Source organism: Pocillopora verrucosa, chromosome 5 (assembly GCF_036669915.1).
Source record: "Pocillopora verrucosa isolate sample1 chromosome 5, ASM3666991v2, whole genome shotgun sequence".
NCBI classification, from domain to species: Eukaryota; Metazoa; Cnidaria; class Anthozoa; order Scleractinia; family Pocilloporidae; genus Pocillopora; species Pocillopora verrucosa.
Window position 1 is genome coordinate 22,080,320 of NC_089316.1, and position 55,384 is coordinate 22,135,703.

General features: G+C 37.7%; 3 protein-coding genes across 6 annotated transcripts; 2 read left to right on the plus strand and 1 right to left on the minus strand.

The window, feature by feature from the left end:
• Positions 1-1,838: 1,838 nt before the first annotated feature.
• On the minus strand, positions 1,839-10,820 carry LOC131781138 (uncharacterized). The gene is made up of 7 exons (XM_066167670.1): positions 10,651-10,820; positions 8,118-8,380; positions 7,178-7,292; positions 6,171-6,296; positions 4,409-4,534; positions 3,711-3,844; positions 1,839-3,542 (listed from the first exon to the last, which is right to left on the minus strand). Exons 1-7 carry the CDS (start codon positions 10,721-10,723, stop codon positions 3,198-3,200), a joined length of 1,182 nt encoding a protein of 393 aa, XP_066023767.1. The 5' UTR covers positions 10,724-10,820; the 3' UTR covers positions 1,839-3,197.
• A 3,059-nt stretch (positions 10,821-13,879) lies between these two features.
• Positions 13,880-18,548, plus strand: LOC131797876 (uromodulin). 2 transcript variants are annotated; one of them, XM_066167679.1, is made up of 6 exons: positions 13,880-13,997; positions 14,656-14,980; positions 15,519-15,665; positions 15,969-16,091; positions 16,976-17,116; positions 17,636-18,548. In XM_066167679.1, exons 3-6 carry the CDS (start codon positions 15,653-15,655, stop codon positions 17,998-18,000), a joined length of 642 nt encoding a protein of 213 aa, XP_066023776.1. In that variant the 5' UTR covers positions 13,880-13,997; positions 14,656-14,980; positions 15,519-15,652; the 3' UTR covers positions 18,001-18,548. The 2 variants fall into 2 exon arrangements, with proteins under 2 accessions (XP_066023776.1, XP_066023775.1); XM_066167678.1 differs by having other exon boundaries at positions 14,656-14,891.
• Positions 18,549-26,473: 7,925 nt separating this feature from the next.
• Positions 26,474-46,588, plus strand: LOC131795041 (uncharacterized). Of its 3 annotated transcripts, none has more exons than XM_066167639.1 (12): positions 26,474-26,585; positions 35,023-35,827; positions 36,936-37,417; positions 37,779-38,475; positions 39,102-39,198; positions 39,715-39,964; positions 40,443-41,246; positions 41,515-42,748; positions 42,934-43,029; positions 43,866-44,122; positions 44,763-45,030; positions 45,173-46,586. In XM_066167639.1, the coding sequence occupies exons 2-12, from the start codon at positions 35,038-35,040 to the stop codon at positions 45,175-45,177; spliced, it is 4,980 nt and encodes a 1,659-aa protein (XP_066023736.1). In that variant the 5' UTR covers positions 26,474-26,585; positions 35,023-35,037; the 3' UTR covers positions 45,178-46,586. The 3 variants fall into 3 exon arrangements, with proteins under 3 accessions (XP_066023736.1, XP_066023735.1, XP_066023737.1); XM_066167638.1 differs by having other exon boundaries at positions 39,099-39,198; positions 45,173-46,585; XM_066167640.1 differs by lacking the exon at positions 42,934-43,029 and having other exon boundaries at positions 39,099-39,198; positions 45,173-46,588.
• Positions 46,589-55,384: the final 8,796 nt, after the last annotated feature.

Here is a 55,384-nt window from a genome sequence, read left to right on the forward strand (position 1 = left end):
AGTGTCGGCCAATTTACATTACCAACTAAGTTGATAAAACCAAAATTATCCTGTCGTGCTCCTCCAACGACTCAGCACCACAGTTTCTATAGAAACCCACCTTCTATATAGAATGAAGCAAAGTTATCTAAGGGCATCCGGATCTGAAAGCACATCCAAAGAGCGAGATTGGCTGAGCAGCTGATTGTGTCTACATTACCATCAGATACTCACTGAGTAACCATTCCAAGATATTCGGAAGCGAATCGCAAGTGACGTTCGAAGTAAATTTGCATTTGAATTGTAATCATTTGTTTGGTGATATTTTTCTGTCCCAAAAGCTGAGCATTTTTGAAGAGCTGCGTCATCATTCCTTAGTCTAGGATGTTTGTAAAAATTACCTTTAAAGCACGAGAAACCTAAAAAAAAAAATATTAGTTTTGTAAGATAGAATAATTGAACGGGAAAGAACTTACCCTTAATGCAATGAGGTCGGCAAAGGATGAGGAAGATTGACTAGAATTGCAAATGAAAGATTAAATCATAAAAAATTATTAACAAAATTAGTCTCAACAGGCTTACCTAATGTACATGGAGGCGAAAAATAAATACTCACAAATTCTTTATAACGCAGCTTCTTTACTGATTGTGATGTTAAGTGCTCATGAAATTAATTTTATCCCCTTAACGGCCAGTGGAGCAAAGATACATGCAAAACTGCCCCTGTTTCAATCGGGTTTAAGCTATCTTCCCAAGCTGTCTTTTAGGTGTAGCCTGCGCGTGCCTCGCTCTCCTCGTCGACAAGGATTCTCAGCCGTAAAGTTGTCCTGTCTAATGCAATCAGTGAACATTTTAACATTTTATGAGGCAAGTATAGGTTTTTCACCGGGCCAATATAAGGGGAGATCTCTCTACAAACGGAGATCTCTTTACAAACTCTTAAATGAGGGTGTCAATGGGGTGAAGGCTTTAACGGCCAACGGTTATAATGTTAGCCAATTAACGGCGAACGGTTAATATCTTTCCACTACAGTCATCAGAAAGTTTTAAACAGGTAACTTTTTTTACGGCTGACCAATTAAAATTCGTCAATTTTCACCAACTGCTAATTTAATTTGGGCCTTTTTCCGGCTAACGGTTAAACCAATCGAGCTGACTCTTACATAACAAGTCCGTAGCCTCTTTCTTACAGAAGAGGCAGACAAATATGCGATTATCTGTGCAAGCAGAGAAACCTCCATCGGACTTTCACTGATGACTCACTTAATAAACTTGTATGCAAATTTTATAGTGTCGGTTCACCAATGAAAGCCTATCACACCCAGTGCGACGTTTAATTTTTCCATTTACAGTTTAGAAAAATACCCCAATTACCCACAAACGGGTGGCGCAGAATCTATCATCTCCTCTACTCTTTTACCGTGATGCACACTGATTAAAGACAATTTCGTTAAGTTTTCTTTACTCTTGTGCTTTACTCACTGCAGATTGACATTATAAATACAGTCTTAAAATAGAGGTATACTATGGAAACCATACAATTTTTTAACTCCGGATATATATATTTAACAAATAGATTCCAAGTTGCCGTGCGTCTGTTCAGTAATAGATCACAGATGACGTCAAAATGTGGTAAGAACAAAAAAGTGGCACACGAGGCGCAGCCGCACACCAACTTGGAATCTATTTGTTTTATATAATAATGAAGAAATGTAAAGTGGTTTCCGTGTTTACATAGCCTGATGTAAACACGCCGGAGGTTGAGAGAACACGAGATAAGCGTATGAAACCACGACGCGAAGCGGAATGGTTCCAGTATATCGAGTGTTCTCCCAACCTCCCAAGTGTTTACATCAGGCTATGTAAACACGGAAACCATTTTACATTTCTTTTATAAAATAACTAATGAAAGAGGAACGAAAACCGTGTTTACATACGCTCATGTAGAATGGTTTTATGGCCAATCAGAGCGCGCGTACTATTTGAATTATTTTATAAAGAATCAAAATATACGGAAAAAAGTTTTAATGATGACGTCATCTATACGTCTGCCCTCTAATAGATCATAAGTGAGAACCAATCAGAATGCGTGCATAACTGAGCTTATTATATAAATATATAGAGAGAATATATGAGATCTTGACGCAAAACGCCCATTTAAACCCTTAAGACTGACCCAAGCCTTCAAACATATCTCTAAATGTTCTTAAAATTCAATCAAAGACGCTTCGATTTTGAGTTTTATTTTCCATAACTATCAAGTCTTCAAGAGCACTTCCCCTGGGTTTAAATTTTTTCGATATAGACCTGCAACTAATTTGTAAGGACGATTTACCGTGATAGAGTCACTCCAAAGCTTAACTAATCTATAGATTCAAGGAATATGCATCGTTCGGTTTAGATGAAGTTTGAGCCTCATTTTAAAGTCGTATTCAGTTTCATTTGCCTCCGTTGTTTTAACAAAGGCTGCTTGATCAGCCTCAGTTATTTCAATCCCGTCATCTGCACATGTGCAGCAGGTTCCCCCTTCACCAATCATCATCACGGTTCCATCACCGTGATCCCTGGTTCTTTTGCCTTTGTTCTCTATTGTTTTACATCAACTGTGTCTTCTATATCAAGTATAAGCCCAATGTTTCATCTCGTTTCTGGCATTCATAAACCATTTTTCAATTAAGTGTCCAAAGAAACTCGGGTTTGTTTTGGTTTAACTTAACTTTGCTCTATGATTGGCTCAGAAAATTCGCCCCATTTTCCTAACTAATCAAATGCGAAACTAAAAGCAACACCGACTTTATGTCATTTGCCTTTTCCCGTGCTTCAATCACTTTGAGTTCTCATTGGCTAATGATAATATAAACCTTTGTTCCAATTGGTCGTCGAGACTATTATGGTTAAGATTTTTAGACAATCAATTGAAAATTTGTCTAAGAGGCAAGGCAAATCATAAACCATTGGAGACATTAACGAATCCACAAATTCAATGAGTATCTTTTCGTTTTATCACCCCATGCATTGTCACCAAACTCATCTCTTCTGCCATGCTCTTTTATTTTAAAAGAGGCATGTTTCGCCTTCGTTATCGCAATTCCGTGATCGGCACCAGAACAACTATCTCCACCTCCTCCAATCATGATCACAGAACCACCCCACTTCCATGAAGTCTGTCCGAAACCCTCAGTTTTTTGGTACTGTCCACCATATTGAACATTGCATTTTCATAGGCACTCATTTTCGGACCAAACTGAACCGTTTCTGAAGTCACCATAGCCGGTAATTTTGGAGCGAAATGTCTTCCTGCTGAGGCAGTTCCCCGTTGTTTGCAATAGAGGAGTGTGACCAGAGTCATCATTGCGCGTGATCTTAAGCTCACTGCCACTGACCAGCCAGAACGCCGGCGAGATCATGTCTGCTTTGTATGACGGGTCAGCGGTTTCTCCTGCAGCTTGAGTACTGTCATACCACCAACTTCCTAAGTCATCCATCCAGTTTTTAGTGTCACTGTTTGAAAACCGAGCGAGGAGAGTCCAGGCCTGATCCGCTGATACCATGTCACAATAAACCTGGAAACGAATTAAGAATTCCATGCAAACTTACATTTTTTAATCCAATTTTTTTTTCCTGAATTACCTTCAAGAAAGAAATTATGAACTCCAAACATTCTTGCTTTTTGCGATACAAATCTATCTTTTCTTGAATTACCCATGATTGAAGAATAATAATTTAATTACCAAAAACTTCTTGGATTTCATGTTTGTCTCCTGGGGCTCCAGCCAATATCTACCGCTGACAGCCATCCTTCCTTCGTTAGCTTTGATCTCTCCACAAGACTCGGCAGGCATCTCGGGAACGAAGCCTAATAAGCCTGTGGAAAAGAAACAGGAAAATGCTTCTCGTTCGATGACAATAACCTTCTTGATCCACTAACGTTCTATTCACAATCAAGCACTATTTTCAACAAAAAATAGTAAATTGTGGTCATATCAAATCGCATAATATAGTTATGAATGTAACAATGCCTCGACTACTCTATGCTTACAACTGATATGTCAAATTTCATTTCAAAAAAATCCCAGAGGGTAGCTCTCAAGCTAACAGCTTTGAAAATACTGTAAGCCAACTTCGTTAAGTTCTTATCTCTGTTCTGCACAACCTGCCCCTCCGTTTGAACAGAGGACACGCCTGCCTGAACCTCTTTCCCCCCTCTCCCTCCCGCCCCCAACACTTTTACTATTATGAGGCTTTGATTTGGTAAACTTCACATGTGATGTGTGGATTATAAAGAAATTATGTAAAGGCTTTACCTCGGTCCATTGACAACACTGACAGAAACAGTAAAATTTTATTCAGAACTACAGAGAGCTTCAAACCAAAGCTTAAATGCTGCCGAAGCTCCCTAATTTTCGGTATTCGTTGTATAGGATTTTACCTCGGCAGCTGTGTCCATCCCCAATGAATCCCGGCTTACAAGAGCATTTGAACGATCCCTCGGTATTTTTACATGTGGCATTGTCCTTGTTACAGCTGTAGGGATCTTCAGCACACTCATCGATGTCTAATATGAATTTAATAGACTGTAACTATGACATTAATTGGGAATAACTATGGAGCTGTGGGGGTGGGACTTCAATCTGTGACTGACGGATTGGTCTCAAAGGAACCTAACAACCACTACTCACTGCGCGCTTTGTCCGCCACTACTATGTTATCGAGATTTGTGAAATTTCCATTGTGGTCTGTCATCCAAGGTCATCTGAGAGATTTGAATATGTTGAGATCTTAAATTGTCTTAACAGTCTTCTGAAATTATCGGGGCTTCTCGCGTTTCTTCACATGGAAGGCCTAAAGCCGCGAGGCAGACGAAAAAATTCAACATGTGGAATGACAGGAAGGTTGGTTCCGACATCGAAGGTCTAAGTAATAGCCAATTTGCAGAAATTGTGCTGAATTAAAGCGTGGATATGCTTCGCGCAAGGTGCAGGTCACAAGAGGCAAGTGACCAGTTAAAATTTGAAGTATCAAGAATCCTGCTCGACCCGTGACACTCCTGCCATCCGCAAGCGTTTTCAAACTTGTGTCTTCAAAGATTAGCTATGACCAAGATATAATTTAGTGACTTTCGTTTACGGATAGGTGCGTTGGTTTAAATAAGGGGCCATTTCCTCATCAGTATTTTTTGTGGTTAAGTAAAGCAATATTTTCTCCCCTGTGCTATTTCCTTTGTTTTAAAGTGACCCTTCTCTACTGGAGCAGATAACTCTAGCGATATTTCTCCAGAACATTTTAAGGCATCTTCTATTCCCTTTAGGCGTATTTTGAGGCTCTGTACGTTTTCATTAAATGTGGAGCGCGTCGGATTTGTTCTTAGGTTGCAAAACGCTTCTCCTTTCGCGAATCCTTTCCTTGTACCTGGAAAAAAGAGTTGACGGGCCAGCTATTGAATGTAATATCAACGATTTTCTCTTCAGTTGCCCGTATGTAAACAGAGACAGAGGCGTAGTTAATTAACCAGGATCTTTAAAGAAAGTTTGACGTTAGCAGAGGCTATCCAAAAGTTAACCTAAGCATTTTTTTTACCCAGAGACATACCTTGATTTGATGGAAAGTTTTCAAATCAACATCGAAATCAGTCAGTCGTCCAATAAACAAACGTTTAATATGCGCCCTTAAGGAGCACATGAGGTCTTTTTCCTACGGATTTTATCCCCGAGACTATATTCATCCTAAGTGATAATAATCGCGGCAGTTAATCTAGGCAAAGCGATGGATAAAAGGAATTTACAACTAGGATTGAAAAACCGATGTACCTATCGAAGAAACCCGAAAAATTTGACGCACACTCATCAATGTCTGCAATGGAATCAACTCAATGATGTGTGCCATCATGATTGTAGGGAGAGAATGAAAAAATATACATATATTAAAAAAAAAATAATGAAAAAAATATATAAATAAATAAATAATATAATGGAAAAAAAACTGGTCGAGACAACAACAACGCCTGCTGATCAAGTTTAACCGACATAATTGTATATCCGATGGAATGAAAAGAGTAAAGTGTTATCTGGATCATCAAACGCGACTTCTACCGAGATCTTTGGGTTCTTTTATTATCATAACAACAAGAACATCAGGTCATTAATTGTACTGCCTTCATTAATGACTGATATGGCCTGAAGAAAACTTATTACCAGTACAGTTGTGTCCATCCCCACTGAATCCAGGTTTACACATACACTTCGAAGATCCCCCGGAATTTTCGCAAATAGCGTTTTCATTGCTATTGTGGGAGGTATTCTCAGCATCTCCGCCGATGTCTGAAATGAACCCAATAGTGTGTACAAAAATTCGTGATACACGATGTTAACATACCTCACTTAAGCCCTCTACAGTCTATATCACAGTTGTTTCCAAAGTTCCTCAAAACAACCAATCTTCCACAATAACTTGGTAACTCTCGACAGCAGCAACTATTATTACGGCACGAATGAATCTTTATGAGCATTTACAAAGTATTCTAGAACATCCATGGAGCTCACAACACAACTATTTTGGTAGTATTACATCATGACTACGTGACATAATAGAATGTTCTAGAAAGTTCCATGGCATGCATGTAAGCATGACTAAGAATTCTAAAAACTTATTGATATTTATCTAACAGTTATTATCCTTAACGCCATCCCCGCCGAATTCAGGATTGCAAGAGCACTTGTAAGATCCCTCGGTATTGGTGGAACTGGCATACTCGCTACACTTGTGAAAATTTAGAACACACTCATCGATGATTGAAATTATATGATTTATTACGCTATTTGCCAGCTGTTTAGAGTGAGGAGCTGCTGCGGAGAGGAAAATTATTCGCCCCATTTTTCCCGGCGCAGAATGCCTATCATAGGCTGGGGTGAGACTGCAACTTGAAAGAAGCAGGATAGTCTTTGAAACAGAAAATGAATGCAACACTTAAGAGAGGTGGTTCAAGTTCTTTCCTGTTCATAATAAACAAGACACAATACCCAGAGTTGAGAAAAAGAGCATGAAATTTGAAATTGCGCCCCCATACTTCTTTCCCCCCATAATGGGTCTTATTAAATATGTGTCACAAGTACAACCGATTCTAAATCTTGAACCCTCTGAAGAAATAGACCAGTGCGTTAAAATTAAAAGCAAAATTCATTTCTATCATTTTAAGCGTCACCTTCCTCACAGTCGTGGTCAGTGAATCCAGACGCACATAAACATCGATATCGTTGTTTTGTAAATCCCGACTGGCAGGTGCCGTAATTTTTACATGGAGCTTGAGCGCAAAAATTCTTCAAAAATAATAAAAAACAAAAACAAAAAGGAAACTTGTCACTTGCGTTAAAAGAGAAATTCTGTATGAGACATATTGCAAAACTTCGAGAGCTAAATATAACACATTTTCAGCGTGAGGTGAGAAGAAGAATTATCGCCCCCCTGGACGGGATGTCACGAGTAACTGTCTAATATCTTGACAACCTTCTTCGAAATTTCGCCGAGAACCTGAGAACAATTTGGTGGAGAAAGGAATTTCAAATGTAGCCCGTGTAAATCACTCCCATCACTCAGAAAAATCGGGAAGGGGCGTCTGTAGACAGGCTATTATAGAGTAAATTGTCTTTCCCAAGAACAGCACACAGTAACCCCGCTCATAGCTCAACTGTATCGTTATATCCATAGTCGTACCCACTCTTCAGCCATGAGATGTATCTTATTATTTCGATTATTAAACCCAATTAGAGCCTGAAACCCAATTGAATTTAACTAACTTTTGCAGAAATGCATTCGAAAGGCCATTCCATTTATTCTTGTTGTGCTTTCTTCATTGCAAGAAAAACAGCGATCAATTATTTGCTCAAGGCTGGTGACCAACGTTCTGAAATGACTTTAAAAAATTACCTGCTTTTCTTAATAGAGTTAGGTGTCCTTAGGGCACTCAAAGGACTTTTGTTTTTTGTTGGTACTTTTCTACTAAAAGATCCGTAACGACATCAGCACTTGTCTAAAATTTATGTAAAATACCAAATGATCGTTAAAAGGCGTTTTCCGGACATGAATATTAGCTCTGATGAATTGAAAAAGAGAAAGTAGTGCAATTTATATTTAACGACTGGTACCTTGGTTCCGTGGTACACGTAGTTCGCTGCTTTCACCAGATCCTTATCATACTCTTTACTCGTTGAGTTATTTAGTTCACAGTTGTGTGGTTCTGCACCGTTTTCTCCAAAATAAAAGTTAACGCTGACGCAGTTGTGGTCCAAGTAGCAACGATATTCACACGTATCCCTGTCAGTCACACTGATGTTTGCTATGGTGTGGTTAATAAGACGTTCTCCCACGAAGAACAAAGTGGATGGAAATGCCAATATACGGCATTGATCTAAAAATTCAAATCAGTAAGAGTTAAAAAGCAAAATGGGTCATCAATCCTGTGGGTCTCAGGTGTTTTTAGTTTCCCTGTTCGATGCACGTGTAACGATAATTATGAAATATTCACTAAGTTACCGGAGTTCAAGTTGTATTAACAGTAACATCGGGTAAGGTTTTTTCGAGCCTGGAAGATCGCTAGAGGAGGATTTATGACCTCCAAAAGTTGCGAACAGCAACACTCATGAGCCCAAACTCCGATGAAAAATTCGTCCTCAGAAAACTGCAATTAATTTTTAATGTTATGATATAGGTAAGACGTTTCAATCATGAACTTCCAATTTTTGTACATTATTTCAAATCACGATTTATTATCAAGGCTATTATAACCAAGCGCGCGTTTGCAAGTCCTACCAAACTCCTAATGAGCCATCATGGTGTCTCGACGTAGGCATGGCCGAGCATATATATTATGAGTTTTGCAATTCACTTAAGCAGGTAAGTTCCCGTTTGCCCCCTCCGAGTGGTTTCAAAACTCTCAGACTTTTTTTCTGTTCCATTTCGATTGAGATACACCTTTTGAGGCTAAAAATTAATTATGGTAAAAATGCTAGATAATACGCGTGTAAAAAAGAGAAAAGAAAAAATAAAAAAATTCTTGAGCTCCGTCAATCCACGAAAATACCTTTGTAGATAACGGTTTTTCATTCCCAAACGCTGTACGAGTTATGGCCGTGAAGAAGCAAACTGAGCTTTCTGACCTTAAGTAAGGCTTTGCGACTTTGGAAACTCTCTTTCAGAACAGTAAGTATTCTTTGAGTTGACAAGTCCCAAAAGTGTTGTTGAATTGAAGATGTTGATTCAAAACTTACAGTTTTCAGAATTCTCAAATTTTCAACAAACAGCGACACATTCTGGCTGTTGATTCTAATGATAATAATAATAATAATAATAATAATAATAATAAAAACGAATCCAAAATGCTGAATTGGTTATGCGGGTCTCGCAAATGCAGGGAAGTCTTTCGTTTTCCGCTTCTAAGAAGCAAATTTAGCTTTTCTTTAAATTAAGCTTTGGTCTCTAAGTATTTATTGGCCGTTTTCGCCTTGCCTTTTATTACTAGTTTTCGCGTAGAAAGCGATTACGGGCTGAATCCGATTCAATCGTACTAGAAATTTCTAGTGCACAAGCTATATCATCTATGTTATAAAATAATTGGCTCGTGCTATTAGCGAGTGCATGTTGTGTTATGGATCTACACAGGAAATTTAGGGAGCACTCGAGAAGCTAACATTGCTCCTGGCCTCACCTCGACCAACTCACTTCTTTCATGCTCTGCAAACTTCCTTCGCGCATCCACTTCACGATATACACACGCTGAGCACAAACCATGCTTAATTTCACATTGTGATTTTATTTTGTTTTTGTTCTGTTTTGTTTTTCCATCATTCGTATCAATTAAACTTGTTTTCGATAAAACGTGTACGTGTTGAATAGATATTTAAAAAGACCCCTACCAAACCGCTATAAACAATTTTCTTTCTGTTTTTATTGGCTATGAAAACCTTATTCTTCAGGCTTCAAATATCGCACAATGCAAACACAGCAGGAGTGCTATAAAGAGAAAAATATGCATCGAATTCCGAGTTCTAAAAGTTACACGACAACGTTTTGATCTATGTTTAACACCTGTCTGCATTCTATTTTCAAGGTAAAAATTTTTCGTACAAAAGTTGTCTGAATAAAAAAATTATATCTACTAAATATGACAACAGTGAATGATAATGTACCCAAGAAGGATATTCTTATTTCACGAGAGAATGTAAAACTAAGGGAATGAAAAGCATTTCATTTCCAATGAGTTAATTCATCAATTTGCCTTTCCTTGAGTGCAGGGCTTTTCATATTTAGAGGATCTTTCTTGCAAAAATGTTGTCATTAATTTTAGATGACCTTGATGAAACTTTAGTTTATTTTTATATGAGTGAGTTTATTATTATATGGGTGTTTCAAAATAATTGAAGACTATAAGCAACGAAACATATCATTAGCTAAGAAGTTGCGAAGATTGCACGCTCATAACTTAAAAAAAACTATGCAACTATACGTTCGCATATAGTGAAAAAGAATCGAGAATATTTTTGAATGAATAAAAGATAACAATGCAATGAATTGGACTATGAGTTTCTTAGCCATTTTATCAATTAGGCCTTTACATGGCTGAAAGTTTTGAAGGAGAAAACTGAAAGTTTCGCATAAACAAATGCAAGATTTGAAACCTACCATCTGGGCAGGATAGAACTTGTCCGTGGGAGAGAGCCACAGAAATAAAGAACAAGTGGAGAAAAACTCCCATGTCCTCAAAAACCAGCTGAAAAAGAAATTCTTTCGATGTTTTGTAGCTGTTGAGCAAGTCGAGAAGCTTAACAGCAGTTTGTTGACTGCGATGGATGTACTAGCAATTTAATGTTAGACTTCCTAGAAACATGATAGCCAATCACATTTGGACATATCAAAGATGTCTAACACACCCTCACAGAGAGGCTGTTAGATTGATTGATGTGTATTGAACTACATAATTGTGTTAGTTTTCTCCTCAGGCAGCTATTTCCATCCTCCATTCGCTATTGTAAGGGACCCTTCTTGTAAACGTTTCAGTAATTCATATGCAAAATCAAAAGAAAAGAAACTGTTAGTTGAATTCTTTAAAAATGCAAGCGCACAAAAAACCTCCAGAAATTTGCATGTTAAAGATTTCAAATTGCTAACTCTGCAGTATTCTAACCAAATTTTCTCGGAGATTTTCGAGCATATTTTTAGAAAACATGGCTTCACTGGGGCAAACTTCGTTGTTAAGTACCGCTCTCGCTAAGAGCGGTCCTTTCGACTTCCCGTCGAATAAAGTTTTCCTTGATTTTTTTGCCCGTGAAAGAGGTTTTAAGACAAGTCTCAAAAATTTGGTTGGGTTTTTGTCCAATTCTCTTCTTTCTGTGTCGCCACAAGCTAAAATTGATTTTTCGGCTAAACCGGCCGTATGGACAGCAATCGAGCGTGCTGTAACTGCAATAATATAGCTCACGGAATTTTCTCTTCATACCATATGGAGGATTTATTCAGTCAGAGTTTAGGTAAAATATGGAAACTTCACATGAAACCTTATTCATACCAGCGTGATCAGAGGATACCCATCTCTTCGAACGTAATTTGTCTAAGATTGTGTAAGGAAGAATTCGTAAAACGTAGGCGTAAATAAGGCTAGAAAAGTATATTGGTGGAAAGTTTATACACCAGTTAGGTCACTGATAGCCTCAAGCCTGCGGGGACACACCTGTCAGAACTATGACGTCACTCGCATTGAAAAATTAGCATGAAGACTTTGATTCCGCAAAAATCGATTGTGTGGTCAGAATTGAAATATGTTTGAGTAACGACTCTAAAAGCGTTGCTCGTTTCTAACAACAGAGGGAAGCGTTGTTCGTTTCTATAACAACAAATGCATGGATGCAGCGTAACATACAAGTAAAATTCTGTTGTGTCTATTTGTGACTTTCTTAACTACGACAGATGAAAACACCAGGTAAATGAATGTCGATTGTCGCGTTCGACAAGTCGGTAAAAGGTAAAGCGAGTAACATACAAACAAAATTAACTTGTTCCCTTGCGTAAGGTAAGTGTGGTATTTTTAAGATAATAGTCTATTGTTTATGCTTATGACTTTTTTCACAGTAGTAGTCTGATGGCATCATTTCCCTTAGGATCAGAGTAGCCAAAAATTATGTAGTTGTGCTCTGTTTCCTCTGGCGGTCGCATGTATATTTTGATCCGATCAAAGTATATATTAAGAGGGTAAAGCTAGCTACAATACGAATACGAACTGATCAAAATGAGCATTCATCCTTGCATTGAGTGTGATGGTGAAGTTAGACCACGTCAACAAGCCCCCCAGTGCGACGATTAGGGTCGATCCTATGGCCTTTCTGACCATATGATCGATTTCTGTGTAGTCAAAGTCTTCATGGCTTTATTAGAAACCAAGAAAAAGTTTCTCAAGCTTACGAAATGCCCGTGAGTAAGAAACGAGTACGTACCAAACGAACAACGCTTAATTTTTTTGTCAGAAACGGAGAACGCTTCCCTTTGTTGTTAGAAACGAACAACGCCTTTAAAATCGTTACTCAAACATATTTCAATTCCGAACAGGCATATGATCGATTTCTGTGTAGTCAAAGTCTTCATGGTATTGTTAAAAATCAAGAAAAAGATTCTTAAACTTACGAAACGTCCGTGAGTAAGAAACGGTTACATACCAAACGAACATTGCTGCATTTTATTGTTGGAAACGAACAACGTTTCTCTTTGTTGTTAGGAACGAACAACGCTTTAAGAATCTTCATGGTGTTGTCGGAAACAAAGAGCGCTTCAGTGATAAAAACTTTCTCAACAATGTTGCCTATTAACAGTCTGAAATTCTAATCTTTTCAGTATTTGTTTCTTCGGGCTTGACTTTTTCGGGCGACATAACTAAAATTTCGGGCAACATGACTCAGGTTTCGGGCGACATGACTTCGGGTGAGATGACTCTCCGGCGACTAGACTGTAAAACCCTTGAGCAATTGTGAAAATAAGACCTGAGAAAAATTCAGGCTTGTAGTGATCTACAACCTTACATTGCTCAGGTTCTTCTTGTAAGCATTTTGCTAGTTTAATTGAAAAATTATAAATGATTTGCCTGTCTCAGTCCCTAATGGGAGTAACTGTGCCATTCGACTTGAGAGTGGTATACAAGTTCTCCAATAAGTTCTTTAAGGAAATCCTGTTTGTTTGTCGCTGCAGTTTTCTTAAAGAAAAAACGTGGCAATTTTTCCCTCTCGACCTTTCCCTCTCCGTGAGCACTTTGGGTAAATTCAGCATTTTAAAAGCCAATTTGATAAATGCGAGAAATATAAAGTATTCTTCGTTGTTTTCGGCATTCAGAACGTCCTCTTCATTTTCTCCAAAGAAAATTAAAATCTGGGAATTCATTCCATGTGGCGCCATTTCTCCGGACAGGAAGATGTTTCAGTCCTCCATGGGTTTAGCGGTAAAATGAACGATGGATTTTTGACCAGTCAGAGCGAAATTGTGTCTAAGTCATGTTACAGATAAATAATTGTGACAGCGGAAGTTGGAGAGCAGCGAAACAAAAGATTCTGTAGATGGTCAGAACTACAATAGCTCTGCATGGGCCTTTATTAACTTAGTCTAATCTGCATTGAACACTGTTAAATAATTTGCAATGTCTGAAAACTGGAATATCGACAGAAAGTGCAATCACTTTTCAACTGTAATCTCAGCGTTGCCTAAATAAGTTGTGTTACGCAAGAGATCTGAAGCTGTCGGTGCATGTAAACAAGGTGACTTGTGGTTAATGAAACGGTTTACTTTTGTAACCAATGTTTTCCTAAACGTCGCCTTCGTGACTACTTGTATTTGTTTAATATTTTTTTTGAGGAACCGACGTTGAATTTTGACTTAAGTGAAAGGAGTTAGTGCAAACAGTGCAGTCAAAGCTTTCAATGCATTTCTGCTTACGTACTGAGAAGTGATTTCTTCTGCAGACCGATAAACTCGATGTTATGTCGCTAGTTAAGGTAAATTTTATTTCAGTTTAACTTTACTAAACATAATTCTAACGGTACTATTCTCATTTTATCCACCTTCCTCAAATTCTCCTTTTCATATGGTACTCTTTGCACAGCTTCAATTGGCAAAACGCTAACGATACCGTTTTAAGGGAAATATTTACGTTCTTTCCTTTTCCCCAGTACTTTTGACTATTACTTCTAGGTACACTTTATCATTTCTTTCCCAAAACTTTCGGAAATTTCATGTGATAAACCCACAATTTTGTAGCTTAAATTTTATATTATTTTATGTTTCAATCGTGGATGACATCGTTAGTCTTTAGTTTCGATGAATACTGATGTTGTGTCGACTCAGGCACTAGTGGGAATCCTTTCCTGTATCTTCTATCTGATTAATAATGGTAATAGGACCGAGCGGAGTCCAATTCAGTCTGTAATCATACGAGTGATTAACAAAATCGGACGATTTAAGTAAAAGTATCACCAATCGGGCGAATTGAAGTGCACACCTGTCAGTAACTATGACGTCACTCGCAGTGAAAAACTAGCATAGGAAACAACATGATTTTGAGTGCTGTTTTAAAAATCCCCCATCTCTTAGCATAATTCTGTAAAATATCAGCCACTCGAAAGGACTATATATCTGGTCGAATGTTATTTTCAGTGAAATGATTTGCCGAATTGGTCTAAGGATGGTTCTTCTTGCATCTTTATTTATCGTCCACCTGCTGTCTGCAACAACCGCTGAACAGTGTGGAACGGAATATTCCATTTTCGGCATGATGTTAACGAGACACAGTTTTAAGACGATGAAAACGTCTAGCGCAATGGAGTGTTTACATGCTTGTAGGGATGACGTGAGGTGTCAGAGCCTGAACTACGTAATCGGGGAAGTTAGCTGTGAGTTGAATGACCGCACTAATAAGGCCAAACCTGAGCATTTTTGCCAGATTCATTCCGATATCATCTTACACGAGACAAGAATAGGGGTGAGTTATTGCTTTTTGCTTTTAACATACTCCAGAAACTACAGTCGACTAGACTACAAAAAGAGAAAGAATCGCTGGCGTATTCCATGGTATCACATGGACCCATATGCCAGCAAGGCACTCGAGTAGAAGACCGGGTCCCTGTGCATATCTTGGCGCGGAACAGCAGTTCATCATAAAAGCTTTTTGTATAATTTTACATACAATACATAATGTAGGCTTCTTCCTCTCCCTGTTATTTTTCTTGAACACTTTCTTTAGGAGGGCCTAATTGAGGTGATGGTTTTTTACGGTTGAAAGTTAAAATTTTAGCCATTTCTCTTTCCGCCATGTTTTAAAGCAAAACTTTAACGGCTGTCTATTTTACGACAACTGCTAAAATTTACTGGTTTTTATGTCTAACGGCTAAATTGTTTTTGCTGTGTTACGGCTAATGGTTAAACCCATTGAGACCCTCATTTAGAGACATTATTCTTCATCCTTAGGGAGCCAGCCAGTTTCTTTTTTTAATTCTGATCCCTCTGTTGTTTTCTTCCAGTCCCTCTCGGTTCCATACGTGAGCTGCCTGCGGAGACATGTAGAGAAATCAAGTTGAGTGAAGGTCACGCAATCAGTGGCAACTATTGGTTGAATTCGATTGTTAATGGAAAATCCCTTCTTGCTCAGTGTGATATGGAGACAGAAGGTAAGTTTAGCTGTATTGAAACCTCTCGTCTTAGGAAACTGTTTTCGGGGGGGGGAGTGGGGGGTAAGTTTATGAAACTATTGAGCTACGTCAGTGGGAGAGTATAACAAGGTAATTTCAGCTTTGAAGAAAAAGTAAAATTGAATGAAAAGGTGATGCTACCATAACCTTTGAATCTGTATCGAAGTCTCAGAGGTGTTTCATGAATAAACTTTCGAATGTGGAACTTTCATTCTGAGAGCGTACTTTTTTAAAATATAAAATGCTACGTCTATGATTTTTTCGCAATTTCGCAATCATCAGATGTTGACGAGTGTAGTGCTGACGTCCAGATTTGTGGCTCTAATGCAAACTGCACAAATACCAACGGCTCTTATTACTGTTCCTGTCATTCTGGTTTCACAAGAAGTGGCAAAGAATGTGTAGGTAAGGACATTATGTATAGATTACTTTTGAAATTACTTATTCTTTTTGTGTGGGACACACAGAAGGCCTCTTGTTATAGAACTTTGCTAATTTTTATAAACTGCTCGTCGTACAAGTTCACTTCATGTTCAGTACTTGCTCGTCATCTCTCTGTCAGATTTCTTCCACCATGTTCCTCTTGATCGACTTCCTTACAGACTATCAGTAGTATATCCGAGGATGACTCTCAACAGGGCTGTTGATGTTCTGTAGAGTACATCATCTGCCCATTGACATCTCTTTTGTCATATTTTCTTAGTCAGCTCTTCATTTTGGACATATGACTTTCATCATCTACAGTAGCGTCCCTGTTTTCGTATTTTTCGTTGAATAGGCATCAAGCAGTCTTCATATACAAGGCTGATAATCCAATAATGTAACAACCCACAGCCATATTTTCTTCTTAAGGCAAATACAAAGTCGATCTCTATTTATGGGAGATAAAATTTTTGTCTCCTAATAATGTTGGTATCCTGTGATCAAACATAATGTTTGAGGCAAGCTTACCACCACTCCAGACGTAACTGTCATGGCTAAGAACAGTTTTTGTATCCATGTGGATGTTTGATATTTTAAAAACCGCACAAATGTTAAAATTGTTTCATAGCTAAGATAAGCAAAGTCACATAGTTTTTTTTTCCAGATGACAAATATCTAAAATCAATTCCGAAGGAACTTCTTTTGTATCCCTTAGGGAAAATAGTCTTTCTGCGGATTGGACTTTTTAAAACCAGTTTTATCTTAGTTCCCTTGCTTTGCATTAGGAGATTATAAAAATTGTTTACCTAGAAAAGACTACTCCATGAACTGTTCAGTGTGAACCGATAACTTTTTATATTTCCCAGATATAGATGAATGCACAGCTGGTGTTCACTCTTGCCTTCTTGGAACAGCCACGTGCATTAACACTATTGGTTCATACAACTGTTCTTGTAACCTTGGTTACGTAGGGGATGGAAGGACAAGTTGCTATGTGCAGTCAGCCGGTCAGTGGTTTTTTCTTTTACAAGTAATGTGAAATCATTTTACTTATTGCTTATTGCAGAGGCTAACATTTTTTTTTCATCTCATACTATCTCAGATATTTTCGTCTGACTTCAAATGCTTCACTGAAGTTTGCTCTTCTTTATTTTTTAGAAATTAGGGCGGGTAATGATTCAGAATAGTGATTCGTGAGCCGTACATGTAAATATTTTATCTCAAAGAAAATAAGAATGATAATTTTACTCGAATTGAGGTTCAAAGCTCTTTCCCACGCACATGATCAGAGGAGAAAATATCTTAATAACAGATTAATGAACTGATAAAATGCATGAAACAAGAATGTTGTCGATCATTTCGAACTGTGTTGAAGCCATTGAATCTCCTAAAGAGTATTTAAAAATCCATATAAGAAACGTAAAACACCAAGGAGACAAATGGAAATGGAAGAAATGAACTGAAACAACAATGAGGTAGCGTCACTGTAACTCTTTAGCTGTGCATTTATCTGTTTTCTCTCTTAGAATGTCAAAATCCTGCAAGTCTTGCGGAAGCTAACAGGAAAGTAACGTTCACCGGAGTTGGTTTATGCGACAATACACTCGGTCCAAATTGGTTTCGTTTCCAGGGAGCAGCTGGAAATAGAATGGCTGCCACATGTGTTCCAACTAACCGCTGTGGAACGCATGCAACTGGTTGGTTAAAAGGGGTTCATCCTACAGTGAGCGAGGCTATAGTCACCAGGCAGGTCTGCTTTCATTGGTCAGGAGAATGCTGCAACTGGTCAATCAACATCCAAGTAAGGAATTGCAATGGATATTTTGTGTATAACATCAGTGGTACACCTCCAGTGCATCCCTGTCATCTGCGGTACTGTGGTGCTGACTAGATTGTCAATGAAAACAATACGAAGCGCGTTTTTCTTATGGACGCTGTAAATCTTCGACTGATTTCATCCTCAAGGATCTTTCTCTGGCTGTGAAATGAAAGTGGTCTAGGTAGTCATGGTTTTTGAACTCGCAGAAAATTTTTTTCTCCAACAAATAAGGATACCAAATTCCTTTGACATTATTCAAGCAGATTAAGGGGGGAAATGTTAATAAGCAACAGATCGGTGAATAAAATGATCAAATTTTTAAATGTAAATAACGAATGAGGCGAAGGCATACAAACACCTACCTAAGTTTAAAGTATATTAATGTCGGATATCAACCTTTGTTCCCTTAAACCCAGTCGTTCGAGGGTTTTTATTCTTCGCCTGTGGCCGTGTTAACAATGAACCCATGTTTAGTCTTCAATCACAAATCAGTGCTAAGCTCTAAATTCCCATAGCAGTTGTGATAGCCTCACTAAATGATTTGCAACTTATTGTGCTTTAGTGAAATAAAGACAAATAAAAATAATAAAAAAGTGTACAAATTTGTGAAATAGAGACAGTATAACGCAACATGGCCGCCGTTTGTAAGAACTATAATAATAATAATAATAATAGTAATATTTAACGAGGGAGCCCAACTCGCCACAGCGGTTTTCAGTGGGGCTCTCATTAACTAATTAATTCAATTACTTCAATTCATTACCTTAATTGATAAAATAATAATAATGATAATAATAATAATAATAAATAAATAAAATAAAATGTGTTTATAAATAAATTTAAAAAGAGTCAAAATCTTAAAATCGATAACTAATCGAAATATCAAAGTTCAAAATTAATCAAAATCTTTTAAGAAAGTTTTCAGCTAGGATTTAAAAGTAGATAAGAGATGTGTTTCTTTCAGATCAGTTGGAAGACTGTTCCAGTCTCTCGCAGCTTGATGGATAAATGTTTGTTTACCCCAGTTAGTTCAAGGAAAGGGTAAACGAAGATCATTGGAACGTCTTGTTTTATATGAATGGACAGCTTGATTTTTGATGAAATTAAAGTTAAAATCAGTTTCCCCAGTCAGACACTTGTAGATTGCAATGCAGCGATGAAAAAACCTTCTTGCGGAGAGTGACTTGAGATCTAAACTCCTCGGTGCTTCGGTTGACGAGCTTCGGGGTGGGTGCCCCAGCAAAACTTCAGCAGCTTTATTCTGTAGGATCTGTAATTCTGACATTATGGTATCATTGTTCTGTAACCTATAACTGGGTTTAGGCTCGAGTCGATTGTGCTCGTATAACTGGCATATTATGCTCCTAGCACGGCTTAAAATTTCTTAAATTTATGCCAGAGTTATGCTCGTTTCTCTAAATTATGCTCCTCACATCAAAATTATGCTACTTGATTTTTAAGCAAAATAAAGGCAGAGCACCTGGATAAACATAAAACAAACAGAAACTGATTACTTATCTGGTGACTGTAGCCCATCATTTCAATAAACCAATTATCAAACAATGTGTCGTTACAGGTTCCCCTGCATTTGTTCCTCAGAATTGATAAACATACAGTTTATCAATTTATATCATACGTGCTCATCGTTTCTCAGTCAATGGAGCTTCTTAAGTCAAAGTAAGGATGCAGAGTTATACGCTTATCAGCGTTTATTGTACCGAAGCATAACACAAGCCTGAACACAGGAACATGATCTACTACAGCATGGTCTTGTGAACCGCTGAAAGAGGAGTTAATTATTGAGAATACTCTTTCTGTAGCAGCAGATGAGGGTTGCACTAGGAGAACCTTCATGACTGCAGACGACCAGTTTCCGCTTTAATCCTTTGCTTGTATATCATTGGAATTACTCCTTTATGTTAGAATGATGACTAAGACGATAGCCTTGCTTTTCAAGGAGCAGTCGGAGTTTATCTATCTTTCGTAAAGGAATTCCAGCTTTGAGGAACTCCTCTACCATCTGTAAACAGTATGCTCTCTCCTCAACCGGCAACGTGTAGTCCTTGCTCTGTGTATTGTCTAGTCTAAGCGCCTCTGTGATAGTTCGGTCTCGCTTCTTGGTTTTTTTTTTATCTTTGCCTTGCCTTGGAGGCAACATGATTTTGAAGTATGCTCTTTTTAGAGCTTAGAAGCTCCTTGGAAGCGTCACAAAACAGTTTACTGTTTCGAAGACACAAACTTTCTCCGGGAAATTGCTTGATTCGATCGTTAAGACAAATGTTTTTTGGATCTGCTGTATCTTTTCGCTATATTTTCCTTTAGTCGGTTTCGATACACGCTCCCGAGAGACTGAGGCTCTTTGTACGGCATTTCCTGAAGAACTAGAAGTGTTGGACGAGGATCCGTTCGACGAGGAGGACGCCATCTTTTATCTTGGATCTCAGTCAACTCGCTAGCGAGTCGTACTAGGGGTGCGACTCGCTACCAAGTAGGGCCTGAAACTAAGAAACGTTACAACGACCGCAGTGAATCCACCCTAGGCGCAACTCGTTATTAGCAACAAACATTCTAGAAACATAATTCAGTCAAGCGAATTATATTCAATACAAAATTACGAAAATTGTTCACATCGTGGAAGTAAAAGAGCAGATTATGCCGGCAGTGCTTTTCTTTGAAAAAAGTTTAAAATTATGCTTGTGTCACCAAATTATGCTCAAAATTATGCTGGGACAATCGACTCAAGCCTAACCGGGTTCGCGGTCAATTGCCCTGTTGAGTTCACAGGCGGGTAATCTACTGAGGACTGGAACCCGGTTTTCCCTTCACCTCCTATATTGCATAAACATATATTTTGATTCAAACCATTCTATCAACCTTATCAAGGTTGATAGAATGGTTGTTATCTGATGTTTTGCCCAGCCCCAAAACGAAGATTTTCCTTCGATACTGATTTAGTGGAAATCAATTTTTTTATACCGAATCGAAATTTATCTTTGCAAGTGGTGTTGTATGATCCTCTTTGCTGGCGCACCACAGAGGAATTGTATCAGGCAGTGAGACAATTTAGTGGCTATTTCACAACTGGAATTTATTTCTACAAATATCGCGTGCAAAGAAGTGAAAGTGTTTCTCAGTAAATAAAAATAATAAATGATAGAAGCTTACTACTCAACATTTACGATATTTTAAAAAAGTCCCGATGAAAAAATATTTAAAAAAAAAATAAACAAATAAATAAACAAATAAACTGGTAGATATGGTTCCGTTGTATCGCTTGGTCCATCTGAGAGCCTATCCTGGTACTCAATTGTTATTTTAATTATTGTTTAAATCTTTGGCAAACAGCATTAGAGTATGATTTTAGAAGAGGTGAATCGTTCGATTCCATTCGAATCGAGGCGATTCGACGACATTTTCAACCCTGCCTCGTAACAGGTTGAAGAACATTTTCTACTTCTTGAAAATCGGCTTCCGGTATGACATTTCACATCAAGAGCGACGATTTAATCAGATTTTCGGTATCACAAGACTACTTAACCGCGAACTAACCTCCGGAAGATCGATGCTTCTTATTGATACATATAGCTAAAGATCAACCTTATTTGAGTCGATCCAAACACTATTGTCACTATCATTGTTACCAATATCATCACTATCATAACTGCGAAACTCTTGTCATACCATTTCCCGTGTGTATCGCGTTTAGGTTTTAATTACCCGTGAGTGTTTGTATGTTTTATTAGTTACGTTGTGTACTTGAAGTTGATGTTTATATCGTTGTATATTATCACTTAATTTATGTAAAGTAATTGTCATGTTTTTTTGTATAAATTTAGTCCTTTGGATCAATATTTACGTCCAGTCTTAAGAAGCAGCCTCGCCGTATTTTAAATGCCTGTAAGGCTCTGCACCGCTAAGGTGAATGTTTTTCTTTATTGTGAATTTATTCATAAGATGCAAAGAATACCCACCCCCAACCAAAATAATATAATCATTGACTCTTATTTCACTAAATGTTTTATTCCTTTATACTTTTATTTGGTATATAGTTCCCTTTTCCTGCAGCTTTTAAACGGAAATGCATTCTTATTACTTTTAAATTCATCTGTTTGTTGGACGTGGAAAATGGGCTCCGCGATATCGCTAATTTGGCCGCAAAATGGTCACTTATCACAATTGTTACACTCATTCTTCCGTTTTTCTTAGAAACTTTGTCGAAGTCTTTGCATAAAAAGAATTTTTCTCCTTTGACGAGTTTAAGAAAATAACCTATTAAGTTTCTAGAGGGTCTCAATGGGGTGATGGCTTTTACGGCTAAAGGCTAAAATCTTGGCCAATTTACGGCTAACGGTTATCACCTTTCCATTGCCTCCACCAGACATATTTTTTACGGTAAACTTTCTTTTACGGCTAACGGTTAAAATTTGTCGATTTTTACGCCTAACGGCTAATGGTTAAGTCCATTAAGACCCTCTTTCTACAACTGTTCCTTTAAAGCTTACCTCAGATTTTTTCCTTCGGTTTTTATAGAGATACTTCGTAAATATACGTCCATTCCACTTTAAATCTTGCATCGGCTCATCATACTTTAGGTTGCCTAAATTTCAGTCTCATTTTACTACACCTCTAAATAAAGTAGACAGGGTTGTCCCCCAAATTTCTCTCGATGCAAGAATTATAGCAAGCTAAGACAACATTCCAAAATTTGCCAGATATAATTTTTTACCCTGTTTCTTGTGGGAAATTAAGAATCTTAGCCGACTAAACAGATCATCACTGCAGTATAAAATAGCCTTTCGGTAAAAGCCACTGAGCTACTTCGTTCTATTTTTCCCAGAAAGAGGCCAGCGTATGTGTGTTTTGAACCAATGCCTACGGGAAGAAGACCCCTCGATTTTCATTGCACTTCAATAGTTTGAATGTAGTATGTTGTCCATACATAACCGATATCCCAGACATTCACTGCTGGCAAGATACTTACCCTAACTCGTAATAGATTTCTGGTAACGTTGTTAGGGTCACCGAAGTAATAGAAAAATTTCCCCCACACACGCACACTTGGTAAACAAACCTTCGACAAGTCAGACAGTTGATTAGAGCCGATCGAAAAGTACAAATTTTCACTTGAAACTGCTGACTGATCGCTGTCTCCAAGATGCTTTACAACAAATGAACACTTTTCTTAACCAACCACATTGACAATCTCAAGTGCGAGAATTAACTTTGGATAATAGCTTTATGACTTCTGCGAGGAATTATTTTTGGTACACGACAAATTAAATACTGGTGCCATGTTACTTGTCCCAGCCTCCTGTTTAATTCACTTTTAGTGTTCTGGCTGTCGCCAGAAAACGCTAGTGTTTTGGGTACGGGGATACCCAAAACTCAGGGATATCCGAAACACCTAGACACCGCGCACCGCTCTGTGATATTGCTGCCTGGTTCAAACTGGATCTATTCCATTGAGTGAAAAGCTGATCATTTCCATCGAGCCATTTCATCTGAACTCCATGTTATTAAAAACGAGCAACAGTCAGAAAAATAGATACGTCAAGCTTCACTGATTAGTTTGTACTATAAAAAAAAAACAAGACAGCGACAGCAACAAAAAAAAAGGAATACGTTAAGATAAATGAACGTTTAATCGTTTGTCTCACGATCAAAGAGTCAGGCTAATCAATAGTGTATCGGATCGCGACCTTTCGACTCCTATGCTGCACGTCCTCGTTAGCATTTATCTATGAACCACAAGGGCAAGAACGCAATTAAAAGTTTTGACATATCTAAATACTAGAATGTTATAACCAACCATGGGTGCTTAGTTTTCATGTGAGTAAGTTTTTAAAGAAACTCTGGTGCTGCGTCGGTGGGAGAGTATAGCAGGTAATTTAGTGTTAACAACTGAGTTGAAAACGAAAATTGGCCACAGTACAGAGTTAAAAGGCTGGCGTTTCGAGCGTTAGCTTTTCGTCAGAGCGATTGGAGGAATTGTGGGTTGTAGTGACGAGAAAACAATAATAAATTAGTTGAATGAAAAGCGCTCGTTGATACCGTGGGGATTAAGAGTGCCGATTTGGAGGATAAATTTTTGTTCAAGCGCTTTGCGGCTTTCCGAACTACCTAGATGTAAGTAAAGGCCGCAAACTGCCATATGTTGTTTAGATTGATCAGGGAGATTGAAGTGTCTAGCGAAGTGTTTGGATGCGTCCTCGTCATTTAATTCTACGTCGCGAAGGTGTTCTCGGAATCGGTCACCTGGTCGTCTTCCTGTTTCACCAATGTGTTGCAAAATTGTAATATAATGCGATGTGTGCATAGTTTTAGTTTTAAATTCAGTGCGCTTTACGAGAAATTCAGATAAAGGTTTTCCCTATTTTACCCCGCGGCAAAAATAATCGGAACTATACCGAGATAAATGGCCCCTCCCTTTTGCGATATTTAGGGATTTTTTTTTACCAATACCAAAATTTATCAATTTTTTTATTCAATATTTTCCCTAGTTTTTGTCTTTTTTGTTTTGTTTTTTTTCCTGTTTTCGTATTTTTTTGTTTGTTTTTTTAATTTCCTTTTTCTACCATTTACTCGTAGTTATTTCAAAGCCCTTAAACACTACCTTCACTTTAACTTCATGCAAATTTTGCCTATCATCAGATTATTATCTATGACTCATTAATTTCAATTGCCTTCGTCTTCCGTGAATTTATAACAGCGTCGTTGATTCTTTGTTTTTCTTTGTCAACCAACATTCATCTCCTTCCCCAGATTAAAATAAACTATGAGTTACACACCAACATAGGGGCACCCTCTTTCCTTACCAACAAAATAATGGCCAATACTGGACAACTTTCACTTTCTTTGCAGCTTGCTGTCCTTCACTTAGGCATTATTGTTATGGGTCAAGACTTTTGACAAACGTGTATATTTTTGTTATAGAGCTGAAAAACTTTTGCATTTGTCTCCTCTCTTGATTTCTCAAATTAGAGTGTGCGGACTACAAAGTTCTGGATAGTACTGACAGAAACATTAATTACGAAGCAGGGTGGGAATGTGACGACGGTATCGTCCGAGGATGGTTCCGTTTCACCGGAGCAGCAGGTTCAAGGATGGCTACCAGATCGTGCATCGCAGGGCAGGTGTAACTCGCAAATTTCGGTCTGTTTAAATGGTAAAGATCCATCTGTTGCCGACGGAATGGTGATAAATAGCTCTGCTAATACTTTATTTATTAATTCTTGGGCTTTTCTTTTTGGTAGCGAATTCACAAACAAAACGATGTTTCGATTTTTCCGTAAAAAAAGGCTGTTTCTGCAGATTAATCAACTTGCAAAAAAAAAAAAAAAGAAACGTTGTTCTTTGCTTAAACACAACAAAAGAGCGGTAAGAATACGTGTGCGCCACATCGAGAAATATCAAACCCTTGGTGAAACCGATAACTTTCCTTTCACAGATAGATTTTGGAGGTACTCGCCGAGAAGCGACAAACTTCTTACTCATGGTAAGGGGTAAAGCGCTACGTGAGGACAAGGCGTCAAACACCGTTTATTCCGAAAAAATGGAATGAGCTACTTCCAAACTTAAGACCTCCATCCGTGGCAGTTTAAAAAGCGAGGGGTAGATTCAAATATCATATCAAATGAAGAGACTCCTCGAACGAGTAAGACTTGTGAAGATATGGTCGCGGTGATACTCGCAATAAAGCAGAAAATTAATATCAGGAGATTATTGAGGAGCTTGCATGCATTCTTCTGGCATCCTGATCAGTTCCTTACTCGTTTTTGACAAAAAATATGCGAAGAGGATCACCCGCAAACAACTCACGGGATTCTCATTATATCTAAACAGCTCAAGTCAGTCCTATAAGGGGAACGAGTTGAATTACAGTTGAATTGTTGTTGGGTTGAAATGTCATCAGAATCCTGACATCGTGCGGAATTGAACAAAACGAAATCTTTGGTCGAGTTCTTTTAGGTTTGCAAATAGTTTCTTTATTGGTTATCACATTCTTCACCAATTCAAACATTTGTCAACTTTGGAGAATATTACTACGTTATGTTTTCCTAATATTTGTATTAACTCCCCCTTGAAAGCTTATTTCGATTACATTACAAAGCCATTTGTTGAAATGAATAACATTTTCAGTATAGGAGCTTGTTATTGTCCTTGTTCTGTTAGAAAAATTGTCGCTACCTAAGTTTAAATAACGCTTCTTGAGTAATACATAAACAGGGTAAGAATTAGGAGAGCCGAAGTACTCAATTTATGCAACACTTGGGGATGTAAGCGTCTTGTGGGCTGTTTCGACTTTTTGTGAAATGAGTAGCCTAAGGATTACACAAGAATCCAGCGCTAAACAAAGTATATCACCAGAAGGACAGCGTTTACAGCGAGAGCAAGTCGACGAAGCCGTATCTTGCGTGACAAATACTGAGTAAACACGTGGCTTCAATCATTGCATAATCACTCCTAATTTATGCATCGTGCTCTTTCAGCACGGTAACTCCATATGTAAATTTCCCTTAGTCACGTGACGTTTGAGGAAGTTAAACGAATTGCTTGAATCAAGGAGTGTCTATATCGAGCTCAGTGGTTAGATATTGTCTGCAATCTGTGTTAGATTTTTGTTAATTCGCTGGAGTTGTTGGTTACTTTACTGAGAGGTAAGAATTATATTAAATATAGATAAGAATTTAGCCCACATTATAGTGTAGCCTCGCCAGACGGCGCGTACTAAAAACCCGAAACAGCGAAACGAAACCGCCGAAACGAGCGAAACTACCGAAACGAAACCACCGTAACGACCGAAACGAAACCACCACAATAACCAAAACGAAACAACCGTAACGACCAAAACAAACCACTACAACATGGCAATCGAGAGAACGATCCTCCCGTGAGTTAGATCAGGATTAGACCATAATTGAAACGAGACGAATGGGTTTCATTTTATTATCATTGCTGTCAAAGCAAACTTTATTGCGACGTCGGAAATCTACTTACTAGCCACCTGAACTACATGATAAGCTGATAGCTTCGTGTTATTCCTTGAAGTTTCTTTCAATAACATCGTATACTTTATTTAAATACTTTATTTGAAAAGTATTTATGTCTATAACCTTTAGATCTCTGGTTCAATTCCGGTCTAGCCATCCTTTCAATGATGAAATTTCAAAGTTCACTGATATATCAGTTTATAACCTTTGGATTTTATCGATGGTTCGCTTCATATATTTCATAGATATATATATATGTTTGTATTAATGTTTGAATTTATTTATTATGTATCAGTCATATGGTGGGTCGAACTTGATTTTGATGTGGGGCTAAGTTACTGAAAATGAAATGGGGTGAAACTGGCGTATACCAATTCATGTGCAATCGATTTTTGAGATTATTCGTGATGTGTGAAAAGGCCAAATATTTTTATGTGACTGAGTGTTAGAGAGGGGTATAAGGGACCCTCTGCCAATGAAAAGATAGAATTTAAATTCTTAGAAACCTTTGAGCTCAGTTCTTTGTGATTCATTATTAATCTTTCTCGGTAAGATATATAAGTAACCACATCATACTTGTAATGTGCATTTCAAGCCAAAAATTTTAATTCCAGTATTTAGCCAGTTGTCTCTTGTTTGCGGAAAGAAGAAAAACTTTCCCTTCCATATTCAATAATTTTGATTTTTCTACATAGGACTTGCTATGAAAAAGCTGATTTATCAAGAGCATTCAATCAATATACAGTAGTGTGAGAAGTTGACATGATAAAATGCAATATCTGAAGCTTATGCTGCATTTATCAAGATTATCATTTAGAGATCAATGTCTGCCTGCCTATTCTAAAACTTTTGAAAACTCAGAGAAGCTCGAAATAGCTGAATGCCTCTAGAATATGTATAATAAAACAATTATTGAATTCAATTTTTGATATCTTATCAACCTCATTCAAAAATTGCTTATTACCCTGGTGTCAAGACCATGGATAGACCCTGGTCAATCATAGCTCTGCCATGGTTGTTCAAAGGACTTCCTGTTGTCCAATTCTGTTTGTAATAATACTCTTGATTAACAAATCAGATAACTGTTATCAATTAATCAAAACTATGACAAAATTGGAGAAAGAAACTAGACATCAGTTACATGTTTTCAATTTTTTACGCCTAACGGCTAAATTTTTTGGCCGTTTTATGGCTAACGGTTATCCCCATTGAACATTCTTTCTACAACTGTTACTTTAAAGCTTGCATCAGGTAAAAGTAAAAGAGAATTTATATCGATAAATTATTCATTCTATGATCCAGATCGTTTTAAATTATCTCCTTCTGTTTTTGTAGAGATGCTTCGTAAATGTACGTCCGCTCCAATGTAAATCTTGCATCGGCTCATCATACTTTAGGTTACCTAAATTTCAGTCTCATTTTACTACGCCTCTTAATAAAGTAGATAGGGTTGTCCCCCGAAATTCTATCGATCTACTTTTAGAATTATGGCAAGGTAAGACAACGTTCCGAAATTGTCCAGTTATAACTTTTTACCCTGTTTCTCGTGGGAGATTAAAAGTCTTAGCCAAAATTCATGGATACCCGAAACACCGTGACACCGCGCGCCGCTCTGTAACACTGCGGCCTGGCCCAAACGGAAAGCAATATATATCATCGTCCTAAACCAGATGAGCCCACGACATATCAGCGGCATCTTGTATGAGTATCCGCAGTTTACAAAGTGACTTCCGCTTTTTCTTGTTGACGCGTATTCACAGTGTACTCGCGTGTTAGGAAGTTCGCGTAGTGCGTCTGAGCCAGCTTCTGCCAGATTTGAACAGAAAAACAGGTCCTTTGTTGGACTGTAATGATACTTTGATCGATAGCGCTGTTAACGAAATGTTTGGTCGGTTCGTAAGTTGTCAACCTGGTTTAGGTCGATCTCATACAAGATGCCGCTGATACGTTGTGGGCTCGTCTGGTTTAGGACGATGATATATATTGCTTTCCGGCCCAAACTCGATCCATTCCAAGCCATTTCATTTGAACTCCATGTTATTAAAAAGGAGCAATGGTGAGAAAAATAGATACGTCAAGCTTCATTGACTACCACTATAAAAAAAACACAAGACAGTGACAACAACAAAAAAAGAATACCTCAAGATAAATGAACGTTTTTAAATGTTCATTTAAACGATTAAAATCGTTTGTCTCACGATGAAAGAGTCAGGCTAATCAATCGCGTATCGGATCACGACATTTCGACTCCTATGCTGCACGTCCTCGTCAGCATTTATCTATGAACCACGATAGGCAAGAACACAATTGGAAGTTTTGACACATTTAAATACTAGAGTATTATAACCAACCATTGGTGCTTAGTTTTAAGGGGGGTAAGTTTTAAAGGAAACTCTGGTGCTACGTCAATGGGAGAGTATAGCAGGTAATTTAGTGTTAACAACTGAGTTGAAAGCGTAAATTGGCCACCATAAAGAGTCAAAAGGCTGACGTTTTGGAGCGTTAGCCTTTCGTCAGAGCGATTGGAGGAGTTGTGGGTTGTAGTGACGAGAAAACAATAATAAATTAGTTGAATGAAAAGCGCTCGTTGATACCGTGGGGATTAAGAGTGCCGATTTGGAAGATAAATTTTTGTTCTAGCGTTTTGCGGCTTTCAGAACTGCCTAGATGTAAGGAAAGTCCGTAAACTGCCATATGTTGTTTGGAATGATTAGGGAGATTGAAGTGTCTAACGACATGTTTGGATGCGTTCTTGTCATTTAATTCTACGTCGCGAAGGTGTTCTCGGAATCGGTCACCTATTGTAATATACTGCGATGTGCGCTTAGTTTTGGTTCTAAATTTAGTGCACTTTTAGAGAAATTCAGATAAACCTTTTCCCTGTTTTACCCCGCGGCAAAAATAACCGAAACTGTACCGAGATAAATGGCCGTTATTAATGTTTCTGTCAGCACTATTTATGGAACGGGAAAGCTGTGACTATGATATATAGTTATGGGTAAAGCGCTACGTGAGGACAAGGCGTCAAACACCGTTTATTTTGAAGAAATTGAATGAGCTGCCTCCAAAATTAAAGCACCCATCCGTGGCAGTTAAAAAAGTGAGGGATAGACTCGAATATCATATCAAATAAAGATATTTGTGGAGATAACTCCTTGAACGATACGATATGATGACGTCCCTCACCTGGCGATGGTACTTCTCAAGATACGGTCGCGGTGATACTCGCAATAAAGCAGAAAATAATTATCAGGAGATTACTATGGAGCTTGCACACACTTTTCTGGCATCCTGATGAGTTCCTTACTCGTTTTGACAAAAAATATGCGAAAAACATCGCCCGCGAATGACTGACAGGATGATATTATTATATCTAAACAGCTGAAGTCAGTCCTATAAGGGGAACGATATGAATTGCTGTTGCGTTGAAAAGTCATCAGAATTCCGACGTCGTGCGTGGTATTAAACAAAACGAAATTGTTGGTCGAGTTCTTTTAGGTTTGCAAGTAGTTTCTTTATCGGCTATCACATTCGTCACTTATTCAAATATTTATCAACTTTGAAGAATATTACTACGTTATGTTTTCCTCATATTTGTATTAACTCTCCCTTGAAAGCTTATTTCGATTACATTACAAAGCCATTTGTTACAATAAATAACATTTTCATTATAGGACCCTGTTGTTGTCCTTGATCTGTTACTAAAAGTGTCGCTACCTAAATTGAAATAACGCTACTTGAGTCATAGTTAAACAGTGTAAGAATTAGGAGACCTGAAATACTCAATTTACGCAACGTTACACTTGGGGATGTAAGCTTGTTGGCTGTTTTGACTTTTCTTTTTAATTGGTAGTCTAAATATTACACAAGAATCCAGCACCAAACAAAGTATGTCAACGGAAGGACAGCGTCAACAGCGAGCCGTACCTTGCGTGACAAATACTGAGTAACCACATGGCTTCAATTGCATAATCAGTCATAATTTATTTACCGTGCTATTTTCGGCACGGTAACTGAATGTAAACAAGCCGTTGGTCGCGTGACGTTTGAGAAGCCTGAAATATTTTTGGAGGGGGTTAAATAAATTGTGTGAATTAAGGAGTGTCCACTTGAGCAGAGACGTTAGATTGTCAGCGATCTGTATTTGGATTTTCGTTTGTTCACTGCAGGATTTGTTCACACAATTTGCTTGAGAGGTAAGAATTATGTTCCATATAGATAAGAATTTAGCTTACTTGTAAAGTGTAGCCTCGCCAGACTTCTGCGACGCGAACAGAGATAATTCTGCCAAGAACTCACCCTCTCCGCTCGATCGAACTGAAGTAATTTCCCCTGAAGTGCTTCTGCCGCCATTTCTGTCAGTTCACACAAACTTTCTGATATCTCCAGTATTCGCTGGTTTCCCTTTGTATTTTGAGTGTGTGGGTTTCTGATCTATTATAATTTCAACTTTAGCGACACTCGTCAAATGCAAAGCACGAAGACATAACGATTTTGAGAAAGTAAAACAAAGGCGCCTTCAGTCGTCCTTCTGCATGAGACGAGTTAAAGTTACACACTCTCAGCAACAGGGAAAAGGAAAACAGTGATTGTCAGTTAAGATGGCCTTAACGGGAAGTTTTGATTGAAGATTCTCTCAGGAATGGAAAGAATAAAGGGACAAACTGTTTCTGATCGTCTTGAAGACAATCAGCTCTGATCATTAATCCTTCTGTCTGGTAGTTGTTAAGTTTTCAGTTTTTCGCGTTAAGCAATGGAAGTGTTTGAACTGATGACAAAATACTCGCTTAATTCCATGGAGTGTAGTTGATTTCATCTGACAGAAGTTAGAAACGAACTCAAAATATCTTGAATCTGTAAAGAAACCAAATTGATGCTTGATTGCTTTGATCTAAATGCAGGTATGTCAGGTATTTGATAAAATAATTTAAACTTGCTGGCTGTCTGCTTCATTGACTGACAAGAGGGTCCCGTATACTCTTTATGTGAAACACGACTGGGTGATTTTTTTTCCTCGTAAATCGTGAATTGAATTGGTTTTCCTTTTCTTGAATCGTGATTAAAAATAATATGATCTTTTTAGGTCCTCGTGAAGTAATATTTTTTTATTTAAACGTGACCTGTGAATGAAGAACTGATTTAAACGTGATTCGTGAACCATTTTGTTTTGCGCGATGAATTCCCAGCTTTTTGATGGTTTTAAAAATGTATTATTCTCGAACAGTAGTGGTTAAGTTTTGACCAGGGTTGTGACAGGACATGAACTTTACATGGATTAATAGAAGTCATAAAACAGACCTCTAATGTTCCTTGAACAAATAATATAAGACATTCTGTCATCATTTGTCACTTAAGACTGTTCAAGACTAGGAAAATTGAAAATTCAGTTAGGGAATTTGGTCTCTTACTTTCATGTGAAATGTCTCAAATGTGTGAACGTGAAAAAACTTTGATATTATTCGTGATGTGTGAAAAGGCCAAATATTTTTATGTGACTGAGTTTTACAAAGGGGTATAAGTCCGAACCTCTGACAATGAAAAGATACAAGTCAAATTCTTAGAGACCTTTAAAATCAGTTCTTTGTGATTAATCAAGAATCTTTCTCATTAATATGTATAAGTAACCACATCATACTTGTAATGTGCATTTCAAGCCAAAATTTCAATTCCAGTATTAAATGGCCAGTTGTCTCTTGTTTGCAAAAAGAACAAAAAATTTCCTTCACATATTCAATAATTTTGATCATTATACACAAGATTTACAATGACAAAGCTGATCGGTCAAGAGCATTCAATCAGTGTAGAACAGTGTGTGAAGTTGACATGATAAAATGCAATATCTGAGGCTTATACTGCATTTATCTTCTTGAGATCAATGTCTGCCTAGTTTCCAAGACCTTAGAGTTTAGTGTTCTCAACCTTCTGCAAACCTAGAGAGATGCTCAAAATAGCTGAATGCCTCAAAAATTATAATAAAACATTTATTTGATTAACAAATAAGACGACTGTTATCAATTAATCACAATATAACAAAATTGGAGAAAGAAACTAGACATCCATTACACAGTTATACATTTTCATAAAAAACAACAACAAAAACAATTAACTCAGCAAAATGCAGAACAGCGTGTGCACATGATGTGTTCTTTCCACTTCCACAGGCATGACATGATAATTATCCCTTTAACTCTTCTATTACACTGTCTAATTACAAGTATGACACCTACACTGTACTATAAGTGCTCAAATTGGGCTTGTGATAACCAATCATGTTGAAGAATTTTGTTATAGTTTTGATTAACAGATGAAAAGTTATATTTTCAGATAAAAGTTTTTCCTCCTCAACATTTTTAAATACTGATATTAGAAAATTATTAAGCCCTGAAAAGGAGGTAAGGATTTTTTTATTGCACTGAGAGGGGGTAGCCTATATTAAAGATCCATGGTTTCAAAATTGTTGGGTTTTTTTTTCAAGTCAACCCTGAGTTCTTTTTAACCATAACTTGTTCTTTTGAGAAAGCAACAAATACATTCAGTACATATTTGGGGACATGAATCATTTTGTTCTTAGATAAACACTCTCATTCCCTTGACCCTTTCACTCCCAAGATCTCTTTAGTAATTCTCCTTACTGTTTGCCATACCATTCTTATGATGTAAGTTTGGAGAATTTGGTATTGGATCATCTAATAATCCTCTAACTGATATTTTCCTTTGTTCATATCACTTACAATATCTGCTTGATGTTGTGTTGATATTTCGTAAGGAGAATTCCTGTATTGGTCACTCATGCAAGGTGAAGGGTTTAATAAATATGTTATACATGAGTTTTGATGTTGGTTAATGATTGCAGTTGTAAAATTTTTTACTTGAATTCATTTTGCTGAAAATTAAATGTTCAAGAAACCAGGCACAATTTGTAAAGATTTGGAGACAGTCCTGGATAGATTTGTTAATTAATGAAGGATCTTAATTTATTTTACAGTCAACTCTCTGCTAATGGACACTCTCGTAGGTGGCCAGTTCTAATTATGGACACTTTTTTCAATTCCTCATTTTTCTGCTTAGTACCAATTGAGTTCTTTATCACTATTCTCAGTTAACTGATATATACTTTTTCTTTTCACATTCCCTTCTTAGTTAAGCTTTTATTGATAAACATGAATAAGAAATTAAAACCAGTTTTCTCTACTATTTGTTATTTTTTTATTTCATCAACAACATTCAATACATAACATAATGAGTACAGCAACTATGGGTGATTTGGATGATATTTCATGCAAAACATGTCTTCAATTGAAAATTGTAATCTTAAAACCATCATGCTGCTAGACAAACTCTGCAAAAAAAAAACCAAACAAAACAAAGAGCTCTCATTCTGATTATTTTTGTATCAAAACAGTGAATATGTCAGTGAGAAAAACTTATCCAATCAGTCTTTATTAAATAACTAGGACCATATTCTGATGAATTCACTCTGTTAATTACAAGTAAAAATAGCTTACAGAGGATAAAATCAAACAACAGGTCTGAAAATTAGCAACTTGGTCTGATATCTACAGCTTAGAAATCATTCATGCTTTGGTTTATTTACAACTGTCTTAGATGATCACATGAAAACAAAACCAACCATAGATTTGCACTAATTATTTCTTTCCTGTTTGATATTAATTTTGAAATGGAAGTAGTAATTCGTATGTTTTTGGAAAAACAGCTTGGAAAACTCAGTGTATTTAAATTCAAATATCTTTCTTGTTCATAATTGCCTTTTCGTTAACATCTATAACTCAAGCAATTGTTTATGAACACAAAAATTATACAATTAGATTTAAGTTGAAATGTTTCTGATGAAAATAAATAACTCAAGAGCCTTTACGCATAAGCATCCGGTCCTTCACTCAAAATGTTTAAAAGAACACTGAAGGGTGGATGCCTTCCAAAGATAATGTACTACGGGGAATAAATCATTACCTTGGTTCAGTAGATGTTAAATTATAAACCTCATTCTTGCCAATTTTTGGTTCGATTGTTACTATAAATGCCACAAGAAAGTTAGTTCAAGTTACTCACCTTTAATGACAGCTTGTTTTTTTCGTTCTGACAGTTACATTACTAAGACATGGATTCCCATATTCCTAAAGAAAAGCTGAGAAGTAAGATTGGAACAGATTATTTCGGAAGAAAAACATTAAATCTGTCAGAGTGGGATTTGCTGGAACTGCCTGAAGCGGTGCAGGAATTAACAGAGTTGGACAAACTTGACCTGTCACGGAATAAACTTAAAACAATACCTGAAAATGTTGGAAAACTAAATATTATTACGGTACTTGATGTAAGCGGAAACCAGCTGTCCATATTCCCAGCAAGTTTGACACAGCTGAAGAAACTCCAATGGCTGGACATCTCACATAACAAACTAACCACCATCTCTGATGCTATTGGTGAGATGGTGGCACTGGAGATACTGGATCTGAGTTCCAACCAGTTGACTGTGTTGAGTCCAGCTATAACACAGCTGAAGAAACTCGAACGGCTGCACATCTCACATAACAAACTAACCACCATCTCTGATGCTATTGGTGAGATGGTGGCACTGGAGGGACTGGATCTGAGTTCCAACCAGTTGACTGTGTTGAGTCCAGCTATAACACAGCTGAAGAAATTCCAATGGCTGAACATCTCACATAACAAACTAACCACCATCTCTGATGCTATTGGTGAGATGGTGGCACTGGAGGTACTGGATCTGAGTTACAACCAGTTGACTGTGTTAAATCCAGCCATAAAACAGCTGAAGAAACTCAAAACGTTGTTTGTAAATGGGAATCCTTTTACAGTTGAAGGAATGAGAAGTGTTGCGGAGCTAGAAGATAGAGGAATAATTGACCGAGTATATCCAGATCTCCACGGTGAGTAAAGGAAATTTCTGTTCACATTATTGTTGTGACGTGTGCATTTACTAAATTGGTTCTAATGATTGACTTGCAAGTGGTTATTCTGCTTGTTACTGATTATTACAGGTAGCTGGCGATAGTTAAACTGTAATTACTGTCACAGTTTTTGTGTGGTAACAAAGTTGGCATCACTTGAGAAATACATGACATTTGTAATGGAAGTTTTTGTTCTAATATTGAAAAGCTTTATTTTAACAATTTGGCTGACATTGAAATTTAAGTTCATCAATAAGGAAATATGATTTGATGTGGAATCAAGAGAGTAAATGTTGTTACAAATCATTCTACGCAGTTAGGAATTACTGTTTTGAGTTTTCTTTCTATTGGAATGGAATTACGAAATGATAAAATGTATCCCAAGTTAATTCACTGTTAGGAATTTTTTTTTTATTTTTGCTTTCCATTTGGTTAATTTGAAGGGTTTAAAAATTTAGTAACTTGTGGCTTATCAAACACAATTCATAAACTAATGTGATTAAATTTTGTGAATGAAGTTATAGGCATATAGCTTGAATTTGTTATTAGCATGACTGAATCCTGATTATTATTTCCATAGAATTTACACTGCAGGTGTTTTTTGTGTAATTATTTTTAAACTTACAATTGTTACCCTTTGGAAATATGTGTTTTTTTTTCGTACACAATCAATTAATTGGTTATTGACTCCTCACTACTCGGCAGAATTGATTTAAGTCCTTGCCTCTCTCTTGTGTGATCAGTCACAAGTGGTTCTAATTCTTATTGTTCTGAAACATTGAGTCAGTTTAGATTTGGTGTGCATGTTCTCAAACTCATCACTACATTTTATGCCAGAAGAATTATTATGTGTAACTTTTATGTAATAGTGGAATAAATGCATTAAGATCAGAAACAAATAAACAATTTTGATGGTTAAGTTTATATATACCAGCCTTTAACTCCAACATTATTCATGTTAGGCATTTATAGTTGTTGATTTGTTAACCTTTACCTTTAGTTTGCTTTCTTTTTCAATTAATTTTTAGAAATTTATCAATGCGCAAACTACCTTTTTCTTTGTGTTGTTAAAACTCTTTCTTATCAGGCCCAATGAGAGAGAGACTTAAAGCACAGCTGGCTTATGAAAGGGCTTTGCAAGATGGATATGTCATGGTTTACCGTGGCAGAATATTACTCATTGGTCAGGATCGAGCAGGTAAAACCAGTTTAAAGAAGAGTCTGCTAGGCCTTCCATTTGACTCTGGAGAACAGAGCACTGAGGGGATTGAAGTGGATCCTTCAAAGTGTGAAATTGATGTTGACCAAGCTGCAAGGAACTGGCAGTCCATTGGTGAGAATAAACCAGGACTATTGGAATGTTCTAAAGATGTGGCAAAGATTGTTGCAGAGAAACTTTTTACTCAAGAAGATCATCATGCTAGAAAAATGTCTATGCAGCAAGAAAAGCTGAGACAAAAAGACTCAGATAAAAGTTCAAAAGAAGATTTTGAAAAAGATTCAGCCCACATATCACCTGCAGATTTTGAAAAGGGATCTTTAGGTAGTTACAAACATGGCAAAAAAAAGGTAATATCAGAATTTTAAAAATGTTCTTCACACACATGTTTAAGGCAGCTTTTTATGACAGTATAGTTTTAAATATTTAATGTCAAATGAAGATTATGTGAGCCTTAAAGTGAAGCAAAAATTAAAATTGTTCAATTTTTTTAACTGATTTTTTTTTACTTTGCAGTGGTCTTAGCCAAAAAACAGGGAACTGCTTGAAGTCTAAACAATAATTTCCCTCCCAGTACATGTACTCTCATTTTATCTAATTTACATCAAACTTTGACACAGTTATTTGAGATGTGTAATGAGTTTGCTGGTGAGACTGCATCAGTGTGGTACTAAGAGTAAATAATTTCCCCTTATTTGATACTTTACTTAGGTTGAGGATAAAGGAGATTACCCATCAATAGATGCTATGGACAACATTAGCATTGAACACTCAATGGACTGCATTTTAGAGGAGCCCGAGGTAATTATTGATGTTGCTCAACCCCCTGATACTGAGAAGCATGTTCATCAGTGGTTGGAGTATCTCAAAGGCAAAGACATCAATAGTGGTTTATTCCAAGAAGAATCCTATTACACTATGGATTTATGGGACTTTGCAGGACAACACCTGTACTATGCCAGCCATCCTATCTTCTTATCACAGCGAGCACTGTACATATTGGTGCACAATCTCAGCAAGCCTTTGGATGCTACAGCTGAGCCCTGCATGAGACAAGGTAGTAATGATGTGAAATTGGAAAACCCTAACAATGAAACAAACATGGAGAATTTGCTGTCATGGCTGGCTACAGTACACAGTGTTGCCCTGGCAACTGATGACCCAGATGATGATGCACAACATAAGCTGCCCTACCTTCGCCCCCCAGTGTTTATTGTTGGAACACATGCTGACAAACCAGTTGAAGACATAGAAGTAATAAAGAAACAAATACAGGAGAGAATTTCTGGTATGGAATATGAGAAGCATGTGGTCAGACCCTTATTCTGCATTGATAACACTGAGAGACCAAACTGGATGGAGAAATTTATCCAGATGATTCTAAAGCTGATGGGAAAACATGAAACAGGTAAGATATTTGATGTCATATTATATCCTTCAAAATGTGTTACTTGCAGTAATTGGTGGTTTTATAATTGCTTACTAGCTTGTCTTTGCGTCAATTTCAAGAACACTAAATTTGTGGCCATTTTTTCTTCTTTAATCAAAGGCCCATTTTGTAGATGGTTGGGAAGTGTTGAGCATACAGTAATTATTATATGACTCATATTTACATGTCATCAAGCAGTTCTGCTGTGTGTCATTATAATATTAAAAGGTTGCTAGACATGTAGAATGTTTTAGTGGGAGCGGTGAGGGAAGGATACCGCCCTGGTTGAATGAGTTCAGGCTAATAGTGGAAGCTACTTAGAGTTTTTTTTTTATTAGCTGCACTCTTCTTGGCTTTCAGTTACTTTATGTAGCAGTGTCACCATACTTGGGCCTGTAAATGTTTCCTGACAGATCCATTAATTTTAAATTTTGAAATAAGGAACAGAAGATGATTTGAAGAGTTGAACTCAGTTTATCATCTTAGCTGTTGTCAGCCATAAAATATCTGCAATCACTCATGTATGATACAAACTATTCTCATTGTAAGCACAAATTTGTGTGTCACATTATGCTTTTAATTCATTTTCTAAACATATCCAGCAGAGGAAGAAGAAAAAGCAGATGGAATAAAAGAATTGCAGAATAAAATCCTGGAGGTGTTGAGGAAGGAGCCTTATATGAAGGAGAAAGTACCCATCAGGTAAAGGAAAGTAATATTTTATCTGAGAAACCTCATTTCATGGACTTTGGGATCAATGTTTTACATGTATTCAAACAATCATGAAAAGTTCTTTGAAGAGCAGTCAGAATTTTCATCCTAACCGTGTATGCATATAAACGTATATAAAGACAAAAATATTTTACCTCTAGTAGTTTGAAGTTCATCAAAATACTTAAAACATATGACTGTACTAATACACAGCAGTCACATAAATGCAAACAAACAAAACTCTTATTAATTCATGACATTGTGACAATATTGTGCGTATAAAAAGGTGTGGATGTCTGATGTATATTTGAGAAGGCACAGCTCTTTGAATTGAGATTGTTTATATGAAAAATATAACCATGTTTGAATTTTCCTAAAGTTTGGAGAAAGCTAGACCAAGGAAATGGATGAGTTAACTCTGGAAGACTGCAAATAAGTACATGTCTGACTGAAGTTAATATCCAATTTTAAACCCTAAAAAATTGTAATTATTCTGTTGCCCTCTAGATGGTTTTTGTTTGAAAAGGTGATTGAAGCTTTGGTGGCTAAACAGATTTATCACAGAAATCTGCAACAACTTGAGCACTATGCAAGGAAAGACTGTTTCATGGAAGATGCAAAAGAGTTTGAGTCCATGATCAGTTTTTACCATGGTCTGGGGATGATAATCAAGCATCGTAGTACAGTTGTACTGAAGGCCCAGTGGTTGATTGATCTGTTCAAACAGCTGATAACCATTCCACCTTTCAATAAACAGGTAGGAAAAAGATGTCATTTTAGAAAGGCCTTACTTGGAAAATGTTTAATAATTTAAGTGAACAGAAAATGAGAATGATACTTTTGTTTAATATATTGGTAACTTATGCAACAGCTGTGACTCTTTGATCTCCAAGTTATTTCATGTACCTTTTGCAGCTTTTCAGGTCATAGATCGATTTAGCCTTTTTCCTTTACAAGAGACTTGCATTGGCTTGCTACCGCTCACAATAATTGTATTTACGCAATTTTTTTCACTTGCACTAAATAGCTTTTGTGGTGGTGAATAACAACTAAAAATCATCTCGGAGCAGCCAAAGATACAAAGTTGTCCATTGAGAGTGTAATTTCTTACCATTTCGGTACATTGATTGAAATAAAAGTTTTCTAGTTCTTTTACATATGCATGGGAAACATTCAGGAGAAACATTTGGTGGACTTCTCTTATCTGGAATTTTTGTTATTTATGTATTTTGTAGAATGCTCGATATGCAAAGTACTGGCGGGAACTTGAAGGAAGTGGCATCCTTAGCATGGAACATGTTGATCACGTATTTTCCAGCTTTATTGGACAAAGAATCATCAAGGGAGACATTCTAGACATGATGGAGCAATTTGGCTTGATCGCTAAGTTCTCAGCTTCCCCAACCAATGAGAAGTACTTTGTACCAGCTCAGTTGAAGTCATCGCCTGTAGAACTCAGTAAGATGAAACCATCACCAACTGATCCATGTCCATTGTATCTCCTCTTTGTCCATGGCTTTGTCCCTCATGGTCTCTTCTTACAGCTTGTCTCACGATCCATTCGTTGGTGTTCAAAGACATGGGCCATGCATCAACCTCGCCTGTACCACAATGGAGCGTGGTTCATCATTGGGAAAGATATTCATGATTTTGTCCTCATATGCAAAACAGGATTTGTGAAGGTAACTTTGAGACAAAGAAAAGCACAAAGTGATCAGGCCGCAGGACAGAACTCCGTCGAACTAGCAACTCTTGTTCGTGAATTTCTTGAAGACACCCTAAAGAATTTGTCACAAGAAATGCCATACCTGAGAGGAATGAAGTATAGGCTGTGTGTTGCATGTCCTTACTGTCATCAAGGGGCAGAAGAAACACGTCGTGCATGCTCAGATCACGTGAAAACTACTTGCACACACAAGGACTGCTTCCACCTCATTGATGCAAATGAAGGTCAGCCGGACATCTGTAAGCGAAAACCATGGGATATGATAGAACCAGTTTGTGGATTGAAGAAATGGTTCTTGAAAAGAAGAAGCCAGGTATAATTAACTGTAATGATCTTTCAAGCAAAGATTTCAAGCCTCGTTTTCATCTTTGCTTTGCTCCTCTAATTTACTTAGTATTGATGTCAATTGGGCTGTTATCAGTGTTGAGAAAGGGAGCCCTGATAGATTGTCTTCAGTTTTAAGTATAAGTCAGAGAATTTCAAACAAGATAGAATTATTCTTTAATAAAAATTTGTATAACCATACCCAAAGTTTTTTTTTATGTAATTATCATAGTCTTATATGACCTTTTTTTCTTCAGGGTTTGTCCTCTTCAAATGTAACTGCTAGATCACATGATGAAGCAAGTGAAATCAATCCAAAGAAGTCTGCCGCAGCATTGAAGGTGACTCTCCTTGGCAGTGAGTGGAGTTCGTCAATGGGGGGCTTGTCCACCATCAACAGACAGCTTGCCATTCTGTTGGCCAAACGCTCTGAACTGGACGTTACTCTCCTTGTCCCACAGTTTGCCTGTACTGATAAAGAGAGGAGATTGGCATCCAGTCACAATGTTTCCATCCAGCAAGCCGAGAAACTTGAAGGCTTCAGTGATCCTCTTGAATGGTTGAGTTTCCCACCAAGACACCTTGACATTGACTTTGTGCTGGGTCATGGTGCAAAGCTTGGTAAGCAAGCCCAAGTTATCAGAAAGTCTCACAATTGCAAGTGGATTCAGGTGGTGCACACTGCACCCGAAGAACTTGCAATGCACAAAAACTATCCCAGTGCTATTGCCAAGGGTCAAGAGAAGAATTTAACCGAAGTGGCGTTGTGTAAATTGGCAGATGCTGTGCTAGCAGTTGGACCAAAGCTAACAGACGCTTTCTCCACTCAGCTCTGCTCATGCAAAAGTGAGGACGAAATCCTTCAACTGACTCCTGGAACTTTCTGTGAGTTCTCTGACGTAAAACAAACCCTAAAGGAGCGTAACAAGTTCAAGGTACTGACGTTTGGCCGTGGTGACCCAGAGGACTTCAGCTTGAAGGGCTACGATATCTCTGCTAAAGCAATAGTTGAACTGAAAGACAGGTCTTACCATCTGATTTTCGTGGGTGCACCTGACGGTAAACAGGATGAGGTAGCAAAGAATTTACTCGAGAGTGGAATTGATAAAAACCAGCTGACCGTGAGGAAGTTCATGCAAAGTAAAGAGGGATTGAAAGAATTATTTTGTGAAGTTGATCTTTGCATCATGCCCTCTAGAACAGAGGGTTTTGGTTTGACAGCGTTGGAGGCATTGTCTGCCGGTCTTCCCATTCTTGTCAGTAAAAACTCAGGATTTGGTGAAGCACTGTGCACTTTACCATCGGGCAAATCATTCGTGGTGGAGTCTGAGGACCCCAAGGAGTGGGCAAAGGCAATTTCTGGTGTCCGACAGAAGGAAAGATCAGTTCGACTTCGAGATATTCAGCAGCTGAGGAGTTCATATGAAGAGAAGTTTAGCTGGGAAAAACAGTGTGACCGTCTTGTGGACAAGATGTTCGACATAGTTCATGGTGAGAATGTTTTCAATATCCTTTATAGTGTTTTAGGGGGATACTCGGCTTTCGGTCTCTTTTAACTGTGACGGAAAGCATGAACACTTCATATAAAAAAAGATGTTAAACATGAATAGTAATCAGTCGTTTTATCTTCTTGTTTACTGTGATGTTAAGATAAAAGTTTCTTTCTATCTCTTTAGCTTCCAAAAGACGAGACACAAGTTTCAGAGCTCGGCAGGTCGAAGTTGTTGATACGTCAACCGAACAACTAACAGTGGATTCATTACTGAATCCAAGTGAGTAATAATATATTAATAACACACGATAATTGACATCCCTAAAGAAGTACAGAAGATTACAAGGAGATCCTGCGATTTTATTTTCTTAACTTTCGACTTCAGGCCTGCTATGCTTCGTGAAAACTTCGTGAGGTACTTTTGATAACGTTTCTTACTAATGAGACATGTTTTTAATTATACTCCTGCACTCTTCAGTCACAAACGTAAGACTTGTATAAACAAATTTGATTTTCTTTCACTTTCTGATCCGGACGGACGACTCAGTGTTATTTGTTTCTTCTATTCATTTAAAGTTTTCATCCCATTTCAATTGGAAACTACCATAAATTGTCTAAACCAGGAAGACTTGGGGCACTCTTTTACTTTTTCTCAAAACGAGACCAAAGTTCAATATGCTGCTCCTTTCAAAACCGGTTTATGTTCTATTCACAATGCAGTCGTCTTTTGACACAATATTGTAGTAATCACATATTCATACGGTAGAGGAAATACATCAACATATTTTTGAAGCCTGTAATTTTTTTTCCAGGATTCCTTTTTCCAGTTACACAGATATATCAGAGCTTAGATCTTGTCCTTAATTTTTCTCGTCTGCTTCTTCTCTCTTGATTATTAGTGTATTCATTCACGGGCAGATATCGAACTTAAAAAGTGACTTAAATAACAGTAAGAGCTTCCTTTTCAAAGCTGAGTTTCTGGACAAAACAGTAGAAGTCTGGTGGTTGAAGCCGTTCTTTTTCTTTTTACCTCAAAGTTTCTCGTACTAGATGGAGGATTGTGTTATTTTCGCTTCTTTCATGCTGTTAGATTAATGGGAACTTTGCCTTCTCTAGGTTCTCTTGACCGAATCATCCAGGAACTTCGGCAGATGCAACTAGATGCAAGCAGAGTCAAGAGCAGAACAGATCTATCATTGGGGCTGAGGAATATTGCATCAGACAGGGGCTTCAGAATATCTGACAATGAAGGATTAGGAAATTGCATGTTCTATGCCTTGTCCGAACAACTGGAAATTGTTAAGGGAATCAAAATCCCACATGGCGAATTAAGACAAAACTTGGTTCAGTACCTCAGGAGCAACCCAAAACTTGTAAGTTGATGTTAGTATGTCTAACAGAGTATGTCAAGTGATGTTATTTTAAGAGTATGATAAAGGTTTAGTGATAATACATGCCACTTGGCCAACACCACTAGAACCTATCCCAGTGTTCACAGGGTGAAGTGGCCAGGAGTACTGTTACTCTTCCTGTATGGAATGATGGTCTTTTCTTCAGGAGCTCTTATACCAGCTTAAATCCCTGGTGGAAAGGGGAACTTGAAAGATTCAAATTCTTGATTTAAGAAGCCACACAATGACGTTGGTTACAGTTAAATTCATATGTTACTTAATTTCTTTTCCGAAGAAGTAGGCCACCACAGTTTTGGTCATTAGAATATAACCAAGTTTCAAAAAAGTTCCATTTAAACCTCCATCAGATGACAGAATTCTAGTCATTCTCTTAATGATGGATCTTTCTTGTTGTTTTCTTGCTGTTTGCAAAGTGTTTTAGAATATACACGGACGTTTTAAAAGACGTTTCAAGCACACAATTTGTTATATGCAGTAACTTGCTAATTACAGGTCGTCTCGTACCATTCTGATAAAATTACTCCCTGACTCGTACTCCACGCGCTCAAGTTTCTATCAACAATCCTTTGAAGTTTCCCTCTTTAACTGATTCTTCTTACAGCCGGATGGAACAGATCTGTTTCACTTTGTCCATGGACATCAAACATGGACAGAGTACCTTGAAGACATGGAACAAGATGGTACTTGGGGTGATCACGTGATTCTGTGTGCCGCAGCGAACCGCTTTGAAACGTGCATTCGTGTTGTCAGCAGTCTATTCCATAGCAATGATGTAATCATTACGCCACATTGTGCAGTTGACGAAAGCAAACCTCTTGTGCTGGGACATATTCATGAGGTGCACTATGTCAGCCTTCAACCCGTGCAAGGTACACTCGAATTATCATAAAATTTTGTTTTTTATATTTCATGCTTCATCCTGCCTCCCATCGCAATAATCAGACTCAATTCATGCACTATATTGTTCTCCCCTGCCGTTTAATCACAGGGTTCTGATTATTGTGTTAACAGGTTAAAGTGGCAGGCCCCTACAGTCACCTTGATTGGCCCTTGTGAAGAGCCCGGCCTTACAGAATGACTTCATAGGCGTACAGACCATTGATGCAAAGCTTTCTTCAGCCTGATTTATCCAATGTAAACTTTTAAAATCTTAGATTTAATTCGAGATCCTATGATATTAGTTTTCCAATGAATCGCATGAAAAGGAAAACCACCCAAATGACAAGGGGTGTAAAGAAAGACATCATACTGTGAAAAGTTATCGTAACTGAGGATACGAGCGCTATTTTAATAAAGTTATTATTATTACTTACAGTAATATGCCTTCCCCCCAAATTTAGAAGGCGATCGATAATTGAGATAAACTGCAGAAGTCCGTTGGCTTGAAGTGCCTATACTGATTAAAATGTAAAAATTAGAAAATCGAGATTTCAAAGGTTCAAGACTCCAGTCAGAACTGAGTAAGTTGGAAACGTTTCAAGTAATGGCTTTTTTTTCGGATCTAAATAATGTCTTGTTTCGTAACGACTGAATTTCTTTCCCTTACGTTCAACTTCAAATAGCATTTCAGAGCATTTACAGCCATAACTCAACATAGCGTCATAGAACACTCCAACAAAATTTTGCACTCTACGGCTAATTTCGATACTGGCGCTGACGAAGCGACCTCCATTATTGATTAACCCTTTAACAGCCAGATCAAATTTGTAATTCTCCTTACTGTCAACGATACAATTCTTATAATGTTAGTTCAGAGAATTTAGTATTGGATCAACCTATTATCTCCAAATTGATATTTTTCTATATTCTCAGTACTCATCTGGTTGGTATTGTATTGATATTCTAAGGAGAAATTCTGTCTTGGTCACTCATGGGAGTTATAGGGTTACGATCACAAGGTTCCTATCGAGAGGAAGTCATCGCGCGGATAAAAATTGCGTGACTTCACAAAGTTGACGACAGAGTGTGCCAAGACTTGTCTCCTTACAGTCACAACTATACTGTAAAGCCCTGAGACAGTCATAGAGTCATATGTAGCTTCTTGCATGCCTTGTCGTGTCTCGCGACCCGCTCCCCTTCTCTCGCACGAACAGTTCCATTTATCGCTCATGCGATATTTTTGGTGCGTTGTGCCTCGTTTGTCGGCATTGGTTTTCCCAAGTGAAGATAAGATTTTTTATTGTTTTTTTAGAGGGCACGGTAACGAATCTTGCAATCTGATTGGTTCTTTACCCGGTCAGTATTTTCCTATCTCTGCCCACGGGCCACGGTAACGCTTTCGTGAGTCGCCGAGTACATCCCAACTTTCGTTGTCATTTTTCATAAATATACCTCGTTTTCCGGCTGGGCAGTATTTTTAAGCAAACACGTCGGTCACTACCTCAAGCCGATAAATAACTTATGAATCCTCCCTTTTCTCTCTATCAAATCACTTTGGTTGACAGAAAAATATTGGTTTCAGAATGAATTTGTATAAACAATAGTGTCATTACGTTGGTTGACAAGCGGCCTAAAAACCTTCTGCAATTAATTTTAATCGTTCACAAAAAAAACTCAGAAAGTTGGAACGTGAGGTATTTGGTTACAGTTAAACTGAACGATGGAACTTTCATTCATTTAATATCTGAATTTTCTCGAGCAATTTGTTCATAGTGAAAGAGCGAGCGAAGTTTTAATTTAAGTTCTACAACAAATATACGCTCCTGGTGAGTCTTTCCAATTCCGTTCAATTTGGACATTTGTACCTTAAATTGCACAACAGAAATTGAAGGAATTTTTTGAGAAAAGGCCGCATTACATTCCCTTGTGTCTCGTTGGAGTGTGCCGTTTTTTTTGCCGAATTTAGTTTTTGTGAAGGAAAGATCAGAGTTAAACACGCCATTACAGCAAACAAACGAGCAAACTCTCACAACTTCAAAATAAAAAGATTGAATTTACTCACAATTAATTTCCTCGCCGTTTACTTAATGAACAGAGGTAAATCTTCGTACATGAATGAATGGTCGATGAGAGTGAATAATACTTTCCGTTAGATCATTAACTGATTTTGAAGAAAACATTGTCGTGACAGTCCTTGCCAAACTAGTTCTGTTGGTTTTCAAATGTTCCTTCGATTTTCTTTTTCTTGCGCGCTCTCTAATTGACAGGTGTCAGATTGTGACAGATACTTGTAAAAATATTGTTTCAAAGTTTGTTTGGAAGCCTTTTAAATCACCTTTATCGTTACGGAAATGAAAATGTTTCGCTGAGGCATCTCTCTTAAATTTGCATCACCTCTATTTTAACTACCATTTACCCACTCAAAAATTGTTCAGTTTATGGAAGATCTTGCCGTATTTACGGCCATAAATCATTCGGGTTCTTTCGGAAAGAATTTCGTCAAGTTTAAAAACAATAAATATGTTATTTACCGGCTAAGGGTCGGTCCGTATGGTGAAAAACTGTGACCTCGGTCTTGAAAATGCTGCCCTCGGCCTACGGCCTCGGGCAGTATTTTCAAGACCTCGGTCACAGTTTTTCACCATACGGACCTCCCAGCCGGCAAATAACATATATATATGATTGGCTTCTTCATTGTCACTTACGAAAAAAAAAAACAGGTTCATTGGAGATTAACAGCAATCCTTCTTTCGGAATCCAGTTATGAATCAAATAATAGCAGTTGTTATCGGTTAAGACGGACAGGAACTTGGATATTTCACTAACATATGTCCTACAAAATCAGATTTGATCAGCTTCCTCTGCAAAGGCATAGCGATTTCCGTTCCCTTTGCGGTACTTGGATCTAAGCTAATGAATGAATAGAATAGTTTATCTAATCATGTTAGAGAATCAAGTAGTATTGCAGCCTATAAAAGGAATGTTTTAAATTTTATTGAGGATAATTAGAGGCGAAAGTCGAGTTATCACAAACCTCTCGAGTCAAAATAAACTTAAAACAAATGTAAATTTTTTATGGATGGATGTTTCAAAATTCCTGTTTTACTTAAAAAAAAAATTGTGCTGACGATTTCTTTAACTTCAAGCTCGAATCCTGAGTGTAAAGTTTCTATAGTCTCCTGGATGTAATTCCAAAGTTAGATTAACAGCAACTAATGTCTTTTGCCACACCTGCAAGTTTTATTGTAGTTAGGAATCCTTCAATCTGCATAAGTTTGGGTGACAGGGATACTTAAGCGGAATTGTATTCCTGATCAGAAATTCTTTAAAAAATTGGTTTGCTAATATTTGAAATACAGTAAATGGTTTGAACCCGGGGGTAACATGTAATAGTGTAGTTTGATCCACCGGGTGAGTGTGGTCCTGAGAAGGACTGTTGTCGAAACGTCAGTCAACACTACCGACAGCAGTCCTTCTCAGGACTACGCTCACCCGGACGATCAAACTACACTATTACAATATTTGAAATATAGATCTATTTTGAGCTCACCCATCATGCATTGCATGACCAGATTTCCACAGAACTCATCGGTCTCAAAATGAAGAGTTCAAAAGCTTGAAGTTAACCTCTACGTGCTATATGTAAATTTTTATCACAAATTAGACGAAGGAGAGAATTCTTTAGTTTTAGTTTCAAGATAAAGTATTCAAAAGCTTGGATAATTCACCTGTAGGTTTAATGTGTAAATGTTGACACAAATTGAACAAAGGAATTAAAGCTCTATATTGCAAACAGAATTCTTTAGATTTAGTTTCAAAATATAGTATTCAAAGGTTGAAGACAGCTTTTAGTGTAACGTTTTGTTTTGTTTTGTTTTGTTTTAACAGCTTTATTGGGTACGTCTACGGATAGACACATACGCCAAAGGGGTCAGTGCGAACGGGACATGGAGTCCCATGCGGGGCACTACCCTTACTAAATCCACCCAACCCAACCCAGGGGAGGACATCCATCACACAGTAATCTCGTGCGTGGGAAATTAACGTCTCCTACCCCAAACCCTGCAGGAGACGGGACCTCCGGCTTAACGTCTTATCCGAGAAGACGAAGCAAGGTGAGTGAAGCGGCTTGCTTAAGGCCACAACGTAGTGCCCCGGCCAGGACTCGAACCTGGGCCGTCAGACCCAGAGTCCAGCGCTCAGACCACTGTACCACCGACGCCTCGCCTCGCCTCGTTTAAATGTCGTCACAATTCGACAAAGAGGAAAGAGCTGTACTGCCAACGGAATTCTTTAATTTTGCTTCCAAGATAGGTTTTCAAAAGGGTGATATCAAACTCATGGTGTAATGTGTAAATTTTGGTACAAATTGGACAAAGAGGAAGGAGCTGTAATGCAAATGCAATTCAAGTTTTGATCATTTCAAAATAAAGTTAACCTTAATGAGACAATTTTGTCAAACATTGGACAAACAAGAAAAGAGGTATGATATACATAGCTCTATAGGATATAGATGTATAAATAAAATGTCGGCTTCGAAAAGAAAAAAGAAAGTTAATTACACAACACTAAAAGTTCTGAGAGACACTTATTATGAATATTTCAGGTGTATGGAATGTTTTTGGTTCTTCGTGAATATCCTATGGCGTCACGTGCTCGTCTCCAGGAGAAAAATGTGCTGGAATTTCTTTTCTCTGTATATTAAATAAGTAAAACACAACGTCAACCTTTCTTCAGTGCCAAGTTCATATGGCACTTCTGCCCAGTTTGGATACCACATGATGTTTCAATATTTAAGCAATGTTAAACGTTAGAAACCGTAAAACTACTGCTTTTAACGATGAACTATCAACTCAAGGGATTATGTAATGGATTTCATTTGCGAAAAAGCGCTCCAAAGTGTGCCACAAGATTTTAAAGTATCAAGAAACAGTTAAGTTTTCGATTTTATAGAAAGACCTAATCTTTAAAAAAAACTTGCGTGTTGTTCTTAACGAGATGTGAGGGCCACTAAGCAAACAAAGTTTATTTCATGAGTTGAAAGTAAACGAGAAAGGTAGTTAATGTAGTCAGAAGCCTTCCAATCACCCGGTTTCTAATATTCAATACATCTCCGAGTACTTTTTCCAGCAACTTACCTCATACGGCATGTTCTGCTCTTAACGATAAGTTTCTCTCCAATACAGTTCTAGCTTGGGTAAAATGATAATGTTTATCCTGTGTTGCTCTTAAAATTACATCCACACAATCAATAATTAAAGCAATTCACAACGGTTTTCAATGCATTCCTCCATATAGGATCTCAACCCACATCACTGAGGTAAGGAGCAAACTAAATTAATTTGCCTGTTATCTTTTGATGGAAATATCACATACAGGATGTCATGTCTTTGAAGTCTTCTTTTCGCCATTAACAAAAAAAATTACGACTTAACCAATGTTACTGATAAAATATGTTAGAAATGAAGATTGTAAAAAAATGTTTACACATAGTGACCTCTTGTGTAGTTAAGACTCATAAAATAGAGGGCAAAATTAATTGAAATTGAAGACTTTGCCTAGAAGAATGGCGAATTTACTCTCAGTAGAGACAGTGTCATTGCGTTCGTTTTTGTGTACAATAATAAGACTTCATTCAACTGATTCGTGCGTTTTATAGTTCATTGACGCTAACGCAACGTTGAAATGGCCTCCTATAAAATTGCGCAACAGCGTGCGCGTTGATTATTAGAAATGCGAATCGTGTCGTTCGCGCGATACTTCCTTACTGCGGTGTACTCAAAGTTCTACGGAGCATGCCCGAAGGTGTCTTCTTTATTGCACGAACACTTCGATCCTTATACATGGGTACCCAGAAAAAGTGACCGGATAAAATCGAGTGTATCTTGCTTGGACTGGGTTATTCAGTGTATGTTTTACAATGGTATTCAAGTCTGAATTCGCATCAAAGATCTGCAATGAAAAAAAAGGAGAAACCATTTTATCATCAGGTAAAATTTATTCTCAGGTAAGCTACTTAGATGTGAATTCCTCTCCCCCCCTCTCCTTCCCTGATATAATTTATTTTCTGGATATGTATTGAGATCTCATTTAACCCCTTCGCTGATATCACTGGACGAAAAAACAAAATTCCGGTCACGGAAGTGTTGCTAAAACCTGTGTTTCTATTGCGGAAACGTTACGGCTAACATGCGCTTACGTAGACAGAATCATGACATATACTCATATTTCCGTTGCTGTAGACACAGCAGAACCGGACCACTTTTTCTACATGTTTCCGATGGAGAAGAGGACAAGATTTTTTTATTTGAAAAAATGTGAAAAACTCCAGATTTTGGAGATCATTGAAGTTACTCTTTATCCTGAGCGTTATTTATTCTTATATTATTATTACATTTTATTATAAAAAATATATTATTATTATTATTATACCATTATATTCTTATATTCTTATTATTCTTACATCAATTTTAACTATTACTAACCGGTAAATCCTCTCTCAGCCTACGCATGCGCACAGAAAAAACCCTAAGACTAGAAAATGTTTAAAGAAGAGATAAAATTGGCAGCGTACTAAAAAGTTACCGTCACGTGTTGTACCTTTTCGATGTTTTGCTCCATATATGCAGTCCAACTGGTGCCATCAGTAGAAAACGAGACCCTGTAGCTTTTCATAAACGATCGTTTGCCTTTCCTTGTGTGGCGACTCCGCATACTGTGCGCCCTGCTCCCATATCAACCTGTATATAGTTATCAGTGATTTTAGAAAACTGCTGACACCAACCGCTGTCTCCATTGAGCCGTCCTTTGCGTGGATAATAGCTGAGATAATTGGAACTCGCAGTGATTTGGGCGTCAGGTACGATGTTTGGATCCTCTACTCCTAACGCTTCGCAAGATGGTACAGCTGGAAGAAATGGAAATTCAGAACGTTTGTATATATTATTTCAACACCCTCGTTGCGCTGGTAATCAGATCTTTGACACATGTATTCTACGTATTCCACGGCATTTTCTTTTGAGGTTTCCTTGTAATTGCTACTTTAAGTGTAATATCGGTTTTTTTATACAAATGTAGATGCCCTTCGCAAACAAAGCTACAAACCTTGTTTTTCTACTCGATTTTATGGCCCAGGCACAAAGATGGTCATAAATCCGAGCATAAAAAAGGGAAGGTTCTGCCAGTAAATAGACAAATAAATCAATAAGTTGATAAATAATTAATCAAATAAGTAAATTTAAAGGATAAAACAACTTTACGTGGATCTACTTTATCAACATAATAAGTGCGTTATCAAGTTTTATTATTCTGATGTCAACAAAAATACGAGCCACTGAGTCTTGTTACCCGCTGTTTCCATATCGCAAGGAACAACAACTGTTTTTCCCTTTATAATGGAATCAAGCCAGTAACTGCCACTGGTCGCTTTCCCCTCTTCGCTTGCTTTTATATCTTTACACGTTTACCCTGGAAATTCAGGAATGGAGCTAAGAGGAACTGAGGACGGAGAATAGTTTTATCAGGTTCAAATTACTTCAATGAGCGCCAGTGCTAAGGCTGCCTTTCGTTGAATCTCACCTCTTTTCTTATTATCCCTAACATAATTTCTCTCAGAATTTGGCACAAAGTTCTCTGGTCTGGCTTCCTCAGTCCTGTTGTTTAGTTCACATAGCTCTTCTGAAATGACGTTGTTGAAGTTGTGACACCTGAAATCATTGTAACATGCCTGATGGCATTCAAATGCAATCGATGATCTCATTGTCCTGAAGGTGTGTCCTCGCAGCATCATACCAGAAATGGCATGCTCATCCTCCTTGCATTGTTGAGCGAAAACTTCGTACACGTAGCACATGCACAGTACAATTACAATGCAGAATCGCATTGTCATTAGCACTGACTCGTCCTTTTCTGTAAGATAATTTCATAGGCTGACATTTGGGTGATTTGGGTGGGAGAAAGAGCTATAGTGCGAAATTTTTCAATCATGGTTGAGAATGCACTAAAATTAAAGAAAAAAAGGAGAGAAAATAGAACAATCAAAGTGGGGATGGATATTGACACTTGAGATGCAGTTTGGACGACAGCTTTGTTCGTTGTAAAACCAGCTAACTTATAGAACTTACTTGTTTATCGCACAATCCATGCTCTTTTCGTTTTTGAAACATTCATCATAACTTTTGAAGTGCGATGTATCTTTTCTTTAAAAAGTATTTCTGCACGCCTTAGGACAACAACTATCTGGAAACGTTGATTTAAGAGCACCACTACGGGATTATTTTTAACTTTTTTTTACGGTGAGCGGTTAAAATTTGTTAACTTTTACGCCTAACGGTTAAGTTTTATAGCCGTTTTACGGCCATAAAAGAGAATGTCCTCTACCCTGGCCTAGTGTCAAGCAGAAAGTTTGTTTTCGCAGATGAAGTCATTTTTTACAATCTTAAAACATATTTCAGCGGAATACGGTTGTCTTTTGTTGACATATTCATTCATCCAAGATCAATGTTTAATATATAGATTTAGCCAAGCCTAAAAGCGGAGCTCGCATTTTTTTTCCCGCACGTCCCAAGGGCACAAGGCCTTGCCCCGGCCAGGACTAGAACCTGGGTCGTCCGACTCGGAGCCCAGTGCACTGACCACTGGACCACTGGACAAAGCCGTGGCGTTGGCGTGCCCGCGGTTCAGTTGACCACGCATGTTAAAAGTAGCACCTTGTACGATCGTGCGGTCGTACGGTCGTAAGTCCAAATTTTTTCGGCTTGATGGGTTACTATTACTACTACCATTTTATATAATTATGGAACTACGCGCTGCGAGCTCCGCTATAATTGACTCACAAAAATCTGTAAGAGAGAATAAACACAAAACAAAATCAAATTTAACTATCCCATCCGTTAGGAAGACGTGATGATACAATATTGGGATTTTTTAACGTTCATAAATAAAAATAAAATAAACATGGCATTTTAGAAAATCAGATGAGTTCTGCAAGCACTTTTATAGTTTAGATACTTTAGACTTCTCTTTACATATTTTTTTATTCTTTCAAAGGAGTTATGTAAAGCTCATTAATCATTAAGCGGCTAGCACAGTCCTCAAACACTTAGATGTCTATTCACGCTTAACCAGTGTGGAGAAGATCAAAATTAAACAACGAAATTTGACACTCTGGTCATTATAGACATATCGCGTCATTTAAAGGGACACACAAACAAGTTAAAATAGGTTACAGTGTTTATATTTACAAAACAACACTCATACACTCTGAAAGAATTCTTTCAGTTTCTCCCGAGATTTAGCTCCTAGAACTCCATGAACTAACCCTCCTTTCCGCACATTTGTTTCCATCATTAATGATGGAAACAAAAACTTACCATCTCTCTTATTTCTATCTAAAAACATTACGCTATCGACATTGCTGATCCAAGTAGTACGCAGGACGCGTGTCATAGGCGCTCACCATGCAGTCTCTGTGGTTCAGTGGTTAGAGTATCGGAGCGGGGAATCTGAACTGGGTCTGAGGTTCGATTCCTCATGGGGACTCAGAATTTTTTCTTCGTCCCGCGTTCGTGACAAGACGAAAAAACATCTTTCTCTATCATTAATGATGTTACGCTGTTATGGACCACAACCGGGTTTTGAGCGACAAACGCAACATTTCCGTCAGACCATCAAAATCAAGTGGACAAACCACAGTTTGATGTAATGCGTGACGTGATTGTGGAAAATTTTCCCCTTGTGATTTGACCTGTTTCACGGGTTCTACAAATCGAAACCAAAACTAGTTAGTGTAACTAGTTAGAATGGAAAGTTATTAAAATAGACTGAAGAATTCTATATTTTAATGATAATTTTTTTCGTTTTAAATCTTTACCAGATTCATGGAAAGCAAAGACTGGAGTAGCTGCGGGTATTTCAACCCTAATTTCTCTCCCGGAAAGCCGGCGTCCTTGCGGATTTGGACCCCACTAGATTTGGACCATCCAGGCCAAATGCGCGAGCGGATATGTACCCCCGGTCCAAATCCGCTAGTGGATTTGTATTCCCCCCGGTCCAAACCGGCTCGCAGATGTACCCTCCCGGTCCAAATCCGCTAGTGGATATGTACTCCCCCCGGTCCAAACCGGCTCGCGGATATGTACCTCCCGGTCCAAATCCGCTAGCGGATTTGGACCCCCCAACAAAACTGTGTGAAAACATTATCCTTGACGTTCTAGTAGAAATAGATATACTTTCCGTTCCAGTGCGTACTAAAGTATGTTTTTAATTCAAAACATGCGTATCGCCATGCATACGAACTGGCAGCTGGAAATGACCCGTCGGGTTCTTTTGACCAAAGGAAAATGC

Excerpts from the sequence above, each read along its gene's own strand:
- LOC131781138 (XM_066167670.1), bottom strand. The coding sequence starts at position 10,723 with ATGGGAGTTTTTCTCCACTTGTTCTTTATTTCTGTGGCTCTCTCCCAC. Across the intron at positions 7,293-8,117 it reads ACGTGTACCACGGAACCAAG|AATTTTTGCGCTCAAGCTCC; the intron begins GTACCAGTCGTT and ends TTATTTTTGAAG. Across the intron at positions 3,543-3,710 it reads TGAAATCCAAGAAGTTTTTG|GTTTATTGTGACATGGTATC; the intron begins GTAATTAAATTA and ends ATTCGTTTCCAG.
- LOC131797876 (XM_066167678.1), top strand. The coding sequence starts at position 14,660 with ATGATTTGCCGAATTGGTCTAAGGATGGTTCTTCTTGCATCTTTATTT. Across the intron at positions 14,892-15,518 it reads CGTAATCGGGGAAGTTAGCT|TCCCTCTCGGTTCCATACGT; the intron begins GTGAGTTGAATG and ends GTTTTCTTCCAG. Across the intron at positions 15,666-15,968 it reads GTGTGATATGGAGACAGAAG|ATGTTGACGAGTGTAGTGCT; the intron begins GTAAGTTTAGCT and ends CGCAATCATCAG.
- LOC131795041 (XM_066167638.1), top strand. The coding sequence starts at position 35,038 with ATGGATTCCCATATTCCTAAAGAAAAGCTGAGAAGTAAGATTGGAACA. Across the intron at positions 38,476-39,098 it reads GATGGGAAAACATGAAACAG|CAGAGGAAGAAGAAAAAGCA; the intron begins GTAAGATATTTG and ends AAACATATCCAG. Across the intron at positions 39,199-39,714 it reads AAGGAGAAAGTACCCATCAG|ATGGTTTTTGTTTGAAAAGG; the intron begins GTAAAGGAAAGT and ends GTTGCCCTCTAG.